A 72,089-nucleotide genomic window follows, 5' to 3' on the forward strand; every position below is an offset into this window, starting at 1 on the left:
TTATGTATTTCAAATAAAATAATATTAAATTTGAAATATCCATGGAAAATTCCTCAAATATTTAGCAAGTGAACCATAAAAAGAAACCATTTAATAAAACCTGTGGCACAAAATTAATAAAAATTAAAAATAATTATTTTATCTTTTAACGATAATATAAATACACTTTACCATGGGAATAAGCAGATAAAACAAGTTACCAAAAATTCATTTTAATACTAATACGAATGGTGTCAGTGACTTAAAATTACAAAATAAAGGAAAGAAAACGTAAAAATAAGAGGAAAAATTTCAAAATAATACCGCAGAAGAAAGAAACTATCTCTGTGTCCATAATATAGGCTTTCAGTATGTCAATAGTCTTTTTGCTTACTGTTGACTGAACACATCATTTTTTTTTTCATACTTGAGTTTCTCCCCAGAGCTACTCAGTTCGATAGTGTCTCCCCAAAATTAATTGAGAAGGGAAGTGATAGAGAAACTGTAGGCTAATCTCCGAAGTGACATTTCAGTGTTATATCTCATTGTCTTATGAGTCACTGCGTCCAATAAGAGAGAATTACATAAACACATGACTCATATGAGGCAGGATTTTGTGGGCCACTGCAGAGGCTGCCTACCACAGACCACCTTCTGTTCTCTGGTGCATCACATCTGTCCACCTACAAAATACAGTTCCTTCCTCCCGTGGGTCCCAGGCATCTTTAATTACGGTTTTGGCTTCTTTCTTCCCATCATCCCTAGCATTGTTATCTTTCACTTTTTGCTAATACCCTTATAATTTGTGGAAGATATCTAATTTTTGTTTAAATTTATACTTATCTGTCTAAGCCCAATTTCATAATAAATGAGACAAACAGTCCAATTTAAAATAAATGAAAAACCCGAGGAGATGTTTTCATAGAGAAGAACAAATGGCTTCCTAGGACATGAAATCTTGCTCTAATATATATATATATATATTTTTTTTTCACATGAAAATAACTAAGTGAACACCAGTTACAGACAGATAGTAGGAATGGGACAAGGCTTACTTCCTTTGAACAAAGGATGTGGAGACTTGGTCAAGGACTAAGTCTAATCTATAATATCAAGCCATTCATTTCATTTCCTGAGCATAAATTAAAATATCTGCTGACACAAAAATGCTGAAAATCCTATATAGAATAGATTTATTCATTATAGTCAAAACGTGAAAATTGCTTAGGAAATAGCCAAAGAAAAATGGTTAAATCAACTTTGTATGCATTTCTCTACCTGGAATAGTAAATATCAGTAAAATGCAATAAGCTACTGAGAGAGGAAAAATACCTAAAATGACCCTAAAAATATATTTTTGTTTAAGAAATATATTAAAGACACTTTGGCTGCTGAATATCAAAATTTTTGAAAATCTTGGAAATGATTTTCATAATACGTATTTACAATATGTATTAGATGAAATGCATACAGTTTACAGTTTTACTACAAAATGAATTGCCATGAATTTATAGATACTGTTTCCTCATTTTTCGTCTCATGGTACACCAAAAAAAACCCTATTATTAGCCACATGTGATAGCACACAGCATCCCTGTAATCTCACATTCTGGGAGGCTGAGGCAGGAGAATCCCAAATTCAAAACAAGCCCAGGAAACCTGTTGAATTAGTGAGAACTTGTCTCAAAAGTTTCAAAAAGGACTAGTAATATATTTCAGTGTGGAGAAGTTGGATTCAATCCTCAGTAAACCAAAAGTAAAATGTATTAGCAATAACTAATTAAAATATCAAGGAAAAGTGGCACATGTAATGTGGTACAAAATACCTGCCATAGTGTGACAATATACCGCTTGATCAATTTTGGATGCAAAACTTAACTCAATATTCCAAAAAAGGTGTAAAATTATATCTTAAAATTCTAGTTTTTAAGTGATTCAAATTGTCTCTTAAAATTAATATTATTCCTAAACACTATTTCATTTATTTCTAAGCATTGTATAGTAATAATACTACACATAATATATACAACACGTACATATTAATATATAATATGGCATTAACTCTATTCAACATATTTTGGATATATTTATATATAATTTGCATTTTGCATATTAATATTGTCAACATAGAAGAAAAGTTGTGGTACAAGGAAAATGAAGACAAAGAGTTTATTAAAGGGAATATGAAGGTCATCTCACTTGGGAATTGAAATCCAATTACTTAAAACTGGCTTTTGCCCAAATAGTTTCCAAGTGGCCTGGATTCTTACATATAAAAAGGAACAAAGAAGCAGAGATACCACAAATGTGTTAAAATTCCATTGTTGGACATAAACATAGCATATATATTAGGGTTTGGTTACTTATGTTTTATTTTCGGGGTAAATTTTCAATGAGAAGGCAAATACTTTTACTATGATTATTTATTATGTGTATGGCATCAGAGAGACCACAGAAACCTGCTGTGCTGGGTCATTCTGACTCTCATTACTGCAGTCTCATGTGCTATTTTTCTTTGGGCTAAATAATTTTGTGACATCATTTCAATTTTGTCTAGATGTGTGATGTTATAAATCCTTTCTCAACACATTATGGTAATATAGTATATTATGCATGCTATATATTATACACAGACACACACACTGAAATATTTTTAAGTGCCTAATAGTTGTATTGGATTAGAAGAAAATTTGATTTTTTTATATTTATTAAGAAATTCACATAAAATATATACTTTATAATTAAAATTTAAGAATGAAACAAGCATATTATCTCCTGTGATTACATATACAGATATATATGCTTTAGTACCATTTTATTTAAACATAAAGTATCTATATAGAAATACATCACCAGTTTATAGCTTTAATTTATAAAACATTATAAATATCTGTATTTTAAAAACCACATAATGGAACATATTTTCTTAATGTAATGCACAGTTTTACATAATGAAAAGAAAGAGCAGCACTTAAGAGACAATGAAATACCACTTTCTCAGTCTCAATCAATATTAAGTCAGGATGTAGTACCTGCTTGACATTGTTCAGGTTTGCAAATGTAGTGTTATCTGACTTTATAGATCAAACTGGAACTTGTAATTGACAAGATTTTAATTATGTTTAGTTTCATGGGCATGTGCCTATTATTCAAAAGTGTTGCCTTTTAAAAATTTATATCAGTAAGATACTGGCACAACTTCAAGTTCATTTTGCAGTCACTGGAGTAACAGCAACATTACTCATCTCAAATAAAAGTACTTAATAACATCAGTTGAATATCTCCATGAAAATAATGATTTGTTTTATATTGATACATGTAAATTGGGAAAAGTGTCTATTCATCAAACATCAAGCAATGCTTTCACTTGAGCCAATATTAATAAAAATAATACAAAATATGCATGTTAATGTAATAAGTATAATTTTGAATGACTTCCCTTATCTTAAGGAAAATTAAGACAAAATTTTTTCTGAAAAGGATAGTTGCTATAATTACTAATGACATCCTCAAATATTTAAAATCACGAAGAAATATTCATATATATTTTCTGAAAGTCTTCACATTTGGACATAGGTGGATACAATGCATAGACCAATACAATCAAGTTGATTTATCTATCAAAATAATGAAAAGACCCAAAAATGTAGATAAAAATGTATTTTATAAAAGCAAGATATATAATTAAACATTTGTTTCATTTTATTGAGAATCTGGCCAAGATCACCAATCTCCCAAATGAGTGTATGGCAAGGGCTAAATAAATGAGACAAGTGCTATGATCAAAGGAGATCAAAACCCTCTAGCAGAATTTGAGACTCAGGGGCTGAGACAAGGAATGTCTCTGGGTGGTCCGTATTTATTTAGTTTTAAAACAAGGAAGGGATTAGAGTGGGAAATGCAGGAAACTGAGTTGGATCCTGGGAGTGGCTTCATTTTTTCCCACTAACAGATTATGTTAATTTAAGAGAACTATTTTATGTCAATTTAAGAGAAGTATCTTAGGAGAAAGTCTCCATATTGACTTTCAGTGCAACAGAGAAATGTCTGCAGCTACAATCTCCATCTTCTTCATTGAGGCTGCAGCCTGGTGTTTACAGCTGTGGCCTTATCTTGCCCTTTGAGGGGTCTTTTTGTTCTCTGGATCAGCCATGTCCTGGACATGCTGCTGCCCTGCTCATGTGTTCAATTTCCAGTTTCAGTAGCTCCCAACTTCATTACATTTTGGTATCCACAAAATTTTCAGTTCCAAATTAAAGGTGATGGCTAATTTTATAGTAAACATATCAATCTGTGGGTTCCTATATTATATATGTCTGCATCTCTGCGAGGGTGTTTCTGTATCAGATTCATATTTCATTTGGTAGGTGAACTAATGTACATTTTCTTCCCCAGTAGAGTGAACCTTATCAAACCTCATCAAGGACTGAATACACTTTAACCCAAGAAATAACATTTTATTTCTGTTTGTTTTTCTGATAGGACATAGGCCTTCTTGTTCTTATGTCCTAGATCTCAGGCTAGCAATATAACACAGAATCTCCAGCATGCTAATTGAATATCTTGGGACTTCTTTGCTTCCTGACACAGAATATTTTTACATTGTGATGGTGCAAACTTGATATAGAATCAGTACAAATTTTTGTTTGCATTTTGATCTTTTGTCCCACTATTTCTGCACAGTAAGATAGTCTCTCGTGGTGCCGGGCAGGGCAGCACTCCTAAGCCCCAGTTAACAATATTCATTGGCATTTAAATATACCTTCAGTTGACCTAAGAAATGTTAAATCTGATAAATATGAAAAATGATACAGAAATGAAACTTGAAGGAGATGTTTTAATTTATTACTGTGTCATATTTTTTTTTCTCTTTGCCTTGCGGCCCAGGAATTGAACTCATGACCTAGCATTTGCCAGGCAGCTGCTGTGCTGCTGAGTTATATCCCTGGCCCATTGTGTCATATTTTGTTAGTAGCATTATCAGAAATCATTAATTCTTCAGAAATAGTGTCCCTGTAATGATTTGAATACATTACTCAACTATTTGAATTCAAAACTTAGTAGTTCATAAAATTGGAATGTTACAAATAAACAGATTCCACAACAAGAATACATCAATTCAATGTTTCATGTTACCTTAACCTCCAACACTTCAGTCATTGGAATAGTTGTAAAATCTATATACTTAAATGAATATTTTATTTCCCCAAAATGCTAAACACAAAATAAATATGAGCAGATTGGTGTGAGGATGTGTCAGTAAGTATCCTCATCATTACCAACACTGGACAAGCAACATGCTGAAGTCATATGAAAAGAATATCAAGGAAATCCATATGAGGGCTGCAGCACGCACAGATGGAGGGGAAGGCCTGCCTGCTTTCCAGTCAGTACCTGTTCTGGAATGTATGAAGAAACAGCTCCAGAATAGCTTTACTGTATTAAATGCTTTGAGGAAGGTGCCAAATCCATAGATTTCCCTCTTAAAAAGAAAATAAAATCTACTGGAGCCAGATTTGTAGGCCATAACTGAATTATACAGTCTAAGTACCAAAACGTAATTGTCTTAAATGAAACTCTTATGTGAGAAACTAGAAGTTCTGAATTTAAGTCAGCTGAAAAAGAAGCCAGAGCTTTAGTTCTATGGCCAATAGCCCAAAATAGGGAGCAACATGGGAACACAAGCTCCTCTTCCTACTGATAATTACAATCTTTGAGCTGGTCCCCTTTGGTTCAGAGTACAAAAACTCAGTCAGGACTGTGCTGGGCCCAGATGGTTGGTTGACTGACTGACTCGCCTTTTTGTGCCAGATTGGCACATAAGGCTACTTTTCCATCCAGCACCTTCTGAACTGGAACACCGCATGTGAAGGGAAAGATTATATCACAACAAGCAAAATAAAATACTTGTAATATCGAGAAAGGATTGTACTGAAAACTCTGGAAATAGTTTATTAATAAAATAATTACATATTTTCCAAACACTAATACATGTGCTAAAAGTCTAAAATAAGTACTTTAAAAATAAATTATAGTGATTTATGCATCTGATAATTAAGGACATTCCTGCAATATTCTTTGGCAAATGTCTAGATTTCAATAAATTCAAAGACATATAAAAAGTAATTTTAATATAGTAGTGCATCTCTTAAAGTGCAAAAAATTTTAAAACAAATATTGCTGAAATAGGTAAATTTATAGATTTAAAATTATTAAATTAAAGCTAATGCGTTTTTCAATTATGGTTAGATTTTTCCACATAACTTCTTAAAGCTGAATGAAACATTCTAGTAAAATATATTAGTATTACACCACTGATACTCTAACATCAAAGTATTATTTAGAGTGGAATATTTGAAATGTTTTATTTTCAGTTTACCCGAATTATCAATCAGATTTTAAAAGAATAAATAAAGCCCAAAGAAAATTATGTGCAAGTAAGCTCTCTTGTTTTTGCTTAATATAGTTTTCACTTATGATTAGTATAAAAATGTGAAGACAATTGTGAACACATGTAGAGTCTCATGGATAGATAATGAGAATATTACTACCATTTTTCTCATCATAATATTGTAGGAATAATATAGTGTCCCAAGATACTACAAGATGATATCATGACATGATGTTAACAGATATCATAGGATGTTGTGAGATGAAGGATATATTATTAGCTTAATTCACTTATTAGTACCGTGTGTGTGTGTGTGTGTGTGTATATGTATATATATATATATATATATATATATATATATATATATATAACATCACAATTAAAAATTAAACCTTAAAGTGAATTGGTTGTGTACGCTTATTCTAAAAATTTTTTATTAAACTTATTTGCTATTTTGATTATGTTGAATATATTTGAATATATTCTGTCAATAGGACTTCAAATATATGACTCAAAAAAGGTAGAAGTCTTTTACTTGATATTTTTCTCAGCTTCCAAATTTAATCCTGCTTAGCATTTGCAATATAGACTGAGAGTCTTGTCTGTTTAGCCCCATTTTTGATTATATTTCTCAGAATGGATTGTTAAAATTGCAGCATGTGGTGATAGTAACTTTCAATCATATTCAAATTTTAGTTAATGAATGACTTAAATTTTATCTATTACATTTAACTTGATTCCAAATTGTATTATAAGACTTGACTCCAAATTAAAATTAAAAGTTCTAGTGTATTTCTCAACTTGGGTTGTCTTTATAAAATTTTGAAAATATAAATACAGTACAGAAAATAAAATTGTACCTATATTAGTAACTTGGTTTTATTTGCATCAGATTTCTTCAAGAAAACAATGAACTTAACAATGGATAATGGCTTGGGACTCAAATCCTTGAATGTTATGTTCATCTAGTTTTTTCTTAGTAATTTAACCTCTCAAGATACCATTTCAGTGCACAAATCAAAGAGAATGTATTCATTAATGGTTAAAGTTGTGATTCATAAAAGCTTGATAATTTCTAATGAATACTTTACACTTAACATGAAAAGGTTCTTCTCAGACATATCATGCAACCATATAACTCCCTTTATACACAAATTATACACATAGTAATAAAATGAACAGCAACAAGATATAAGAACCAAGATTTATTTATAAGTAGAAAGAAGCATTTTTATAATTGTTACTAATTCATCGTATTAGCCAAGACTACATAGTGTAAAATTTATTTTACAAATACAATATGGGTTATTTTACAATTTTCCATTCTATTTAGATGAATAATTATTATTAATATAATGTGTGAAGCTTAATTTTAATATTCTGCCCGCCACTAACAGAAATCCGTTGAAAAGCAAATGATTGTTTTCTTTAATGGATATAGAATAAATCTATTATATTAAAGAAAATACAAATTCACTTACTTAATATTGACTATCAATATTCTCATGAAAGCTCTCAACGTTTCTTTAAAAGTGACCAATCTTTATAACAAAATATTTTTGGAAACAGTGATGACATATATAATACTAAAGCACTATCGATTTAACACTAAAATTTATAGAAAGCTAAAATCATCTAGAATTGTTAATATGAGCTGATTGTGTTTTGAGTTTTCCCCAATGCTCCATCAGTTAAAATTTGATCCCAGATTTGAGATATTGAGGTGATGGAAGAAATCCAACTCTAGCATTTTAGAGGACAATAGGAAAGTGATTAGAGTTAGTAAAGGTCATTAGGTTGGGTTCCTATGATTGAAGACTGGCAACTTTATACGAAGAGAAATCACATGCACACTTCCTGTGATACAGTGATGTTAGAAAAGAAAATAGAGTAGGATAGAAATTAGGTGCCGCTGACTGGGATTGCTGCTCATGATAGTTACCTGAAAATGTTGGAGTCTTTATGTAACTGGAAATGGTTGGGAGAAATTTGGAGAAACAAGGAAGAAAATCCCTAAGTTGCACTACACGGGAAATACACCATAATGTTGATGGCTCAGAAGATGATGAGACAAGCCAACTAGTATTTAAGAAAAATTAGGACACTATTAGAAACTCGACTGGAGCTTGTTCGCATTACACTGCAGCAAAATATTTAGCCATAGCATGTTCATATCTAAAATACTGTGGGAGAACATACTTGAAAATGATACACTAATTTATCTGGTAGAGAAGCATCCAGGTTGTGATATGGGTGTAATTGAGTGTCTTTAATTAGCTTTATAGAAAGACTGAGTAGCAAAAGAAGAAAAGTGGGAAGATTTTGCAAATCTGCATCTTTATCAATAAAAGACAGAAGAAAATAGTACAAGGGCATAACAGACAACCACTTCCTGAAACAGTTAACATAAAAACAAAACCAAACTACAACAATAAAAACCCAATTAATTTAATCAGAGCATTTAGAAAAAAAAAAAAGCCTCAAAGACACAGAGAATTGTTTGCAAATTATCCCTGTTATAGTGTCATAGACCTTCCAGGGCATAATTGTACCAGGAAACAAGTTTGTTTTTAATTGGACACTCTAGAAACCAGGGTGCTCTTAATTGGTCACTTTTTAGATTGGAACCATGAGTAAAAGATGAACAAAGATAGCACAAAGGTAAAGCAAAAATTAAAGTGTAACTCTTTTAAGAAAAAGATGCAGCCAATCCGCAAAACCACCATGCCAGAATATCCAAGTACCCTGTGATCAACAAAACCATAAAGGTGTAATTACTTGATGTCTTGAAGTCTAGCCACTCCACAGAAGGCATAAAATACCATAACTGGTCTTATTGTTATCCTGCTGCATTTGATCTTTTTATCTGATTCTTTTTCTACTTGCATATTGTCCAATTTTGGAATAATATTCCAGATACCTTGTGACTGAGCAAATTGCATTCTGAAAGTACATAACTTGTTTTGATTTCATAGGTTCATGACTGCAAGGAATTTCCCTTCAGGCTCTGATGACATTTCTCACAGTGGCATCAATGCTAGACTAAGCTAAAATTTTTTTGGTGCAATGATTATATTTTTTGAGAAGAAAAAAAAAAAAAAACCTTTTGCACAGGAACATAATATAATGGTTTGAATACAATTAGAATGTGCACCAAGACGGTTTGGAGATGTAATCCCTTCAATGAAGTGCTGAGCAGATGAAAACTTGACCTAGTTACAGAGTTTAGAGGTTGAATATTTTGCTAAGGAGAAGATTACATTAGTTCACAGAATGAAGCCCTAGTAATAAATTCCGGTGGATTTACAAGCAAGAAGAGGCCAGACAGGCACATGTTCACATGATCACTTTGCAGCCTTACACAGTAGGAAAGGGGAGGGCCCAATGACCTTCCTGACTCTCCTATTAATAAAACCATCAGCAGATGTTACCATTTGACTTTTGACCCTCAGAATAATGAGCCAAAATAAAGTCTGTTTATTACAGCTTTTGCTATCTGTATTATGACATCAGAAGTCATAAGAAAGGACTGGTGTGTGTGTGTGTGTGTGTGTGTGTGTGTGTGTGTGTGTCTGTATTTACATATTTATGCACTTCAAAAAGATAAATTTTGTTCTCTACAATCTAAGTAATAATAAATTTTATTTTATTTATTAGAAAGGTTATCCCTTTTTTTCTAAATTTTTTTTTCTAACACGAAACTTCGTCGTAAGAAACTTTGATATGATGCGCTTACTTTCAGAGAGGGCAGTGATCACAGTTTTAAAAATTTATCCACTTTTCACTAACGGAATATCAAGAAATTCAACATGACTTATGTTTAAAACCACACTCTCAACATATTATGTGCTGAACACTTGAGTCAGCTAACCACACAGGTCTTTAGATTCAGATTATTAGGCTATACCCTAAACCAATTGAAATAAAATCTTCTCAAATTTGGAGAGCCACTAAAATGGCATAATTCCATGGCTCCTGAGATAGTCATGATTTGGCTTTAACACATAAAATGCTAATGAAACAAGTGAATATTTTTCAGAATAGTTAGACTTATATGCAACTTTAGAAACTGAACTCAAAGGGTTTGTCAAAAGTTTTGTGATAACAAATTATTAAAATATTTATAATAAATTTCACAGTGACATAACTCAGTTATATTTAGTTAGCTAAAATCATTATGCTGATATCATTTTTTATTGATAAGTAGTTTTTGTCACTTGGATTTCTCTTTACATATATCTGTTTTTTTCTTCTTAATGAAAATTTTAAATCGAAAGATATTAATAAAGTCAGTTATTAAGAACCACATGCTTTGATCTTTAGAAGTAAAAGTATTTCTGGATATTGATCTAAATACATTTCTTGCAGCATTTGCTATCATCTCTCCAACAATAATTCATTTTAGAAATGCTGTATCCTTTCCAATTAAGAACTACATGTCACAAAAATGATTTGGTTCCTTGCAACCTTGACTTCCATTATACATTCAATTATTAAAAATCAGTTGAAGTTTAATTAAATAAACTTAATTAAAACTAGATTAACCCTTTTCATAAAAAATCACCCAAATTATAATAATTGAAGGTCAAAAGGGACTTTAATACTATCTTTAAGCAAGGAGAAACTTCAATCCTGCACTTAATGAGATTGCATTATTAAAATTTAAATGCATACAGTTAAATTAAAAGATACCCAAACTATTAATCTATCTTTTCAGAAATTTAGAGCTTTTTATGGCATTATGATTATAGATAATATTGAAATGCTTAATTTTTGCCTTGTTAAACCAGTCTTACGGCTTCAGAGTTGACCACTGAATTCACTACTGAATAGAGCTTAATATTACTTATTCAAAATGTCACACATTTAGTCATTACTTAGAAGGACTGATTACAAATTTTTATCTTTTATTAATAAATAAATGTGTTACTAATATAACATTCAGATTACATGCACGTCTAAAATTAATAAATAAATAAATTAAAATGTTCCATTCTCATTTATGATTCCTTTCATAGTTATACATGGAAAACTTGAGAGATACAATAATAGAAATATTTGTTAAATAAAATATATTTTAATAAAATATCTATGCTTTGGTGAATAATTTCTCTAAAGAAGCCTAGATATCATGGAATTACACATGTAAATAAATCATTTACATTAGTTTTATACTTATTTACAACAATACATAGACATAGTTATTTAGATTAAACTATAAGTGAAATTTTAGAAAAAATCACAATTAGATTCAATTTCTCTTATTTATAAACTTTTCTTTTAGTGCGGGGATAACGTGCACGTCTGTGAGGAAAACAAACTCTATAAAGTCAGGATTTGCTCTGTATTGAAAATGAAAAAATACTCTAGATACAAAGGAGGAGAGCAGCTTGGGGACTACATGGAACTAGTATCTGTGGGTCTGCCTGGAGGAAGCAATGGCACTAATGCCAAGCGAGTCTGTTTCCTGCTTTGATTTCTTTTTCCACCCCACAATATATTACACACATTTCTACTGAAAAATCTAAGCATGGTTTATTGACTGTCCAGCACCTTAGTAATCTTACATTTCATGTGGAAGATTCTCACAAAAAGAGAAATCTGGAACTAGGCGGTCCGATGCAAAAGATATTCCAAACAATGCCCTTTCTCCTCTCATCTCAACTCCTTACATTCTCACATTTCCTGATTTAGTCCTTTAGTAGGTACAGATCCCCAAGACTAATGTCATAATTCATCTCATGTAGTCATAATACTCTTAATCTTCCTGCAATCTTTGAATTGCGTTTATGTAAATGTTTATGAAAAATTTACATAAATAAAAAATAATTTGAAAAGCACAGAATTTTTAAAACTAATACAAAGCATTAATACTCTAGTAAAGCAAATAACATCCATATTCTCCTCCAGATCATCAGCACTGTATAATAGGGCTGGACACAAATTCAAAAATATCCACACAGATACCATATCTGGGGCAAGTTTTCCAAACCTTCTGAATCAGTAATGTATATGTCTGTGAGGAAAAGAAACTCTTTAAAGTAAGGATTTGCTCTGTACTGAAAGGGAGAAACACTCTAGATACAAATAAGGGGAACAGCTTGGGAACTATGTGCAACACACATCATAGAAAAGCCATCACAAAGCAGGTTATTTAGGTGGTTATGAGGAAGGAATGCAGTATTCTTTGTATAGTTCTGATTCTCATCGTGTTTAATAAATAATAAGCATTTATTGGTGCATGATGGGGAGGAGTTTTAGATACTAGCAAGGTTCTGGTAAGACAAAAAGGAAAGTATAAACTTTAAGGTTGTTTTTTAGAGAAAAAGGAGATGGTTCCAGACATGTAGCCAGTCTGGTCTAGAATTCCAGGCTATGGGTTGCAGCCCCAAACTTTGAGTTTCTAAAACTCCTCCCTTTCATGCACCACAGACCCCACAGACTTTGAGTTGCCTTCTTTGTCAAGTCCGTTCTTCAAGATCTTGTCCTTCGCATAGAAAAAAGCTGCCGTTACCGGAGTCTGTGGAAGCTTCCAGAAACAAAGAAGAGCACTGATATCTGCGCTGTGCCTCCCTGGGCTGAGCAAGAGGCCCAGTGGGTTGGGTAGGAGCAGGCTGGCTAGTTCTGTTCAACCACAGAGGTGGTCTTGAATCGCAAACCGGTGATTCACAGTAGCCTAACCCTAGGGCATAATGCCCATGCCCTTCACCTTGTCTCTCCACATGTGCATTGTGTTATCTCACAGCACAAGAAGAGGGGTGAAGACAGTGTTTTGAGAGACTCAACTAACTTGTATTACAGTGTATTGTTCTAATTGTCCACTTCTATTATGATTGGATGATGATCTTCTACTGCGCCAAATTTATAAATTAAACTTTATCATAGGCATATATGTATATATATTAGAAAAAGAGTATATGTAAGACTCAGGGCTATCTGTGGTTTTAGGCACCCACAGAGGTATCTGAGAATGTATCTCTTGTGAAAAGAGAGATAACCATAAATTTAAAAAGCCAAAAAGTAAATTGCCACAAGGAAACTGGCAAAATATTATTTTCTGAACTATATAATTATATCAAACTTAAAACATGTTGACTCCTATTTCTTTTACCTTCATTTTTGTCTTGAAATTCCACAATAAACACGCATTTATTTTCTGAAAACAATATGACTATTATTTTGATATTTTTGCACACTTGTGATGCTTAAAGTGAAATTACTTTCGAGAGGGTATACAAAATGCAACATTTCATTCTACTAATATTGACAAGACTTCAAAATGATTATAGTAGTAGTGTTTAATTTCCCACACCTTCACAATCACCAGATATTTTCAAATGTAAACTTTTGACAGTTTGTTATTTTAATATTACTTTTTTCCATCTCGATTCCCTTCTCCAATACACCTGACCCAGGTTTCTCTCATTATAATGTAGCAGAAGATGTTCCCCACACAAGCCAGTATCTTTGCTTGTTAATTGCCCAGGTGATATTCCTGGTTATAGTTCCTGTTACTTGGGTTTCTTAGAAAGGCTGGTCACCGTGATGCATATTGTAAGAATCAATTCCCAATTGACAAGCTTTTCTGCTTCTGTATTTCCTGTTTGCTCAACCTATATAAGCCCTAGACCATCTGAAATCAGACCTGGTATTTTGGAAATGATTCCGATCAGTGCCCAACGACATAAAGAAATCTGTTTCCAAATTCTGAGTGTATTTTCAGTGTTTCTGTTTCTCATTGCAAAAGGCTTTTCAAAATTATTAATGTGGGCAATCCAAATAATAAAGCATGATTTATTTCAGTTGCAGGTACATCAGCACCCTTTAAATTATTTGTATTATCTTGTCATGGCCTACAGGGGACCAGGTACAAACACACAACATGTTCTCCTCAGCACCAGGGTTTCACACACTAAATTAGCAGATAACTAATGCTCATTTTTTAATTACATAACTCTGTTATGAGATGGAATGCTTAATTCCAGATAATTCTGGAAAAGTTTGCATTTCTGAGACTGTGAAGCCAACTGTTAGATCATTGTACTCTCACTAGTGTTTGAGCCTTGTCATTAACAGGGTTGAAGTAATGACATATTTACTGTCTTGATAGGATTTTCTTTCCTACATGTGACCATTACCCACTCTGTGTCTGCTTAGAAATTAAGAAATGTCTAGCAGATTAGTAAAGCACAGTTCTGGGTCTGCCTGTGAGGTATTTCCAGAGATGACTGCAATGGAATCCAACATGGAAGGACTCAGTCCGGCTGTGGATGACACTGTCCAATGCAATTTTAATGAGGACAGTGTAAGGAGAGGAGGAAGAAGTTGGCATGTGCTTTGAAGAGCTCCATTCTAGATAGCACATGTCTTTCCTGCTACCACCTGTGGATATGATACTGGTTTATCTTTCAGTCTCAGACAGTAGGTCTCCCAGGAGCTTTTAGGACCTGAATCTAAGACTGGTGTTTTGTCACTGATCCATCTTGTTCTATGCTTTTCTCCTTCTTTGATTGAACGACTACTGAAAACTCCAGCTAGGGAGTCTATTCCCCTAGAGATCCTTGAAAAGATTCCTTGTTTATCAATGGTTATGTTCCTGCCACTAGGCTGTTAGTGGAATTGGTCAATAAACAGGAACTGCATACAGTATGTACATCACAATATTCATAATAAAGAAATGGTCAAAGGATATACCAACTTGGTGTCATTTACTTGCATAACTTTCATATTCAGTACTGTATCATATAGCACAACATAAAACTGCATTATAGTGTTCTATTTACCACAGGAAAAATTACCATATTGTATAAACAATGTATACTGTACAAAATGATACATCAAGGCTTTATAAGCTATATGTACAAAAACTTGCAAACAAAAAAATATGGGTCATAAGTCAAAGTAGTGGAGTCATAAACTGAAACATCATATCTCAGTGGTAAGTCCAAGCAGTCATTAATGTTTAATGGCAGGTAGGCCATTAAACATGGAATGTCTGTGCACTATGTGACTTAGAGAAGATGAAAATATATTCACTGGGAAAAATCAAAGAAATTCAAAGAGGAATGGCATGGTTTTGAAAAATACACAAAATTTGCACAGAATACATGAAAATGTGGCAAAGTATGAAAAAACCAAAGTAGAGCCTAACAGAAAATATATAAGTTTGTGAATTAAAAAATAAATAACTTTACTTACCACATGGAGCTGAATGAAACAAGGAAGAAAAAATAGTTTTTTCTTTCTGTATTTAGTTTTTGGTGTCCTTTTCCTCAAATACAATAGGAATAAACTTAATTTCATTCTCTATGTTTATGCAATAGTACTATCAAGTTTATTAGCATAGAGAGAACCAAATTAGTTAGATAAGCCTTCTGAATATGCCTTTATTAAAAAATGGATGCAGTCATTATTTGTAAATTAAAGAAAAAGAATAGAATATGGGAAATGAGTATCTATGAAGCATATTGAAACTATTGGAAGTTGTACACCTTTTTATCATTTCTTCTGTAACCTAGAGATGGAGTCCTAACAAATAACTCAGGGATTTCGAAGTCTCCTAATTTATTGTACATGTCCATATTATAGGCTTTGATTATTTATTTTCTGTAGTCTAGAGATATGATGCTTTTTGCTCTCAAGTTCACACCTTCAAGGTCTTGGTAAAAGCAAATGTTCAGTTATTTGTCCATTGAATGAATATAGTTGTGATGGTGAGTTTAGGATGTCACCTTGAATGGGTGGAGAAATGTCTAGAGAACTGGCAAAGCATGTTCCTCAATGTGTATGTGAGAGTATGTCCAAAAATGTGTGTTGTGTGGGTTCCTGACTGGGACAGATGCACAAATTATGTGTAGGCAGATCAAACAGAAAATCAAAAGACAGATGCCTTACTTTTTCACTAGTGTTGTCCCTGCCAAAATCAGTGTTTATCTGCACCTGTTGTCTGTGCATAACAGACTTGAGATTCTTCGTATCTGGAACTCTTCAGTAATTTTTTAAGTAGTGAGCTGGAGGAAACAGGCTGGGTTTTAAAAGCAGTCTCCCTCAAGTTCTGACGCTTTTATTTTTCCATATAAAGCAGCAACTGGATTTTTTTGACTTACACAGACGATGGCCATTGTATGTCCTATGAGTCTCTATGATCATGTGAACTAGTATGAAAAATTAACTTCCCTCATATATTGGCATCTGTATCTGTTTCTCTCTCTCTCTCTCTCTCTCTCTCTCTCTCTCTCTCTCTCTCTCTCCCTCTCTCTGTTAGAGGCAATTATTTTCTTTCAAGAAGTCTGATTAGTATCGATTCTAATTCTGATATTGGTATTAGAACTACAGCTTTGCAGTTTCTGCGATGTCATGGAAGCATCGTTTGTACTATCCCAATGGAAAACACTTGGCTTCCTTCTACTGGAGCTAAACTCATTGGCAATTACACACTCCTTGGCAACATCTTTGCACGGGCTCCTCTTCTGTCTCAAGAGAGAATTGTGTATCTATTTCCCATATGTTTTCTTGTGCTCCTGTAATTTGGCTAAAACAACATTATTGTTCATGCCACAGTCTTGATGTTTTACTATCTGAAAATACTCTTGGGATGATAAACTATTTTATGACATTTAAGCTTGACCTCTCACAAGCAGGGCATCATATTTTTTCACAAGACATAACAAGGGTGACCTCTAATCTTAATCTAATTCCCTGCCATCTGAAACATCACCATTATCTTTACTGTCATATTTATATCAATATTCTAGTTTTTGAACCTTTATCAGAATCACTTATTAACTGCTACTTACTCTTTGGTTTTTCTAACTTGCTCCTTCAAACTCTACCAAACGTTCATTTAAAAAAAAAAAGTGTAATGGCTTCTCCACATGACTAGATAAAATCCCAGCTAGCCCTTCCTCTCGGTACTTATATTTTGTGCTAGTCAGATCTCCATCACTGTAATAGAATATCTAGGAAAAGTAACCAAGAGAAAAGACTGTTTTGGGCTCACAGTTCTGGAGGCTTCCGTTCAAGGTCATTACTATTTTGAGTATCTGGCATCATTACAAGACCAAGCACTAAAGCTGAGCCACAAAGTTGTAAACCAGACAGCAGAAGAGAGGTCAGAAAAGAGAGGAGGTTCCCTAACCATCTTTGGGGCATGTAACTAAGGACCTAAACTTTCACTTGGTAATGTTTCCTAAATGGATATAATGTATCCTGAAATCAGGATTTTGGAAAGAGAATATGTTACTACATAAAACTTTGTGGAAAAGTATCTATGTTCAAACCATAGGAAATCTTATCTTGATTCTTTTTTGTTCTGAGATTAAAATAACTCTCAGTATATAACTATAAATCTATTTTACCAAGCTACATACCACATACGGATAACTGACATTGCTAAGAACATCTTTACCATGGCAGATTATCATCTTTCCCATGACTCACAAGAGTTAACAAAGGAGCCATAGTAATGTCTAATTTTCTTTTAGAAACAGGGAACACATTTTTCTTTATATCTAAATTATATTAAAATATATATTATAAAGCTACCACAAATTGACTTCATAGGAATAAACTTGAATTCACCATTTTCTTATTAACAGATAAAATGACAGATATTTCTTATCATCTTTTGTCCCAGATGACCTTCAAAATTAAACTCATAAATAAAATAAGCATAGAGAATATCACAGTTTTTACAAAATCCCTAAACAATTGGTATAATATGTGATTGAACCTTCTGCTTAATCTAATGGAGAGATTAATAAAATTATTTCTCATTACTGAGACATGTCAATCCTGAAATATGTTGAATTCTTCCATAATATGCTTCTCTCTTTGACTCAACTGAAATTGTACTAATTGCCCTTTTCTTATATTTTTATGCTAATTGTGAACTTAGTATTATATTGTAATTTTTGCTCATTATTGGGTTAGAAAAATATGGCAAACTTACGGTAAGATAAATTTCATTTGAAAGCACTTTTGTAAGAACTTTTCTATAATTTTACTTTGCTAATACATTCACAATTTTTTCAGGCTGAAATTGAATTCTGAATAATTCTATAGCTTTAAGTGTGTATGCTACAAAACACGTTCTTGGTGAACAAGGAAGAGAAAGAACAATAATTGAGAAGCATGAAATTTGATTGCTGTCTTTATTCCATTTACAGTTACTTTCTAACATTCCAACAGGTTAGTTTATTATGACTATGTAAATAAATGCTTCTAGAAAACCTAGATATCCATATGCAGAAAACTGAAATGTGACCTGTACAAAATGTCTAATTGCAACCTGTACAAAAGTCAATTCAAAACTGATCTACGTTCTAAAGATAACATCTGAGGCTACTTGCAGAAAACGTAGGGGAAACAGAACAAGACATTAGTATAACAAACACTTTTAAGGGAATTTTCCCAAAACAGAGAAAACAAAAGTCAAAACTGGTAAGTGACAATATACCCAATTTGGAAGTTTTTCTGCATAAATAAAAGCAACATTTAGAGAGACAACCTATATAACTGGAGGAAAAAAATGGATAAACTGATTTCCAAGATGCACTCTGAGTGGCAGAAACCCATAGAAATTTGTAAACAATAAATTGATACCTTGAATGCTACATCAGGATTTTGAGCATCTACATTGATTTTCCAAATAGTTTTCAAATGTGTTTTTCACGATCAGGTTTGGAAATTTTCTGGTATCAGTATTTGATCTAATAAGAAAAATAGTTAAGAAAATTTTTTTTCAGTGATATCATTCATAAGTGCATCTGATTTTTCATTCACAGAAAGGGCATAGAGAATTTATAAATTCTCAATTTATGATGTATGACTTTAATTTGCAAACCAAGGTGAATTTAAGAAATTCATACAAAAGCAATTATGTGGCTGTCAAAAACTCCCATAATGTATTGATTTTCTCTGTAATTTATGGGAATTTTATGAAACCTTAAAATAAGTATAGGAAAGATATTTAAAAAGAGCACCTTTTCATAAATCTATAACTCCCATAGTTTGCCAGTATTTGTGCCCTTTTTCTAAAAGCATGTTGAAAATCTAAACTCAAGATGGTGTTATTGGATGGTAGAATTTCTAAAGGGATGATAAAGCCTTGAAGGAAGAAGTATTGTGAATGGTATTGATGGTATTATGTAAAAGACCCTATTTCTGGTGTAGTGCATACCAGCCATTTGGGAGGCTGATGCAGGAGTATTGAAAGTCCCAGCTAACTTCCGGGAGAACATGGCAGACAGATAACAGCAACTACCGGAGGCTCTCTGAAAGACTCGGCTCAGAAGCCAGGAATGGTGCGGACTAAGGAGACATAAGCAGGTGGAGATATGCTCTGCTGACTCAGGAACGAACTGGGCTGAGAGAAACCAACTTGGAATGCATTCCTGGTGCTAAAACAGGAACAGAAAAGCCTCGGTGTGGAGGCTGGACCCCGCGCCATTGTAAGCCGCGATTTGGGTTTCCCGCCACGCAGCGGCTGGCTGCCTCTACAGCGGCTCGGCAAGGGGAGAGACGCGCAGAAGCTCTGAGAACGGCAATCTGCGAACGGCAGGGAGGCGTGCACTGACTTGTGGTGAGGTGAGTGAGAGAAACTGACACTCTACCACAGTTTGACTCCAGCAGAGGACTTTCTGGGCCCGAGCAGTCCTGCGGGAGCAGGGCGCGGTGGCGACTCCAGCCACACATCCCCCTCTCCGGCGGGATTGGTGAAAAGTGCCTGGCCTGCGTGACGCTGCCGGCGGACCTGGTAGGCTGTCCCAACCCAGATCCCAGAGCCTGACGATGGCCAGGAGGGGAGACACGTAGGCTGCCTGGTCCGTAACTCCCTGGTGCGCAGCGGTGAGCGGGAACACGTAACTGGCGCAATTCGATCAGGCTGTGGCTGACTGGGAGAGAAGCTGGGCCTCTTATATAAGCTTGCATATATAAGGAACAGAGAAGAAGAGGCAGCATGGGAAGAGGCAGCAACAAGAAAGGCTCCTCGGCCCCCAATTCTGAGAAACAGGCAATAGCAGACACCGCACCAATATACATAAGGCACCATATAGAGAGCCTCATAGACCAATTCAGGAATGAAGTTATCAACGACCTGAAGCTAGAAGTATGCAGAATAGTTAGAGAAATGCTAAGTACCACCCAAGAAAAAACAGGCGGTGGAATGGAAGAACAGAAAAAAAGGGGAGAATTGTTTGATGGAGAAAACAGAGAAAGCATAGAATACGTGAAGCAGGTTCAAAGGGACTACCAAGATACTAAGAAGTCTATAGAAGACTGGCATAACAGCTTGAAAGAAACTAAGGACAGACTATCTGAACTGGAGGGCAGACTTGTAATATGGGAGAATGAAATGAAAAACTTCTTAAAAATAATAAAGAAACAAACAGCAATAATACAAAGACAAGAAGATGATAAGAGGATCCATAACTTAAGGATTAAGAACATAAAAGAAGAAGTAGGGACACAAACAAGTGAACTACAAAAGCTACTCACAGAAATAATCCAGGAGAATTTTCCTAATTTAGCAAAAGGTAAAGATACTCAGATGTATGAGGCATACAGGACCCCAGCTACCTACAACCCAAACAGAGCAACACCCAGGCATATAATAATAAAAATTCCAGAAATTCAATACAAGAACAGAATATTAAAAGCTGTAAGAGACAAGAAACAGACCACTTACAAGGGAACACCCATCAGAATTACAGCAGATTTCTCGGCACAAACCATCAAATCACGAAGAGCGTGGGGGGAAATAATTCAAGCTTTGAAAGATAATAATCTCCAGCCAAGATTGAGATATCCTGCACAACTGTCCCTGGAAATTGATGGAAAAACAAGGTTCTTCCAGGATAAAGAGGAACTGGGGGAATTTGCAACCACCAATTCAACTCTACAGAGAGTATTGCAGGATATTCTAAAAAAAGAAAAATACAAAGAATCCAGAAATAATGGCAGAGAGGCCACAACGAATGGAGCAGAGAACAAAATGAAGAAGACAAACTGACAGCTACTGACAGAAAAAGAGCTCAACAGAAATGAGGCAGAGAAGATTGGATGATAGGAACAGCTATTTTGGAGAAAATGACATCTTAATAGGTAATACTGATTTAGTATCATCTTGTTTTGAAGTCTCATCTAGCTTTTGTCCTTCTGTCTCCAATGGTCTAAATAGGTTGTATCTTACTGGATTTTATTATGTACAATAGTATAAGCAAAAACCTTGTAAAGACAAGGAGATTATACAGAAACCATTATTCATTTTCTGTTAGTCGATTCTAAATACTCTGTAATGCTGTCATTCTCTTGAATGGTTTCACATTGTTTTGATATACTTAATGCTACAGTATACGAAGTTGTACTCAAGGATTTCAAAGAAAGAGACAATATGGTAACTACTTTTAGGTTAGGATTATCTGGTGGTGAAACACTATTCTGCTTAAATGGTTATGTTTTGATCTGCGCTGTTTTGTTGTTATGCCCTCTTATATCTCAATCTCCACTCCATTATTTACTTTTTTATCTTTATCCTTTTAATTAAAGGAAAAAAATAGCAGGATATATTATAGTAACCCACTTTGACTTTTCATTACCTTGATTTAAAGCCCTGTATTACTCTCATCATCTGGTTTTTAACTGATGTTCCCCTAATCTGTTTTGCTGGATAGTATCAGGTTCGAAAGTTTAGGCATCAGCTGTGAAGATAATGAGATTCATTATGACGCCCATTCTTGTAGACTTTTATCTACTTTTGAAGACCTACAATGTCTCCAATGTTTTGGTTTTGTCGGTTTTATTCTTTACTGTTTTGTTCAATTGTATTATAACTAACGATATAGGCAATTCTATTAGAGATAGCGGGAGGCATTGTAGTAACCATTGTTGATCACCTTGTATTATGTTTTTACATTATCTATTATGTCCACCCTTTTGACTTGACCAATTCTGTTCTGTTATGTCACATTTGGTTTTACTCTCTTCCAAAAAAGTAATAAGAACCGTGGGAGCAATGAAACCCAAAATGTGTAATAGTCATGGTACAAAAGAGAGGAAAAGAAAGTGCTCCAAACTATATAACTGCATGTATATTTAAGTGTATAAGATAGAAAATGATATCACAGAGTTTTATTGGATCAATGAACAGAACTGTTTGCAGTATCATTGATGGAATGTTCACTTTACAAGCTTTAATTTTGTGACTTGAACAATTATTTCTAAGATGACAATATGTAATCCATTAACTAGTGATTTCCTACTGTTCATTTTTTTTCTGTAAATCTGTATAACTTGTACCCTTTCCCTGCTTTTTTTTTCTTTTCTCCTTAAATAAAATTAAAAAAAAAATAGAAAAAAAAAATAAAAAATAAAAAAAAAAGAAAGTCCCAGCTAAGATAACTTAGCAATACTCTATCTCAAAATGAAAAGAAAAAACAACAAAAATCAAAACAAAAACAAAGAAAGAAAGAAGAAAAAGACATTACAGGATGTAGCTCAACGTAAAAGTCTTTTAAAGTTCAAACCTCAGTAACATAATGTACATAAATAAATAAATACTCCAAAAAACTGCATAGCCCACCAAACTTAGACACAATGAGAAGATGTCACCTGCTAACATAGGAAATAGTCCCTCTTTAGTCATGAGATTTGTTGGTACTTTGATCTTGCACTTTGTATCCTCTGCAGATATAATTTTTTTTTATTTTTCACAAATTACCCAGTTGTGAATAATTTGTTATAGAAATCCAGATTATGACCAAAACTCTAGTACTAATAGCCAAGAAAGTGCAATATCTCAGTTTTATTCACCAAAAAAAAAGCAGTAATCTCAAATAACTAAAACAAATTTCTGGAATCTTGGGGATGTTAGGTAAATATCAGTACAATGGCTTACAAAAAATTTTCCTGTATTGGTTTATTTTAATATTTTATTTTCTTTTAACTATTCAAAGTCAGAAGTAAAGATTTTATGTATTATTAAGTATGCCCTCTTCCATCCCTGATACCATCTATTCTCACATAGGAACATGCTTTTTAAATATTGGTTGGTTGGTTGGTTGATTTTGAGAAGCTGTCTCACTAGATGTCCATGCTGACCTTGAGCTCACTGTGTAGCCCTGGTTAGCCCCTAACCCACAGCTGTCCTCTTGCCTTAGCCTCCCTAGTCCTGGGACTATAGCGTGGGCCACTATGCCCACTTACTTTTTAAACAGTTGAACTCTGATTTCATCCATTTCCTTTTAACTGAAACATGCATGCATTTGAAATTTTCTCTGTCTGTCTCATTATTATGAGTGCATGAACATACTTATGTCAACTTTATGTTTACTTTGAAAAGGAGATGAAATACAATTTAGAACCTTTTCATAATTTGGTTTTTCTATCATGATTTCAATAATCCATGCAAACATAGGCAAAGCTTAGTTCAACTTTAAAACTTAAGGAATTTTAATAATACTAAAATAGGATGGCAGCATTTAAATTTTTTTTTTTTTTTTTTTTTTTTTTTGTCTTTTTCGTTTTTATCGGTACCAGGGATCGAACTCACGACTGCCTGCTTGCAAGGCAGGTGCTTATGCCGCTGAGCTAAATTCCCAGCCCCAAGCATTTAAATTATTCAAACAATGCAATAAGCTAATTAGTTCTTAGTGAAGCAAAATACTGGCTTTTCCCAAATTTCTTTTTTACTTTTAATTTTTAAAATTATCAGTACATGTTTAAAGTACACGATTATTTCCATATGTATTATCCATGGATAATTCATTTATGAATGTAGCACACCTTGGAAATAAATAAAAATTGTTTTAAAACATTTGTGACAGTTACTCTTCACAGTAAAAAAAGACACTATAGTCACATGAATAAACAATGTGGTTGTTTCAAATTGTAACAGTAATTCATCAGATTTACTATAAAAGGAGAAACTACCAAACACTTCTATTTGTATAAATATGTTATAATTTCTTAATTTTCAAAATAAGCTATACTCCATAACTAAACTATGACTAAATTTCTGGCAATAACTTTGAAGCACTAGTTATACAAAGCAAATAACACAATTCTGCATAATTAGTTTAATAACCAAATACAAGAACCTACTCAGTAATAAAGCACTCAGCAAATATTTTATAATATGATAGGGATACAAATTGTGCTATTTGATGTATGATTTGTAATATGTATACTATCTATTTACTAAATGACATACAATCTTTTTACTTAAAAAATTCATTTAGGTTTTGTTAGTTGATATAAAAATTTTACTTAATAAAACCCTCAAAAAAAGAATCCTCCTGGTTTACTACACAATGGTATTTGATGTGGTTAATATAGTCTAAAATGTTAGGCTAACAAAATGGTTCACAAAATAGACACCCCCATCATAACGGTCTCAAAGTAAGATTACCTCTCTAAATCCTTCCCTTCCACTAATATTTTTTAAACTTATTACATTTTCTCATACCTCATCTGCTCATTACTGTGCACTCCATACTACATTCTAGTTGAGATCACTAATACCTTCATCCTACTAAAAGATTTTTGATGAACTGACTTACAAAATGCTCTTTCATATGTTTTTATGTGAAACTAACTTACCTGTTTTGCCCTATAATCATGGGAAAGCTTATTTTCAAACACCTTAATTTTCAGTTAGGCACACATTTTGTTCTAATTCTCTCCTCTCTTCACTATCCAATGTCACTAATAACAAATTGTGCTTTTGCTTTAAAACCTCTCTGTGACTCTAGGGATAGACTGAATCATAATTTCTCCATACTCTTATATTACTATATGTCTTTTATTTTATCTTATTTTTGTTATATTTGTATATTCTCCTATGTTTAGACTTCTTGCAAGGCAAAGTTCATGTATTAATCATGAGTATACCGTCATGGTTAAGTAAATAATGTACTTCCAATAATATTGCACATAAAATGGATTAAAAAACTAATACATTTATATGGAAATACAGCTTTTATAGTTTCATTCACAGAAAGTTTCTCACTTTACCCTCTGCAAAAGAAGTCATTATTTTTCTTCTTTTTATAAACTACATGAGATTATACTTGCCTGAGTTCCCAGAAACCAATGAAAGAGTAAGCTGCTTGAATTTAAAACACCAAGGTAATTAGCATTTCATTTGCCCAGAGAGGAAATAAAGGTCCTAGTTCATTCACCGCAACACTGATTTGGCACTCTCCTTGTCTCAGGATTGAATAACAGAAGGACACAGATTATTAAACAAAGAGTTCTCTAGCCTACTTCTTCACTTCTTTGGCATTTATTTCCACATTAATTCTAAATATCATTTATTTCAAGAAAATGCAGTGAAGGGTCTATCTATATAAATTATATTATCAGTCAGAATTATTAACAAGGAACAACAGAGCAAACGGTAGCTAACTGAAAAAAAATGTTTAAAAGATACCTGGTAGACCAGAAAATGGCTAGAAAGGGAGCAGGCTAGACTTTGGGTTTTTGGAGTTCTAGAGCCAGAACCAGTGACGGGACCTCACCGGAAGATCCTTCTATGAGGTCCACCCTGATCTGTACCTGAGCGCATTCATTCTGTGCCACGATACTGTGGTAGGCCTGGCACCATGTTCTTTAACCGCTTGGTTTCTGAAGACTAACACCTCCCGCTCTGAGCTCACCAGGAAACGGATTCTGAACACTTGTCTCAGCACTTTTCTTGTCTCAGCACTTTCTTTTAAATTGAAATGTTAATAAGGTTAATTTGCTTTCAAGAGTCTAAATCATATGTCTGATCTCTAGCTTGCAGCTAGATGTATATAACCATTTTCTATAGCTGCTATCTATCTCTATCTATCTATCTATCTATCTATCTATCGAGAGCAAAAAATGATTTTATCAACACAAAGTTATTTTATTAAGATTCTGAGTATAAGCAGTCCATAATAATCTAATGGGATTAAGTCAGGGTGCCCTAAGGTTCCACTCCTTTCCCAAAGGTCTTGGAAATGAATGCCTTTCATTGTTTTTCTACTTCTTGAGGCCATCAGCAATTGTCTTGTGATCCATTTGCTTCATTTTCAATGATAGCAAATAATGGTAAGTGCTTTCCACCTCTCATTTTTACAATTCATTTGTCCAACACTGAAGATCACTGTGATTATAGTGAGACAACCTAGATAGCTGAGATTAGTATTTTTTATTTAAATATTCAGTCATTAGCAACTTGCATTGAGTCTGCTAATTTAACTATTCTTTAGTATGTAATATAAGATGTTCACATGTTCCTAGAATGAGGACACAAGTCACCTTCGGCTACCTATTCCTTTGAGTCTCACAAAGTTCCAGATCCTATCTGATAAAATTTCAGAAACAGCATCAATATAACAGGTGACTAGTATGAATGAAGATCCACCATACTGTGGAAAATTCTTCTCCATGAGCAAATTTTTAAAACTAAAATATGTTACTTGCAATAAAATTGGAATGGTATTATAATCATAGTGTAACAGATACAGACATTCTTGCCATAAATGGGAGAAAATGAAAAAAGCAATGACATCACCAGTCTTAAAGTAATTCCTAAAATCCAGCTGGGCAAATTTTGTTTGCTTACAAAATGTGGAACTAATCCTCTTTGATTCTTAGTTCTATCCTCTGAGTCATTTCTTCATTTTACATCAGTCATCCTCTGTGAAATTTGTCACTTTACAATCTGTTTCTATACCTGCATGTGTTATTCTGTCTTTACAGGATATACTCTTCTACAGATCATTTCTGCATAATCTCTCTTCTGATTTTTGTTTCTCCCTCAGTCACTAAGGAGATTTGTGGGACACACACTTAATCTTTCCAGTAGTTCGTATGTCTGATCTTTTGATATATCTGGCATGGTAGCCAGTCCCCATTAATATGAATTCAGTTTTTTCCTTGTAAGGCCACTCTTCTGAAAGTAAAATCATTAATTTTATCACATTTTGCAATATGGTTAGACTAAGAACTTCCAAATAATAACCCATTTAGTTTATTTTGATATATACTTCTTCCCTCAACTTTTCTATCAGTCTATATTTTAATTAGCGAGAAAAAAAAAAACAGTCCATTCATTCCATTAACAGTTTGAAAATCTCAAGGAAGTATTCAGTGTAACACCAAGTTCCCTTTATACAAAACCAAAAGACACAATGTTGATAATATTACTATCAGTGTATTAAAAGGATCTTCTTTTCCTTCATTTTCCAAAAAATAACTCCCTCATTTCCCTTTGAAACCATAATAATATTACTTTTAGTCTCCATATTTCTACTAATAATCCATTCACGATTATTTAGGTATTCTCTAAGGTGGTTCATGATTTCTGAAACATGTTTATTTCCTTCGTGTTTAGTGCTAGAATCACTAAGTTCATATTCCACAAAGAATTAAAGAAAATCTAGAGATTTTATCATGCTTTCAAAAATATGTTTAACCCCTTTCAATGTCCCATATTAAAGTTATATACCATATTTATACGGTATTAGTGTTTCAGAAGTATCCCAATACATATGCAAGAAACTCTGTATTAGCTGAAAGTTTAACCAAGAAATGAACAGAAGATTTCTTAAAAAAAAAAAAAAAAAATTGGCATACGCAGCTGTGGGAGTCCAAAACAAGGAGTGGGCTGTCTAGACAGGCAGCTCAATACTATGACACACAGGATTCAGTTGCTTTCCACAGGAAGAATTTCTTCTTTCTTAGGTAAGACTCATACCTACTCTTGGGGTGTGAAAATATTTGAGTCAGGCTACAGAGATTAACTAGGATAATCTTCCTTAAGTCAGAAGTTTGTGGTGGAATTTAATCACAGCTATAAAATAGCTTCTCAGTGAAACCTGGGTTAGTTTTTGATTGAATATCTGGTAACTTTCCCTTCTCTAGTTGACCAATCAATAAGACGGTCACGATGGGCATGAATGTTTTCTGGTTTTTGTCTCAGTTGTTCAGGATATATAAGGAAATATTTTGAAGCGCAAGAAAGATACATAGAAGGGGCTGGATGAGCAGAAATTAGAATACATTTCTATTACACAATGAACTTCTATTTTTCTTTCTGTTTCCCTTTACTGCTGTCCTGATAACATTTTTTCTTCTGTAATGGTTCTCTTTTTTTCTTTTTAAAAAAAATTATTGCTATAAAACTATTAACAAAATAGTATCATTCCCCTTTCAATTTTACTTATTTTCATGTTCTATTTATTTATTTACTCTCTAGTCTCATTCAATCTCTCCTCTCTCGAGCAGTATGCCATGAAATATGTCCTCTCCATATAGTTTAAAAGGCACAGGCTATTATACCAGGGGAATAGGATCCAAACATCTTTATATAGCTCGATAACTATTATTAAAAATCATTTATATTTGAAAATTGGTAAAAGATTAGATCTCAACTATTCTTAGTACATAAAATTATTTAAGGTTATACAATGTAAATTGGATTTATTGAATCATTTAAAAACACATATATGAAAACATCATCATTTACTCTGTCAATGTGTACAGTAATTTTCATTCACATGTAAGGAATTGAAATCCTATCAAAGTTGATTTCTGAGCACGCCTGATTTTTTCTCTTTTCTGTGTTTCCCCTCTATCATACCTTAGGAGTCCCAAGCTCCCCTTTTATCTTGGACTGTAAAGAATCTATGTGGAACTGAGATTTTTTCTTCTTTTGTCTTTTTCATTTTTATCGGTACCAGGGATGGAACTCACGACCGCACACTTGCAAGGCAGGCACTTCTGCCGCTAAGCTAAATCTCCAGGCCCCAGAGCTGAGTTTTTTAACACTAGAGTCAATGGAGTCAAATATTGTGTCATACAAATAGCCTCTGCATATCTAACTGTAAATGATTACAGTACATAGGATACTCCTAAGTAGGATCTTGACAACTAAAATTAGGATTAGTTTGAGAAGAAACAAGTATGAATGAAAGCAAAAGTGTTTTATCCTATCTGATTTTTTTTTTAATTCAAGCATGTCCAGAATAGGATCAATGTAATTTTATAAAATAATTACACATTTCTTCAAAGACAAAATACTATCATTATTTGAGAACATTGTTAAACTCTCTCTTTATTAGAGACCTACATAACTATTCATACAGAACTTAGATGATACTACATTGACTATTTTGAGCTAAACTGCTTATATATTTTCAGCTTCATTATTTAGAAGGTCAAAGGTGTTATGGCTTCTTTATGCTTTACTGAAACCAGGATATATATCATCTTTAATATCTCTTCTGGTGGTGAACTTTGGAAAATAGATTTTTAAAAATTACTCTTCTTTGGAAAGGAAAAATGTAAAATGATAAAAATAATTTAGTTGAATTACTTCCACTATTGAATCTCATAAGAGGCTACTAGTGAATCTTAAATTGTATTTTATGTGGCCTGAGCTTCCTAATTTCAGAGATAAGAAATTATATTCAGTTTTAAATGTCTCTTTTCTAAATCCCTGAGCAGAGTTTCAGTTCTGGTGGGAAATTAAGAATATAATATAAAAATATTAAGAAGAACAATAACCAAAGCAACAGCAATTTCAGAACCTGCACTTTGAAGAAAACTAAGGTCAGCAACAGCAATCCACAAAAAGCAAATTGTGATGAAATATTACTGAAACTAGAGACAAACTGCAATCCAGGAGTGTACATACGGGAATGTGTCACAAAGATAGAAAGGTATCTATATGAAAGGTCTGGGGTCACAAAGGTCAGAAATGACTATAGATAAAATAATAATCGATACAATAGGAAGCAAAATATTAAATTCTATATAATGTTGAGTTGTATTACACTGAGATCAAGAAATAAATAAGATGAGATGACAGTGTCTAGATGAATGTTCCAAACATATAGCCTAGATATGCAAACACAGTATTTAAGGTGATTGTTGAAGCATCTGCCTATTCTACTTCATGTGCTAATAGGGAAAATTTCCCAGTATTGAGGATTTCAGGAATCTCTCTGACTAGCTCACATCTAATCTGTTTATTTAAATTGGAGAAAACCTACAGAACAAATATAGAATTTTGCTACCCTATTATAGTTTATGTTACATGCCCCCCTAAAAACCTCATGCACTTAAAGGTAGGGCTTTTAGGAGTGACTGGATCATAGATGTGTGATATTAGGTCATGGGTGTATGGAAATGGATTAGTCCACTTATTGGCCTAGCATAGTGCTGAGTATGGAGATGGTCTTACCGAAGAGAGAATGAAGAGGGAATGCTCACTTTGGGTGTGGGCTGAACCATCCAACAGATTTGTAGCCCAGACAGAATAAAAAGGCTTGGGGAGAAGAAAAGCTCACTGCTTTCTGCCTCACATGCTATGAATTGTTTCTCCTCTGTCATGCCCCTATGTCATGCCTCCCTGCCTTGGAACCAGCTGACTACAGATTAAAAACCTTACACACTTATCACTGCTGAATCTTTTGTCCTGAAAATGAGAAGGTAACTGAGGAATATTCTCCCCTCCTGTCTTCTTTTGGCTGAAATACCTATTATGTTCCTATGTATTCTTCAGTGTCTTCCATGTTAGGCTTCCTTGTCACCTGAGAAGAAATACGATCAGTATACTTGAAGTACAATTTAGAATAAAGTCTCACAGGGAAAGAAAGTAATGTCTCTATACATATTTTTATTTACATTATCAATGCCTCAGGAAAAGAGGACTCCATAGAAAAGTGATCATTAGTATAGAGCCAATATCAAGCAAAGTAATACTGCTAAGGAAGTGGAGAGAGAATCTTTGGAAACTGAGATGAGGGTTACTTCTCAGAAGTACAAGGTTTTAGAAGTTTTAGTGACTGGAACTTCAATAAATTAAAGCATATACTGGCAAGGTATAAGAAAGCCAATGCTAATGATAGGAGAACCTTTAAGGAGGAATCTGAGAGCTAAATAATATTTTTTCTAAATTCTTTGTAGAAACAAAAAAGAAATCTTGAACCTGGAGTCCTTGGAGAACCACCTTGGATCTATCATTTTACTGGTGGAATCTATGAATAATAGTATGAAAGCCAGGTGTGGCGACACACAATATAATCCCAACATTGTAGAAGTCTGAGGCAAGAGAATCAAAAATCCAAGTCCAATCAGACTGGGCAATTTTTTGACTTCAAGATAAAAATATTAACAACAAAGACCTGAGAGAGTATCTCAGTCACAAAGCCCTATTTTCTTTTTCAGAACAACACAGAAAGACAAAAAGTATAAAAATGCAATTAAATGTAAAATATCACTGTAAAAAAGGATCAAGCTTTGCCTCTATAATCCAAAAAGTTGATATGATTATAGGGGAAATAATGGAACTACCAACCAGCAACATGTCAAGTTTTTGTTCCCCAAAACTGAAGAATGAATTTTAAGGAACAATAGTAGTTAAGAGTAGTAAACATTGTATTTAGAGAGATAGCACCTGAGAGACAGGTGGGGACTGAAAGTGGGTTGGCAATAAACTCACGTCTCAAAGGAAGTTTTATGGACCAAAATCATGGGTACCACATGAGTGAAAACTATATTCAACCAATATGATTACTGGTATAGACACTTAGATAACAATCCACTGGGAAACAGATCACATATAAGTATAAATGGGAAGAACAGATCGTTCAGGGTTTTGGTCACCTACCAATTTGGCTTACATTTATCTACACTTCATTTGAAAAGGTGATGCCAATTATCCTATAACCTGGGAAAGTATGAAGGATTGGTCATTTCATTTTTATCTTGAGGCCTGGCCTGCAACAGATATGCCTCTGGCTACCATTGTAATGTGTTCTTGTCTTCTGGACTAGCTTTATTAAAGTCTCAGTGTTGCCCGACTCTCTATAATATTTGTACCTAACTTGGCTGTCTGTAAGAAAAGGACCTGAGAAGTAACCATTCAGTCACACAGTTGAAGAAATCTGTAATCTAAATATGCCAAAATAACCTCAAAATATTGAATGATTTCTTAATATTGAACAAAGAAGAAAAATTGCAGAAATAAAGGAGCATACAGAAAAGTTGCTCTATAAAACTTTGTGATTTTGCAACAGTCAAATACCTAAGAAATATATGAAATAAATAATTTTTATCATATAACAAAGAGGATCAAAATACTTTAACTGTAAAATACATTGGATCAGAAATTTGATATTAAAATGAGGTTCTGTGCCTGCTGGAAGAAAAATGGATATGTGTATAACGTTATAGTAGGAAGATCTTCCCAACTCTCATCTACAATCCATAAAACATAAGAACACAGTGGCACAGTAGTAGAAATGCTTTCAAAGCAAAACCAAAACACCAATTGAGTAGCAGTGGCAAAGGTTAGGCAGGAGGAGATGGAGACGTGGACATGATAAAGGGGAGAGCCAGTGACACTGGGGAGCTGGTTCCCTTCTCAGAAAGGGAGAAACAACTCACTGGACTGGGACAAAGACACAGTGGGACCTGGGAAATTCTGACAGCAAAGTGAGAAGATGAAAGAGCTAGAAGTTCATTATTGTCTTGGAATAGGTTCAAGGGGAAAACACCAACAAGACATAGTTACCCAATTCCCAAATCCAGAAGAAATAAAATAAAGACAATTGCATTTCAGTGAAAGGATTAAACTACCTTTCTTTCCCCAGAGCTGTCCCAGGTCCAATACAAATAAAGCATTTCTAAACTACGTGGAAAAAAAGCCCAACATTCACGTAAAAATGGACTAGAGAGAAGCATAAAAATATCAGAGAACAGATGTGTGAATGACATCTTAACCATGTGTAATCTGCTCAAACTGTCTTCTAATGCAAACAATTAAAATTAAATACATATTTAATATATTAGATTTATTATAATCTAAAAATGTGACCACATGTTCATAAGTTATCTCATTAACTGCTAAAAGAACTGCCATTACACATGTAAATTTGTAGGTACCAAGTAAATTTACTCCCAGAACTAACAACCTATGTCTAGTAATTTATAAGAGAAACACTGTGTAAAATGAGGTGGGAAAGATATTCAGTGCACTAACATTTACAATAGTAATATATATGAAATATTTCAAATTTTTATCAGTGAGAAGCAATGCATTAAATCATAGTTTATCTGCAGCATTGAGTGAGTTTCCCAATGATAAAACTTTACAAGCTAGGAAATGAGTTGTGATCTTCATGATGGTTATTTATAAATAAAAGAAAAACTAAGTATCCAAGAAAAATTTCTACATATAATTATGATTATTATGGACTCATCTTAAATATTGCCCAGATGAAATAAATATTATATTCAGAGATTGGCTTTACAATGTTAATGTTTCTGGATGTTTACTGCCCAATTATTCCTAAGACAATAATATTTATTAATTTCAGTTTTACAACATAGCTTCAGAATACCATGAATTGGACATTCATAAAATTGAGGTTCTAACAGAGAAGTAAAAACAAAGCAAATTTTCTTCATTTCTCCTGATAATACTATGGAATATATCTGATTTAGTCCTGAACATTTTGACTCTTTAGTCAACTTCCTTTCCAATGTCATGTAAAGAAAGTGTATCTGTTTCTTTGAAGCATTAAACATAAATGAAATTAAAAACAGTTTTGCAAAATTTTATTTGAATAACAGTATATTTTTATATAAACTAGTGGGCACAAAAATAAAAATAAATAACACATATATTTTTATTAATGAAAATACATTTGGAAGCATATATATTTGTTATTTTGTATACTTTTATATATTCATTAAAATACTTAGTTTATGCATGAAATGTATCTGTGCTAGGTTAGTCTTCACTCTTTCTTTCCTCTTTGAACAGAAGGTACACCCTTCCTAGGCCAAGTGAATTCCAGTAAAATCATAGAAGTACACTTCCCTGTTCTATTGATTCTCCACCGATCACCTGACTCACCTGGCTAATGTGAACAGAGCTATGCAAAGTTCAGAGCAGAGGCTGTCATCTGTACCATCCGTTGTTTTCCTAATCTGCCACAGAATGTCCACACAGGTGCTACTCCTTTGTCCTGATTTTTGAAATAGACATGTCATTCAGATCTGAAATGGGGAAACAGCAGCCTGAAATAACCCTAGCCTGAAGCCCAGCTATTTCCTGGAGGGAAGTTTCAACCAACACAAGGTAGTAATCCAATATTCCTTTTTAAACCACCATTATAGCAAAACTCAGTAATATTGCAACATTATTCCATTAAAAGAAAACCATTAAAGATTCTTTTCTGTTTTCAAAAATTATTATTTTATTTTGCGACTGATTTGAGCTGGGGGTTTAGCTCAGCAGTGTAAGTGCCTGCTTGGCAAATGCAAGGTCAAGAGTTCAATCCATGGTAACCAAAAAAAAAAAAAAAAAAAAAAAAAAAAAAAAAAAAGAAGAAAAAGAGATAGACTGATTCGAGACAACTATGAGCATATATAAAAATAATCTTATGAGTAATTTTATCTGGATTTTTTTCACATTTAAAGAATTTAAAGAAGATAATTTATATAAGAATTTATATTTTCTTATTTCTGATTTTGCATTTTTATTACAGGTTTTCTATTTATTGATTTCATTACTATTTAAAAATATTGATTGTCATGATAACTTCATTTACTGAAAAAGATAAAATTGTATTAAATAATAAAAATCAGATATTTAATTAATTCTATTATGTACTCTTAACCATAATGCAAAACTTGAGTTGACTAAATTTATCAAAGTTTCTAAAGAAACAATGAATCAAGGATGTAGTCAAGGGTTTCAAGGAGAAAAATTACATACAGGACACATAACATATAGTTTATTTTATAATAGTCACCTGAATTAAACACAAGATGTGTAGGAAATCTGTCCAAAACACTAAAGACCTAGAAAATCCATCCAAAGTGCCTGGATCTCATGGCAATAACCTGTAAGAATTCAGCTGAAAACCTAAAGCCCACGAGAATGACTCATGCAAGTCTATCCCATGGATCTGCCCTGAGAAGGTCCAGAGGTCAGCTGTGGAAGCTAGAAAGTCTATGCCACCGGGGTAAAGGATCTGTGCCAGCAGGCCAAGGATTCTGTACTAAATCTTCCAGGAAGCAACACTCAAAAAACAAGGACCAAAGCTCCCCTGAAAAGTACCACAGCTATTCTCAGCGACAGTGAGATTCTGTGTACTGCTGACAATGAGAGCAGTTGAGTACAAGTCAGGAAGCCAGCACAAGTTTCTCCTAGCGATTCAACAGCACACATCTTCCCCACTGGAGCCAGGAAATGATGCTCAAAGTAAGGACCAGGGCTCCCCCAAGGGGAACGGCAGCCATTCTCGGCAACAAGGTCCCAAGATCTTCCAATGATAACAGCTGAATTCGTATCAGGACAGCCAGCATGACAAACTCCAGGAGAACCAACAGCTCCAAACAACATTCAGGAAAACCTACAATGCTACTCTTCCTTTCTAGGTTTTCTTTTTATGCTGACAACTCTCCTCAGTTGCACCATCCATGCTCAGCACCACACTGATTCAGTTCAGCTGATGTTTAGGTTGACCACCAGTTACTAATCCTTTGCAGTCCACTAGAAGAGATGTTAGGTGATGTGGATTTAGAGAAGTGAAAAATCAACCAATGTGATTATACTTTTAAATTCTGTCCAAAGTAAAAGAACACTCTACCTATTGAATGGTGGTATTTTAGCAGACAGTTTTGCCTAGCATATGGTTGCTGTGGAACTGAACACATTAAGCCAATTTTACTCTAAACAGTTAAATATTTAATAGATTTATCTCATCAGACAATGACTGTCATTACCATGCATATTAATTAACCTGTGTAAAATAATTTTAATCCCATGCAAGTGTACCTAAATTTAGTGAATTCAGCATTCCTGCAATGTGTATTTGGTCTGTCAGTTATTTGACTCTCTTCAGGTCTTGGGGCATTTTCAATGTTTTTTTTTTTTTTTAATTTGTTTTTTATCAAAATGAAACTGATTTAATTAATATGATTCTTTTTCTCACACAGAGCTATTCTCAGTGCTTAATTCACAGCTTACTAAAGTTAGACATTTATAAGAAACACATAACAGGATTGTGAACAAAATAGTAAATTTCTGCCCTGCACTGTGTAGAGGACAGACTCTCTAAAATAATGCCAAATAGTATGAATTTAGTTAGAAGTAGCCTGTTGAACTTTGCTTTTTTTGGACATATCTCTGCAATTTCAATTTCCTACAATTCCCATTTGTTTTTTCAGATGTTTTTAATCATCCAACTCATACCATGCAGAGTAGCCTGCTGGAAAGAATCAATGAATATGGTCTTTTGTGTAGTTTGAAATTTTCTTTTTTTACTGTGCAATAATTTAAAGTTTGAATTCTGATGGTACCTAATCAGTTAGGGCTTACCTTTAAAATTTTGTTCTGAAATATATAGTTAAGTAGTTCTATTATTTTCTTTGATATATATCCTTAAAATATTCTTTCTTTTTGAATTCAATAAAGAAAAAATGTAATGTGTGCCTCTGTTTTCTGATAATGTATAACTTGGATTTTACCTGAATTTACTCTTCATTTCCTCCAGCATCCTGAGACAAATGCAAGTTGGGAACAATAAGCACTTTACAAATTGTTATTTCAAATCCATTGAAAATACTCACTCTGTGTATCCTACCAAGTATCTGAATTGGAGAGAATAACTGCAGACACAGGTAGCAAGTTAAATGAGAAACAAACTAGACCAGTGGATTTTTCAGTCAAATGGTAAAGTTTAAATTAAATGGATTTTTGGAAATAGGCCTGTGTAGAATACTGGCTTGACTTTTGATACAAGCCTAAATTGCAAATACATTAGTTTTCCAGATTTTAATCCCTTACTCAAAGAGTAAGATGTTAATTGCTTGTAAATATGTTAATTAGGAATTTAAAGAGCATTTAAAATCTTGGATCATAATAGGTGTTTACTTATTTTTAAAAAGGTCTTTTAAATTGCTGGAAAAATAACAATCTCTACCTTTTTATACCATATTTATAAAAGCATCGTGTGTACATGTGCATGTGCTCTGTGGTTCCACACTAAACCTGTACATAACAGCACATAGAAATCAGAGACAATTAAGTACCATAAAGTGTAGAATTTATAGAATTAATTCATAGAATGTGAAATGTAGTTAAGAACTTTCCTCAAAAATTTTCAGTTTAAAACATAGGAATATGTATGTTTCAGATAAAATATACGCACGGGTAACCATTGATTTCAATTTCAATAAAGCATCATTTTATAATGTCATCTATTTGGAGATAATATGGAATTTAAGATTGAGACATCTTCTCAAATAGTGTTAAATAAGTTTTAATTTCTCTACTCAATCTGATGACATTGAGAAACACCTCTAATTTTGCAGTTTATAAGGACACGACAGAAATGGTGACTTCAGAACGAAATATACACCTACATCTTTGCCATGAAGATTTTTCCCAGTAGAATGATTTACCTTGCTGCTTCTGAATGTCTCTCAGCTTCATTAGAGGTCATGCCTTCAGGCTCATATGATTCATATGATAAACACTGGAAGGAAAAATATGAGGCAGGGAGTGATAAAAGACATCTGGAATACTTAAATTACTCATGAATATCTTGTATTTTAAAGTTTTCAAATGCCCATATTAATCAGATGCTTCCATTTCTCCTTGAATTGGCTCTTAGAGACTAGTAAGACAAGTTCCACTTTGCCTTTTTTATGGTGAAGGGCAACAAAGACACACATGATTAAGTAGATCACTCAGTGTTGCACATTTATACTCTGCAGAACAGAGGTGAGAACCTATCTCTCCTGCTGCCTAAGATAATGCAGCAGGTTAAAGCCCTCTCTCTGCAGGTGGAAATTAATTGTATTGCTCCTAAAGAAGCCTCCTCAGGGAGCGGCTGAGATTCTAGCAACAAGTTCAATTTCCACATCCCATATCCCATTTTTACTTACTGGGAAGCAGTTTCTCTTGGGCCAAGAAAAATACGCTGTTCACATTTTAAAGCTTGTCTCACCATTATTATAACTGTGAATCATTTTGTTACTGAACTGTACATTTTCATATTGCATCTCATCCAAATTAGAAAGAAAGTGCTACATTTCTTGGTTGATAAAGCTAACCCTTAATACTATGGGGGATTATTTCCAGGTCTCTTGTGTATAACAACTTGTTCATATGCTCAAGTATTTAATATAAACTGTCATAGTGTTTACAAAAAATCTATACACATCTTCCTGTATGTAAACCTTCTTTTTGTTGCTTATAATATATAGTTTAATATAAATACTTTATAGTAGCAAAAGTGTCTATACCTGCTCAGTACAAACAATATTTTATTTTGCAGATATTTTTGACTCATGATGATGAGTTTAATCCACAGATGCAGATACTGCATATACAAAGCAGTGACTTTAATTGAATTAAATATATAAACCTACAGATTCTATTTCAAAGTAAATTCAGGAAATAATCTGATTTTTAATTTATTTCTTTTTTTCTTTCTTTCTTTCTCATTTACTTTCTCTTTTCTTTCTTTCTTTATTTCTTTTTCTTTCTTTCTTTCCAACATTGCCATCTCCAAATAAGTTGTAGATAATGTAGACATAAACATGTACACATGCACACACATATGCATGCCTGAAAAACTAAATCCATTTCATTTAAAAATCTGATAGAGCAAGGAACAATTTTAATATTGTGTTTTATTTTTCCAAATTGATAAATTCGCCAAAATATAATATATTGTAATATTACTTAAATTAGAAGCAATTGTGTGAAATTTTCAATTGAACATTTAATACATTTTCTCTTTGTCACTAATGTTCTTTGTCATAATAACTTAAAGGAAAGCAATTCAAAAATATATTTAAAGGTACCATCTTTGACAGTATATGCAAAAGGATGTAAAAATTTTTCAGTCTTCATAGGTGAACAAGGAAATAATTGCAGAATTTCTCTTATATAAGAACCCAAAAGTTAAATAAAAAGCAAAACAAAAGAGGGATATAGTATGTAGAGAGACCATTTTCTGGCAGGTGCTTTTGCACTTGAGTAACATCCCCAAGTAGACTTTTTACAAGTGGAAATGGAAGAAAACCTGGATGTACATTTTCCAACTCCCCACAAGGAATGTAAACATTATTTACTGCAAACATGTATGGGAGGGAAGGAGGGAGGAAATGAGTGACAGAGAGAGAGAGAGAGAGAGAGAGAGAGAGAGAGAGAGAGAGAGAGAGAAAGAAAGAGAGAGAGAGAGAGAGAGGAGAGAGAGAGAGAAGACAGAGTGAACTCTAGTAGATGCAAGGAAAATAAGTATTCTGGTGATGTGTTCTTTTCAGAGTCTCTGACCTGTTAAGGTTGTTAACTTGATTGGATTGAGAACTGCTCAGGAGCCTAATAACGCATATGTCTGGATGTGTCTATATGATCATGGAGTCACAAACTTGGAATCTGGAGAGGACCCTCACCCCTTCCTTTACAGTGCTATTCCCCTGTTATGCATCCCAGATGCCATGGACTAAGTATTTTTGTTGCATCATGCAGCACTGACATCATATTTTTGCCTTATAGTCATCCAATTATGGACTGAACTTTCAGTAACAATTAACCAATATGAACTCCTCCTTCATTATGTTTTAGATACCAGATAGTTTTTCAAGCAAAAGAAAAGTGGCTGATAGGGAAAATTAATGCCAGAGAGTGGAATCCTTGCTGGGATCATAGCTTATTTGTTTTTCTAGAGCCTGTGAATTTGGTTTAGGGGAGGAGTGGAAAAGGCCATAGAGGCCATATAGAGAAGCCTTAGACTACTATGGACAAAAATTGGTGGGAGAGTCTGGTGAGAGCTCAGAATACTGCAGAGAATGGGGACAAATTAAAAAGTTTCAAGTGGGAAAGTAAAACATTATAGAAAATTGAACTCAAAGCCTTCTGTGTTGTATTCTGGTAAAGTACTTAGCTGTATTTTACACTATCCTAGTATTTCTGTAAGGCTGAATTTAAAGGTGGTAGATTAATTAATCTGCCAGAGGTATTAATAAGTCAGCCCAATGCTCAGACTTACAGTCAGTCAGATGTACAGTGAAAATCAAGAGCAAAATAATGTACATTTTTTTTTCTACCAGGCTAAAAAAGAAATGGCATGACTAAGCATGACAATTGAAAAGAAGTCCAGTAATTTGTATTAGGATAGTAAGAAAGATGGCAAAAGGGAATCTCAGGCTTGGTAACACTCCAGCCATTGCAGTCTCAAGGGCATTAAAAGATAAACTGTTTTACAGACCTTTTTATTTTTTTTCTGCAAAGAAGATCTAAGTGTCTCCTGCTCACTGAGGTCTGTCTAAGGGAAGGATATCCCCAAGTTCAATCATTCTAGCATTCCAATGTACATGTAGCCCTGGTCTAAGATTTTAGGTAATGCTCAAACTTGTATCAGACTTTGACAAGCTACCCCACACTGTTTGCTTTCAGACTCATACAATGCAAGGGTTTGGAGATCATTCAGACTTCCATGCAGATTTCAAAGGAAGACCCAGGAGACCACACAATGTGCCCTGAATGGACAATGAGTAAAGATGAAAGGATGAAGCTGCTGGTCACATGAAAACTTCGGGACAATGGAGATATCAGGCCCAGAGACTGAGGAGTAAACCCATAGGCAGTGAACATAACCAGTCCAAGAGAGAGTCCCTGTGGCCTGTTCCTGGCAAGACCATAAGGGAGGCAAAGTTCTTTGGAGTTCACATCTCATCTTAATTTGTTCTAGGTCCTGGACATGGTGTCATAGCATTTAGTATTTGCCCTGCTGACTGGGTCATTCTTTTGGTCCCCACTTTTGGATAGGAAGTGTGTATCCTGTGATGTTTTATTTGGGATTATATAACTTGGTTTTGATTTTTACAGGGGTTTAAAGCTAAGAGCTTTCCTTGAGTCTCAAATGAGACTTTGAATTGGCCTTTTTGGAAATGTTCAGGTTGTTGGCACTGGTGAAAAGCTTACTTTGTTTCATTTATACACAAGATAGCTGTATCAATCTGGGCAGAATAGTGACTTATGCTTATCTGGAAGTGAAGTATGGTTTAAAGAGATATGTGTAGGTATCAAGTTTGAAAGGAATGAGATATAATGACTAAGGTAGACTATTGATTTAATAAGGTTGAGAGCTGATCCAGGGATTAGTAAGGAACATCTCTCGGTATTATAAATTTTTTGTGGGAATGTGACTTTAAAGTCTCTATCTACTTTCTTACCCATCCTTTCTAATGGTATTCTCTACTCTGCTTCTTGGCTACCATGGGTCAAGTAGGTTTCTTTCACCAGCTCTTCTACAATATTATTTCTGCCGCAAACCCACCCATAACTGAAATCTCTGAAACCACATCCCAAAATTAACTTGCTCTCCTTAAATTTTCAGGTATTGAGCATTTGTTCCAGTGATGAAAAACTTCCAGATACAGTTATCAAGAGATAAGTTGCTTTTATTCTTGAATGTTGTGACTAAGTTTGGGAAACAGGTTACCCAAAAGACTACACCCCACCCTTTAAAAATGTGTTCATATGAAAGAAACCATGCATATTGTATTTGTCTTGGGAAGAATCTCAGTAAGTAACTACTTTTAGATAAGAAATTAAATAAAAAATTTTCATTGAATATATACAGGATACAGCTTAACATACATTTACCATGTGAAATCTCAGCCACAATAGATACAAAATTTTCATTATCCTATAAAAGTTCATTTAGACCTTTGGTTGTTTTGATTGGATGTATTTGAAAATTTGTACAGGTTGAAACATACACACAGCATTTTAGTTCTGATTATCAAGAACTGGTAATTTTTTTAGCTGAAGACTGAGAATCTCTTATGTGTTCACAGTGATATCATTCACTTTATTACTGAATAGTACAGACCTCTAATATTTTTCTCATATAAAAACTGACAGAAATTAATATTACCTATATGTTCCACTACTATATAATACTATAGACAGCATATGGTTGGATTTTGTTTCTTGATCCATTCTTCCAGTCTATTTCTTTTCATTGTTGCATTGAGACCATTTACATCAATGGTTATAACTGTCATATGTTGGTTTATGGTTGACATGTGATCTCTCTGCTGTTGCATCTTTATTTTTCTGTTCTGTTTAGTTGTCTGCTTTGTTTAGTGTTTTTTTTTTCTAAGTGTATCTAAACTGTCTTTCAGTATTCTTTGCAAGGTTGGCTTGTTGATCATGAAGTTCTTCAGCTGTTCTTTGTCATGGAAGTATCTTATTTCTCCATTGATTTTGAATGACAATTTTCAGGGTACATCAATCTAGGTTGGAAATCATTTTCCTTTAGGATCTGAAATCTTCACTCCATGCTCTTCTTGAATTTATTGTTTGTGCTGAAAAGTCTACTATGTTTCTGATAGGTGATCTGTCTTTTCTCTCTGACAGCTTTTAATATTCTTTTCTTTTGTTGGATTTCTGGGATGGGGATTATTATATGCCTGAGTGTAGTGTTATTCTGCTTAATGCTATTTAGAGTTCTGTATGCTTCACTGATCCTGATGTTAGTTTCCAATCTCATGTTTGGGAAATTTTCAGCTATTACTTCTCTAAATATCCTCTTGACATCCTTTATGTTATCCTCTTCTTTTTCATTTATCCCTATCAATCTTATGTTGTTTTTCTTTACATCATCTTGAGGTTGTTGAATTGCTATTTCCTGATTTCTTGTTATTTTTAAAAGATCTTTCCTTTCCTGTTCACTGGCTGCAATCTTGTCTTCGAGGTCTGAATTCTACGTTCACTTTCTTTGAGGCAGTTTTTACAACTTTCCATGGAATTTTTGATTTCCTGTATATCTCTTTGCATCTGCTTTATGTATTTTGGTTTTTTCTCATGTTGTTCATCCAGAGATTCTAACTTTTTGTTTAGTACCTCCAATTTTTTAACTATGTCTTTTTAAAATATATTCGGCATCTCCTTCCTTTCTTTTATCATTTCTTCTTTTACCTGGGACATTATTTCTAGTTTGAATTCCTGTAAAGTTTCCCAGAGTTGCTTCTTTATTTTGGTTACTATTATTTCAGGTATTTCAGGCATATGGCATGTATTTTCTTCTATGTACATGGCTCCTAGGTTTTCTTGGGATGGGCTGGATGTTTGAGATTGCATTTTGGTCTTTCATTTTGTCATTTTCCTATATTTCTGTGTTTCAAGTGTTGTTCCAAAGCTTCCCCTGGGCATGCTGGAAATTGTCTCCTATTATCTGAGCTCCTGGGATTCCTCTGGTAGCATAGCTCCCTCCGTGGGCAGTGAGGCCCCTGGATTAAAAGGTAGCCAGTCTCCTCTCATGTAGGCCTAAAGCCTCCTCAAGCTGCACAGCTCCCCTTCTGGTAGCAAAGCTCCCCTGAGAGAAAGGCCACCCATGGTGGTCCAGGCAGGCCCAAATCCTACTAATCCCAATCTAGTGTGACCACCAACCCCTTTCCCCCAATAATACTAGTACTTTTGCATGTATTTGCTTAGGTGTGTGAAAATACATTCATTTTTGGGGAAAATATCTTTGCACAGTTAAATTATGTGATGAACATAAGTTAAACATTAACATAAATCTTCAAATTAATTTCAAAATGTTTTATTTTGTGCTCTCTCAAATCTCTGAGAATAGAAATTCTTCCATGTTCTCACAAATATTTATAATTACTTATCTTTTGTAAGAATTGTTAACACACACACACACACATTTCTGTAGTTTTAACTCAGTTTATTGATGCATTTAATCATTTTGATTTTTTAGTTAATGATATTATTAAGATATCATATATTTAAGTTTTTATCTTATTACTTTGACAACTTCTAATCTTTTATGGGTGACAGCAATCCATATAATTTAAAATGTTCATACTTATCTGTGTTTGGAGGTCTATTAGTTTCATATTTTATTCCATTTGATAGCAATTCTTTTGTTTCTCCTCTACTTCATATGCATAATGTATACAAGACCTATATCTATCAATAGATTTTGAGAGCTGACTGAATCTAGTGAATGTGATACTGGAATTAAGGTGGATGGTGGTGAGTTAGTTCATTGATATGTATTCTGGTGTAGATAACAGAAATTACCACCCTATGTGTGAGTGACACCACCAAAAAGTCTGGTATCCCAGCTAGCTTTCTGCTTGCTGCTGGCTGTTTCCCCCCACCTGGTCAACTATGGACTGTTTTTCCTCTGACCTGCCAAACTGCTTTAGAGTCTTGTGACTGTGGACTGAAACCTCAACAAACAGTGATTTCCAATGAAAGTTTCCTCTTTTAATTTGGGGTCTTCGATATTTGATGTCAGCAATAAGAAAAGTAACTAAAACAGATTTTGATAACACAAGTGTGGTTATTGTTGTGTTGCTATCTGGCCATGTGGTTCAAAAGAATTTGGGACTGGTTTGTGGAAAGAGTTGGGAAAGCTTTGGAGATGCAGGATAAAAAAAACACATCTGGAATGCTGTAAGCTGAAACTCATGCAAGGCTCTGTTCAATATTCACAAAGCCAGAATGGTTATAGAAATGAAGATGACAAAGACAAGACTCAGGAGGTTTATTTAGGAGAAAGGACTGAAATAAAGACAATATGTATTATTAATTAGCAGAAAATTTGTCTGTTTTGCTCATGCTCGGAGACTTTGAGCTTGAGATTATGCAAACAAACTAAATTTTCAGAAGAAATTTCATGGCAGTCTAATGTTGAGGCAATGGCATGGCTACTGTTAGGGACCTTTAGGCAGCTCTACTTTAAGAATCAGGAGCAAACAACCCAGAGTAATGATTTGAGTTTGGCCAGAAAGAAAAGTCCAGTAAAATTATGGCCTACAAATATAGAGCAGAGGACAACTTGGTTGTATAACAGGAGTAGAACAATAGATAATATAGTCTGAGAACTTTAGAATAATCAGTAGGACACCAGCCTTTTCAATCTCAAAGTTGGGGAAATAAAAGACTTTGCTTTGAGAATAAAGCCTAGAGCACCATGTTCCAGAATGGTGCCAGCCCAAATAATTTCCTGAGATTGGGTTCAAATTGGTTAGGAATTCAGTTTATTCAACCCTATAGCCAAGAGAGAAGGAAGCCTACTGTAGCTGATGGAGGACCTTAGTGTTGGTTATACTATACTTACTTTAGGTTCATGCAGAATGGAAAAATTGTGGGGTCAGGAAGTCTTTAACTCAGACTTCAGAAGAAGGCCTTGTAGGTCAGGCAGTGTGTATTTGAGAGGACAGTGTGTGAAGCTATGAATGTGAAGCCAAAAGTGCAGTGGAGACTCCAGAAGGTTGAAGCTAGGAATAAGGAAGCAAAGAGTGAGCAGATCCAGCACAAGAAAGAAGTCACAGGAGCTAAAACCACTTACCATAAGTGTAGAGACATGCAAGATCTTTGGAGTTCAGATCTTGCCACAGACGGCACCAGATTCTGGACATGGAACTGCTGGGATTAATGTTTTCCCTTCTGGAATTTGACTTGTTTTTTTCCCCATTTCTTTCTATCTCCTTGTTTGCAATGAGAATGTTTATCTTGTCCCTCTGTTTGTTGGAAGTGGTTAACTTTCTTTATTTGCATAGGGATCAACAGTTAAGAAGTTGCCTTAAATCTTAGATACTTTGATCATGAATGTTTTGACATTCTGAAACTATTGGACTTTGTCAAATCTTATGCCTTTTACAAAAAGATGAGCATGTGTCCTTTTGAAATAAGGGGCAGCATGTTAGGCTTATATCTGCATTGCCACCAAAGTCTAATTAACTCAAAATTGGTGCTTTTCTGGGCTAGTTAGATTAATGGTTTGTGGTGCTGAAATTAGGATGTGTGGCATTAAATTAATCTATTCTTTGGTTTAGCATATTTCTGGATGTGAATAATGGAAAAGTCTGTCCCTGATGTAGGTAGAACTACCCAAAGGGCTGGTAGCTTGTATAGGAAATTCAGGCTTTCTGCTTGCTTTTGCCTGCTGTCTTCTGCCTCTTGGTTTTGCCATGAAAGGCTTCTCTGTAATGACACACTGCCATGACACTCTGCATTGCAACCAGCTGAATATATAGTGTGGGCTGAAATAGACAATTCATCCCTTTACTTTGGATGCTGGATATATTAACCCAGCAATAAGAAATATGATTGGAGCAGATTCCACTATAGTTACTTGCATGTTCAAAGTAATTTTTGTCTTAAATTCATTTTTATAGACAGGTTTGTGACTTGGTGCAATTTATTTTTTAGCTTTTAACATTTAGTTCTAAATGTATTACAGTATAGGTGTGCTGCTGATATTTTTTCTCACTTGTATGTGCTTTCATAATTTATTGCATATCTTCTAGCTAGGAAGCCAAAAGTTTTGATGTCCATGTCTCCTGTTATTTTAAATATTGCTTAAGAAATTACAATGCATAATTCTGAGTTACATAAGTTTCAATAAGTGAAAATGATTACCACTTAGTAGATTAAGCAAAGAACTTAGAAATTATTCTTAACTAGAACAGTTTGCATCTCTTTACACTATATACAAACCTTTGTATATGAGCTACTATTTGTATTACTATGTACTACATAGTAATGTACTACATGTAATACTTTGTATTACTTTCTGTACTACTTTGTATATGAAAGACTCAGAATCTTCTGTAAGCATACTAAAACACAACTATAACTTAGATTATTGTTTAACACATTTTTTATTTAAAAATATATAAAAAAGTAAAGGAGATTAAGATGAAAGAGGACATAACAACACAGGTCGGAAGAGAACAATTTAAGCAACATAGTGTTTCATCAAAGGACAGCCCACCATAACAGTAGTTCCCATATTATCTATTTCCTTGAAATACTTGAGTATACCTTCCTATACTGTAGTATCAAACATAACAAGACAGTGTAAAACCATTCAAGAGGGTGAAGGTATTACAGGGCATTTAGAACCAATAAACAGAAAATGAACAATGGTTTCTATATTATCTCATCTATAAAATATTTTGTTTATACTGTCACAAATAATAATATCCAATAAGATACAAATGATAAAACCAATGGAGACAGAAGAACAAAAGCTTAATGGTACTTCAAAACAAGCTGATATTAAATCAGCAGTAGCTATTATAATGTATGGTTTTGTTCAAAACAGCTGTTCATACCATCACAGACAATAAAATCAAACATCCCAGAATAAAAGCATTCCAATTAATGACTGAAAACATTATAAGTCTTCAAAGCAATATAATGGGGAATCATGATAACCACATACTTTTATGTATACTTACTGTTTCTTACACTAGGAAACTATTTGGATTTATACATTTGAGTTTGATTCATCTTGCTTATGAGTATGGTCTCAAGCTGCGCCCATTTATTTATAAATATCTCAATGTGATTATTCTTTATAGCTGAGTAGTACTCCATTGTATAAAAATACCACAACTTTTTTATCATTCCCCAGTTCATGGACACTTAGGTTGTTTCCAAGATCTGGCTATTACAAAGTGCTGCTGTAAACATGGTGCACATGTATCACTGTGATACGATGCTTTCAGTTCTTCTTGGAATATGCCTAGAAGTGGAATAGCTGAAACAAATGGGACTTCCAATCCCAGCTTTTTGAGAAATCTCCAAACTGACTTCCACAATGGTTGCACCAGTCTACACTCCTATCAACAGTGCAGGAGAATGCCTTTTCCCCACATGCTCTTCCCCAACATTTGTTGTTGGTAATTTTCTTGATCGTGGCCATTCTTCAGGAGTAACATGGAGTCTCACTGTGGTTTTAATTTGCACTTCTCTAATGAGTAATGATGATGAACACTTTTTCATGTATCTATTCGCCATTTGTATTTCTTCATCTGAGAAGTGTGTATTCATCTCAGATGCCCATTTTTGGATTGGATCTTTGAATTTTGGTGGTCTGATTTTTTAATTCTTTATATGTTTTAGACAGAAGTCCTTTGTCTGAGGGACAGTTCACTAAGATTTTTTTTCCAGTTTGTGGGTTTTCTTTTCACGATGCTGGAGATTTCTTTTGACATGCAGGAACTTTTGAATAAGAGGTGATCTTAGTTATTGATTCTGGGAAGTATTTCTTGTATGATTTGATTCCTGTTCATGAATTTTCTACCTACCTCTATGATTCTTACCCAATTTGTCTTCCAACAGATTTAGTGTTTCTGTTTTAATATTCAGGTCTTTGATCCATTTAGATATTAATTTAGTATGTGGTGATAGGCATGCGTCTAGTTTTAGTTTTTGGCATATGGAGAGCCAGTTTTTCCAACACCATTTATTAAAAAGACTGTCTTTCATCAGGTGAACATGTTTGGCACCTTTATCAAAGATAAGGAGGTTGAATGTGTTTGTAGTTGTGGTTGTATCTTCGAATGTATTCCATTGATCTTCGGCTCTGTTTTGATTCTAGTATCATGTTGATTTTACTACAGTTGCTTTGTAGTATAATTTCAAGCCAGGGATTGTGATGCTTCCTGCCTTGCCTTTGTTGCTTAGAACTGCCTTTGCTGTTCTAGATCTCTTCTCATTCCAGATGAATTTAGGAGTGATTTCTCTAGATCTATGAGGTATGCTGATGATATTTTTATTGGGATTGCATTGAATCTGTATACCAGTTTTGGGAGAATGGACATTTTCACAATTTTTATTCTTCTTATTCATGAGTAAAGGATGTATTTCCATTTTCTGAGACCCTCTTCAATTTCTTTTTTCAGTATATTATAATTTTCCTTATATAGGTCTTTCACTTTTTTCATGAGAATAATTCCTGAATATTTCATTTTTTGGGTTGCTAGTGTGTTGGTATGGCTTCTCTTATTTCTTTCTTTGTTATTTGTTTTGTTAATGTATAGAAATGCTAATAATTTTTGTGTATTGTTTGTATCCAGCTACATTACTGAATTTAGTTTTTATATCTAGGAGTCTTTCAATAGAATTTTGGGGGTCTTGTATGTAGAGTATCATGTCATTTGCAAATAACGATCATTTAACTTCTTTTTCTGTCTTTATCCCTTTTATTTCTCTCTCTTCTCTAATTGCTCTGGCTAGTATTTCCAGTATTATACTAAATAGGAACAGTGATAAGGGACATTCTTGTCTTGTCCCTGATTTTAAGATAAAGGCCTTCAGTTTTTTTAGACATTTAGTATGATACTGGCTGTTGGTTTGCCATAGATGCCTTTATTATATTGAGGTAAAGATGATCTATTCCAATTTTTTGTGAGGTTCTTGTCATAAATGAATGTTGGACCTTATGAAAAGCTTTTCTGCATCTATAGAGATGATCATGTGATTCTTACTTTTGACTTTATTGATATGTTGGGTTACATTTATTGATTTATGTATGTTGACCCATCCCTGCATTCCTGGATGAATCCCACTTGGTCATGGTATATAATCTTCTTGATGATTAGCTGCATCCTATTTGGCAATATTTTATTGAGTAATTTTGCATCTGTTTTCATTATATAGATTGGTCTGTTCATTGTATAGATTGCTCTCTATTTTATTTGTGTCTTTCTCAGGGTTTTGTACTAGAATAATATTTGCTTCCAGGAATGACTTAGGAAGGATTGCTTCCCTTTCAATTTCAATGAAGAGTTTGAGGAGCATCAGCATTAAGTCTTCTTTATACTTATTGTAGAATTCTGCAGTGAATTCATCAGGGCCTGGGCCCTTATTTGTGTGTAAAAATTTAATTACATTTTCAATTTCCTTACTAGAAATTCAGTTATACAGCAATTTTACATCTTCTTGACCTAGTTTTGGTACTTCATCTGTTTCTAGAAACCTGTCTATTCCTTGTGTGTTATCAAACTTATGAGAGTAGAGGTCTTTTTTTTTTAATTTAAAGAAAAGAAACAAAAAAAAATACATGGAAATAAAAAAGGGTAGAAATAATACAAAATTACAGAAAAACAAATGGTAAGAAATCGCTGGTTGATAAGTTACATATTGTCATCTTAGAAATAGCTGTTCAGCTTACAGAATGAAAGTATTTAGAATGACATTTCAAAAAGTGACACTACAAACAGTTCTGCTCAATGATAGAACAAAAACTCCATAATATGGTTATCAGTCCTACAACTTGTTTTACATCTCAAAGAGGGTAAGAATAAACATATCAAAACAGAACAAAACAGTTAAAAAAAACAATTTAAAGAAATACAGTTTTCAAAGCAAGTCCACTGGAGATCTTCACTGTCTATCTAACTGTCTCTAGTTTCTTACAAATAGTTGTCCCCATCTTCACCCACTTTATATACTTATTGCATATTATAGAACTAATCAAATCATTACAGGATGATGAAGGCTGTTTAAGTCTTCAAGATCCAACATTAGGGAAGACAATAATAACTACCATCACATCTCTCATTCTCTTCGTGGTAGCCATCCCCATCTCTACATATGCTGAAATTGAACTCAAGAGACCAGACCAATGTCATTCTAATCAGCGAATAATAGTATTGCTAGAATTTATATCACAATGCTATAAAGTTAGCATTGGGTTTCTTAGCATCTCTTCTTCAGAATATCTGTTCATTACATCTTGCATTATAAACTGTTCCCATAAATAATTTTTAAAAAACTTCATATGTGAATTTCTACATATATATCTATCCTCTCTATTATAGGGAAAACCAAGTCATAACAAGACAGCAAAACAAATCCCTAGAAAAACATGCAATGGATAAGACATATAAGACCACAATATAAGTGATCTTCCATAGTCACTATGGTTTCTCTTGTTATTTTCAATGGATTTGTCCACAACACTGGTGTAATATAGTTAAACATAGTATTACTTATTTTTATAAAAACACAACTTTGAAAGCATTGTAGGATTTGAGAGCTGTTACTAGTTAATACCAGTATGGATATCCTTTACATCTTGTCATCTTCAGAGTAGTTGCCTCTACTTTTAGGGTTGATACTAACAAGCATACCAAATTCAAATAAAATCAGCCAAGGCCGACCCATGGTCTTAAGATTCAGATTCAATTAAGATCAGTCACAGTAAGACAATGTAAATAATACAGGATTTCAGTTTAAGTTAATAGGAAAGTAAGGATAGTTACCATGGTATAACTTGCTATTTTTGGGTTAGATGTCTGTGCCCTCAAATCTGACATGAGTGGACACACCAGAACAAATTAAATTCAAACTAAATATGGCAATAAGACCACTGTGTCTTTTAAATCCTGATACACTATTAACAATGACCTCTGCCTTTTTTTATAGTGTTTCAGAGCTGTCTATATTAAAGACTATAGCTTACTGTCTCTGCCTCATGTCTGCTACTCCACTTTTCTGCTATAATTTGTCCACCTTACTCCCTCATTCCAATGTCTGCCCCATTCATTGAGGCCTCTCTGCCACTGTTGCTGGAATCCTGGTATCCCTTCCTCTCTTTCTCTGGAATGTCCTTCAGCACTCTCTGTAGGTTTGGATTGGTGGCCACAAACTCCTACAGTTCCTTCTTGTTTTGGAAGCATCTTATTTCTCCATTAATTTTGAGAGAGAGTTTTGATGGGTATATGAGCCTTGGTTGCATATTATTTTCTTTCAGGACTTGGAATATTTCTCCCCATTCCCTTCTTGACATAAGAGTTTGTGTTGATAAGTCTATTGTTATTTTGATAATTTTCCCATTGTAGGTAATCTGCTTCTTTTCTCTGGCTGCTTTTAATATTCTGTTCTTTTGGTGGATTTCTCGAATCTTGATTATTATATGTCTAGGTGTAGATCTATTTTGATTGTAGGTAGCTGGTTTCTGTATGCCTCTTTTATCTGGATATCATTTCTTGTTGCTATAAATGGGGAATTTTGCTTTAATATTCTTTGTATTTCATTTTCGTTTGCTCCTGATTCCTCACTGACATTCCTTATTCTTAAGTTATGTATCTTTTTGTCATCTTCTAGCCTTTGAATTGTTTCTTTCTGGTTCCTTGTTATATTTAAGAGGCTTTTTCTTTCATAATCTTAAATCTCTCTTCAAGTTTCAGAAGGCTATCTTTAGTTTCTGTCAGGATATTTTGCCAGTGTTCAATGGAGTTTTTAGTTTCCTGGTAATCTCTTTGGATCTGTTTCATGTATTCTAGGTTATGTTTAAATTCTTCTTCAGAAGTTTCTCTTTCTTTTCTGATTTCCTCAGTTCTTCCATCTGTGTTCTCTTGGGCGGGGCTTGTCATTTCTTTAATTAATCTCTTTATATCTTGCCTCACTTGGATCAGGAGTACAGCTTTAAATTCATCTATGAGGTCATGGAGGTATTTTTTAAGTTTGGCTGATGCTGTGTCCAGTATTGGATGGTTACTGTACTTGTTCTCTTCAGTGTTTACTTCCCCTGGGCTTATTTTCTCATGTTCGGCAGCTGGAGCTTTTTTTATATTTTTATCTCTTGTCATGTTTCTGGATTCTTTCAGACTGGAGTATCCTGGGGGTCTCTGGCCCTCTCTGTATTGCTTAGGGCCTTTCAGAAGCGTGCTGACTTGAGTTTTTGCTGTCAAATTTGCTGTTATCTGGGGTAAGCTGGGGTGCAGGGACAGTACAGGCTACTCTCCAGCCTCTGTGCCAGTCAATCCATAAATTAGGCTGTACTTTCTGGATGCCACAGAGTTGTGACTATTTTGTATCTGCTTATTGGGCCCCAAGCAGAGACTTGGTTCAGCCCCAGCAGATCCTGCCAGTTCTCTCTGTGCCAGAAGCAGCTGACTAATTCACCGTTGCACAGGGTTCTGCCCGAATCCCAGCTGTTCTCTTCCAGACCTCTCTGTGACAGGAGCACCAGGACAGCGGATCTGCCCAACTCCAAGATGTCTTCCACTAGTTCTCTGTATGATGCTGAAGCCAACATGGTATCAGGCTCTGCCCAATTTCAAGATGTCCTCCACCAGATCTCTCTACAGTGGTGACTCAGTGATGTCACCAAGCTGCAGGTTCTGCCCACCTCGAAGATGTCTTCCTCCAGACTCTCTGTGTTATTTATGTCCCCATGGTGGTGGGCTCTGCCCAGTTCCAAGATGTTCTCTGGCCAACCCAGCAGTTGCGAGACCCAGTCCCCAGTACTCACCAGGGCTCGGTGCAGGTCCTCCTCTTAACTCTACTGCACACCACACTGCTTGTCCTCACTGCGCTCCCGGACAGCATGGAATGGTCAGAAAACTGCACAGCATTCAGCTTTGGAGCTCCAGAGCCTTTCACAATCTCCTCTGGTGCAGCGAGGCAGTCCTGGCTGCTTCTCAGGGTCCTGGGTCTCAATTTCCAGCAGTCACCAAAAGCCAACACAGTGTTTCCTCTTGGGTCCACAGGTCAGTTTGCTGCATTAAAGGTACTGGATTTTCAGCCTCCCATTATCCACCTTCACAGTCTCAGCATGACTTTAAATCCTCCAGCCATGCTGTCTTGGTTAATAAGAATAGTTATCCATTCATCTGGCCCTGTCCATGTTGTCATATTATAGCATCTAATGTGATTTCTCCAGAGATACTCTCTGCCTGATCCCCTAGCAAGTCACCATTTTTGGATCCGAGACTAGAGGTTTTTTTTTTTTTTTTTTTTTTTTTTTTTTTTTTTTTTTTGAAATAGGTGTTGATGATCTTCTATATTTCTACAGAGTCTGTAGTGATTTCACCTTTATCATTCCTTATTGTATGAATTTGAGCTTTTTCTTCCCTTTGTTTAATAAGGTTGGCTAGGGGCTTATCAATTTTATTTATTCTTTCAAAGAACCAACTCTTTGATTCATTGATCCTTTTGATTGTTTTCTTAGTCTCTATTGCATTAATTTCTGCTCTGATTTTTATAATTTCCTCCTTTCTTTTGGTTTTAGGCTTGATTTGCTCTTCTTTTTCTAGATGTTTGAGGTGTAGCATCAGGTTATTTACTTGCATTCACTCTATTTTCCTGATGTGTGAACTCAGTGCAAATAATTTTCCTCTGAGGACCACTTTCATTGCATCCCACAGATTCCGGTAAGTTGTATCTGCATTTTCATTTGCTTGTAGGGTTCATTTCTTCTTTAATTTCCCCAATGATCTACTGATTACTCAAGAGGTTATTCAGTTTTCATGTGGTTTGGGGATTTTTGCAGTATCTTTTATTCTCATTTTCTAACTCAATGGTGCTATGATCCAATAACAAGCATGGGGTAATTTAAACTCTTTTGCATTTATTGAAGTATGTTCTGTAGGCTATTTTATGGTCTATTTTAGAGAATGCCCATGTACTGCTGAGAAGAATGTGTATTCTGATGTTGTAGGGAGGAAGACTCTGTGTATGTCTATCAAGTCCATTTGTTCACAGATTTGATTCAGTTCTGTTATTTCTTTGCTGATTTTCTGTCTGGTTGATCTGTCCCTTGATATCAGTGGAGGTTAAAGTCTCCTGTTATAATTGTGCTACTGCTAATTTGGTTTTTAAATTCTGTTAATACTTGCTTAATATAATGGGGTGCTCTGGAATTTGATGCATATATATTAAAGGTTGTTGTTTCTTCCTCTTGAAGTTTTCCTCTAAACAGTATGTAATGAACTTCTTTATCTCTTCTGATCATTATTAGTTTAAAGTTCACACTGTGTACCAAAAGAATAGCCCCCACCACTTATTTTTGGGTTCCTGTTGCATGAATTATTGTTTTCGGTCCTTTGACTTTCAGTCTGTGTGTATCCTTTTGGGTTAGATGGGTTTCTTGTAGACAGCATATGGTTGGATGTTGTTTCTTGATCCATTCTGCCAGTCTGTTTCTATTAATTGGTGCATTGAGACCATTTACTTTAATGGTTATAAGTGTTATATGTTGGTTTATTGCTGACATGTGATCTTGCTGCTGTTGCATCTTTATCTTTCTTTTCTGTTTAACTATCTGCTTTGCTCAGTGGTTTTTTCTTAAGTGTATCTAAACTGTCTTTCAGTATTCTTTGCAGGGTTGGCTTGATGATCATGAAGTTCTTCAGCTGTTCTTTGTCATGGAGATATCTTATTTCTCCATCAATTTTGAAGGGCAGTTTTTTCAGGATACATCAGTCTAGGTTGGAAATCATTTTCCTTTAGGATCTGAAATACTTCACTCCATGCTCTTCTTGACTTTATTACTGAGAAGTCTGCTGTGATTCTGACAGGTGTTCCTGTATAGATGATCTGTCTCTGCTCTCTGACAACTTTTAATATTCTATTCTTATATTGGATTTCTGAGATGGTGATTATTATATGTCTGAGTGTAGTTTTATTTTGGTCATGGCTATTTGTAGTTCTATATTCTTCATTGATTCTGATGTCAGTTTCCATTCTTATGTTTGGGAAATTTTCAGCTATTACTTCTCTAAATATTCTCTTGACATCCTTTATGTTGTCCCCTTCTTTTTCATTTACCTGTATAAATCTTATGTTGTTTTCTTTGCATGATCTTGCAGCTGTTGAATTGTTATTTTCTGATTTCTTGTTATTTTTAAAAGATGTTTCCTTTTCTGTTCACTAGCTGCAATCTTATCTTCACATTTTGAAATTCTATCTTCACTTTCATTGAGGCAGTTTTTACTACTTTCAATGGTTTTTTTAAATTATTTCTTTTATATCTTTTTGCATCTGCTTTGTGTATTCTTTTTGTTTCTTATATTGTTCATCCAGGGATTCTACCTTTTTGTTTAATTCCAACAGCTTTTTAACTGTGTCTTCTTTAGATATGTTCATCATTTCTTTCATCATTTCTTTTTTCACTTGGGAGATTATTTCTTGTTTGAATTCTTTTAAAGCTCCTCATAGTTGCTTCTTTATTCCAGTTGCTATTATATCAGGTATTTCAGGTGTGTGTCATATATTTTCTTCTATGTACATATCTCCTAGGGTTTCTTGGGATGGACTGGAGGTTCGAGATTGTATTTTGGTTTTTTGTTTTGTCATTTCTCTATATTTCTGTGTTTCAAGTATTATTCCAAGGCTTCCCCAGAGTCTGTTGGAAATCCTCTTCTATGCCCTCAGCTCCCGGGACTCTGGCCACTCCATTCCCCAGATTGAGAGAGTGTCACTGGGGGTAGAGCAGGCACGCCCAAGCCCTATGGTACAGGTGGAGTGTGGCAGGAAGCTGTGAAGTTCCTTGGCTGGTGGGAGCAATGATCCTAAACTCCTTGGTTCACGGTGGTGCAGGGACACTCATCTTAGGCTGCCCACTTTCCAGAATTCAGGGTGCTGGCAGGCCCAAAGCCCTAGAATCCACCAAGCATGGCAGGGAGTAGGGCAGTTGGTGCAGGCAGACCCAAGACCTGCTGAGCTGGTTCAGTGCAACAGGAAGCCACAAGTTCCCTGGTCCCTGCCAGCTGAAGAGAGGGTCCAAAACTCCCTGGGTTCAGGGAATGGTGCAGGGACACTCACCACAGGCCGCTCAGCCTCCAGAACTCTAGCAACAATTTTTGAATGGTGAGAAAGTGAAGAAAAATGGAGTCTAAAAAACAGAGAAAAATCAAAATACTCCCCTGCCAGTAATCACAAAACAGAGTAGAAAAGTATTTGCCAAAAATGTAGGCAAACAAAACTGATAGGAATAATATGAAGAAATAACATACATTTTATAGATTTATACAAATATTTTATGCTTTATAGGTATCCAAAAATTAGGATGAAAAATTTTATGTACATTAAGCTTAACGAACAGCGAAAATACATTTCCACTGATATGCATAAGCGAGAGTTTCATTTATATCTTTTGTGTGGTAAAATTTCTTATACGTTTCTCCAGATAGTACAGGTAAATTGACTCACAGAAGATTTGTAAGATATATGACAATTTTATTCTTCAAACTATAGAACACTTTCTACAATGAAAACATGTTACAATCAATAAAGTAGAAATAATCAGCAGAGCTATAGTATTTTAAGACATCTGAACTGCCAGTTATAAATACAAATTAAAATTAAGAACTTGATATGTAAATGTGAGATCACAGAAAGTTATTTTGACACTACCCTGCCCTAATGGTATGAATTTTTTTATTTATTGAATGTATCTTAATTTGGCTATTTCCACCAGTGATATAAATTGAAAATGGTCTTATATTTATGATAAAACTGTTAAAAATTCAAATTGCAATTTAATATAAAAACCATAAGAGTTTCTACTATTGTCATATGTTGTAAATATATTAATTTTTGTGTATACTTTTATTTATTTATTTTAGGTAGTGCTGAGGATTGAATCCAGTTTGTACATGTAAGACAAAAATACTACCACTGAGCTACATTCTCAACCAACTATTTTATTTTAGAAATTTTTCTTATAGGAATATATTCAATATCTTGGATATATACTTCCAATATATATTCAGTGTGTATATATTTTTTAACACTCTGGAAATTAGGACTCTTACTTACAAATTAGTTAATGAAGGAGATGCCATTATCACTTCCAAGAAATTTGAATAGGCAGAAGTTTTTGACTAGGTAGATAATACTAGCACCTTTAGGAAGGAACCTTTACAAGCACCTTTAGGAAGGAACCTGTTTCTCCAAGTTGTCAAACACGTCATTGTTTATACAGATAGGAGTATATGATGATTTCTGAAGTCTTTATCATTTATTTTCTTTTTAAAATAAATGAAGAATTTAAAAATATATATATACTAATACCACTTTAATTAAAGCCACTACTGTGTCTCATTGGAATTTTCACAAAAATCATTGTGTTAAACTTTTGTGTTCCAAAATCTTTGTCCTTATAATAGCTTTCAGTATTGGAAAAAACATAGGAAATTCTATTTCTTGCCAAGTTTAGAGTACAAGGTGATTTTTTTAAAAATAAACATAAAAGTAAAATCCTCTTAATCCAAAATCTTCTCCTTCATATTTATGAATTTGACTTGTTTTTCTTCAATCTGATTTTAATCACAGTTGATTATCTTCCATCTTTTGTCACCAAAAATTCAGGGAGTTTTTGGTTTTGCAATTTTAATGTCTTTTATTGCCAACAAATGTCCACTTAATATTCTAATTATCACAGGTCTCACATGGATCATTGAAAATCCCCAATTCTACAATATTAGAGAATTTCTCAAAAATTTTAAACACAAATTCATGATGGTAATCTCATTTTACAACTTAAAACATTGATAAATTATAATTACATATTATTTATAATCTGAGAAATTATATTTACAGTGAATCTGATCATTTCATTATTATTTTTAAATAGATGAACAATAAACAAATAAATACAATACCGATATCCATTTATATCAGTGAATGGTTTATTACTATTTTAATTATAATGGCATGTAAAACATGAGGCCATGTAGTTTACAGCAATTCATTCTGAAAGAGGAATAAATAAATCAATATTGATAGAACAAAGTTCGGAAAGATAACTACTTGGATCTAAGCCTAAAAAAGATCAGAAAGAGTTGACACAATGGAATACGGCATGTTAGACTAATGAGAAATTTGATTTGATTAACTCTTTTGGGTATCTCAATTTAGGTGTCATAGTTTTCTAAGGTATATGTAGTCCCCAGTTATGACTGCTAAAATCTAAATTTCTTACTGCTAGCACTAAATTGATGTGATATCTTTTCATTTGTTATTTTCCCCTATATTTTCCTCCTTGTTTCTCATGCCTCAACCTGTAAGCCATTTTATATGCACCTGTTTCCAGTGTCTCATGCTAATAACTGAAGGATGGATTTATTATTACATTTGTATGTTCCCTACATTCAGTACATCTCAGGTGAATGTAATTTCCTCCTTTCTGTTTGAAAAACTCCTTCCTTCTATTCTTTTACACCCACACCCACACCAAATTTCTCTCCAACCATGATCTTTCATAAGTGGGAACACAATACACTATTCCTATTCTCCGTATTTGTTATCAGTTCTTCTGTACACTCATTGTAATCCATTTAAAAAGCACTTCCAAATGCATTACTAACAGGTTCACATGCTTTTGTGAGTTTTCATAACACTTACAAGTCTATTTGTGACTATTTGTTATCCTGCTCCTGACCAAGTCCCCAATCTTGTTTTTAAAATTAAATGTTTATTTTCTCTTCATTTGTTCTCAACTTCCCAAACTTCTCATACAAATATACATGATATCTTCCTTTGCAGATAATTTAACATTAAAAATATAATCCAAATATGTACTTTTAATGAACTCTTTGCATGTATTTGTTAATACATCTCTCTCATTGATTGTACTTACATATTAAATATACATGATAGAATACAATATATACATGTTCTTACATAGTTATTTTGTACAAGGCTCTGTATATATCATATGGTTGATTATACTCATATTTTACCTTTCCTATTAATTTTCTGGCTACTTACTGTATTCATTTGATTTTAAAATGTCTTTCATTATTGAGAAATGCAGTTTTAAATGTTTCCCTATTTTAAACAACCTTTTTAGAATAATAATAGCTACTATATGAAACAAGAACTTGATTTGAAGCAGATATTTCTCACTGGACCAGGATTGCAGTAAACAAAAGATATTATGAAAATACTAATTTTGATATAGAACTTAATGGAAAAATATATCATCAATTAAACTTGAGAGCAATAACCTCTTCCACATATGCAAAGGACCAGACATTTTTCTTCATCCATGCTTTCCTGAGAGCATTTAAGAATCAGAATGAAAACAATAGCCATTAAAAAAGTAATGATCAACCCTCTCTTTCACAGATCTGTGTGCCCACACACACATGCAAAGATGAAAGAATGAAACTTTAATTTTTTTATTTTTATTACACTTATGTATAGTACATAATAATCATATTCCTTCTGTGAAGATACTGGTATACCTAGTACATTTTAATTTCTTTTTTTTTTATCCCTGTTTTCTTCCATCTGTCCACCTGCCTTTATCCCTTGATCCTCTTTCTATTTGAGAAAAATTATCTCTCAAGCTCCTATTATCTTTAATTTTACTCTTTATATTTTTTAACCAGAGATAAAACTAACACCTTACACTTGGCAGGTAGGCACTTATGCCACTGGGCTAAATCTCCGGCCCCATGACTTTAGTCCATCTGTAAGAGTTACTCATTTTTTTGTTTTGTTTTTGTACCAGGGATCAAACTAATGACCTTGTGCATGTCATGTAGGTACTTGTGCCATTGAGCCAAATTCCTGGCTAATTTGGTTTTTTTTATACAAGAGACACTGTGATACTTAAGCTTGTGCATCTGATTTATTTCACTTAACATCATAGTCTCAAGGTAAATTTTTTTCTACCAATGGGTCAAGTTTTTTTTTTCTTTGTATAAGTAGTATTCCTTTTCACAAAATGAGACGCAAGGTGAAGATATTCATATACGCCACTTCTACAAAAAGTGTGCTGGTGTCCTGAACAAGAATAAGTATACATTTTGTTCAGAGAGGATGAATAATGTTATTTGTCCATGTAGTACTCTAAAAATCCTAAAGAATCCACATTCACACACACAGAAACACACAGATTGTAGTCAATGAAAGAGTTCAGAAAATTAAAAAGAGCAATGCATAATCATTGTAACAGAAAAGATGTTCAGTATAGTTAACTAACAAAAAAAACCAAAAACACAGAACAGTTTGGATGCTCTTTGATGTATGCATAAAGCAAATGCAAGCTGGAGATACAGCTCAGCAACACAAGTTCCTGTCTTCCAAGTGCAAATGTGAGGTCGTGAATTTGATCCCTAGTACCAAAAATATTACAAATGCAATATGCATATATATATATATATATATATATATATATGAATATTATTCAACTCAAAATGATATAGTATGAATGAAACTTGATTTTTTTATTTTATTTAAGGAGAAAAAGAAAAAAAGCAGAGAAAGGGTACAAGTTATACAGATTTACAGAAAAAAATAAACTAGGAAATCACTAGTTAATGGATTACATTTTGTCATCTTAGAAATAATTCTTCAAGTTACAAAATTAAAGCTTATAAAGTGGACATTCCAACAGTGAGACTGCAAAGAGTTCTTTCAATGATCGAACAAAACTCAGTAATATCATTATCTATGTTATACACTTAAATATACATGCAGTTATATCATTTAGAGCACTTTCTTTTCCTCTCTTTTGTACAATGACAATTGCACATTTTGGGTTTTATTGCTCCCACAGTTCTTATTACTTTTTTGGAAGAGAGTAGAACCAAATGTGACATAACAGAACAGTCAGTCAAATCAAAAGGGTGGACGTAATAGATAATGTAAAAGCATAATACTAGGTGATCAACAATGGTTACCATAATGCCTCCCACTATCTCTAATAGAATTGCCTATATCATTAGTTATAATACAATTGAACAAAACAGTAAAGAAAGAAACCAACAAAACCAAAACATTGGAGACATTACAGGTCTTCAAAAGTAGATAATAGTCAACCAGAATGGGTGTCATAATGAATCCCACTATCTTCACAGCTGTTGCCTATACTTTCGAACCTGGTACTATCAAGCAAAACAGAATAGAGGAACATCAGTCAAAACAAGATGGTGAGAGCAATACAGTGCTTCAAAAGTTAATAGTAAATCAAAGTGGGTTACTATAATATATCCTGCTATTTTTAAATTTATTTTTCCCTTAATTAAAAGGATAAAAAAAGTAAATAATAAAATGGAGATTGAGATAAAAGAGGGCATAACAGCAAATCAGCACAGATCAAAACATAACCATTTAAGCAAAATAGTGTTTCACCACAAGATTATCCCAACATAAAAGTAGTTACCATATTGTCTCTTTCCTTGAAATCTTTGAGTATAACTTCGTATACTGTAACATCAAATATATCAAAACAATGTAAAACCATTTAAGAGAATGACAGTATTACAGGGTATTTAGAATCAACTAACAGAAAATGGACAGTGATTTCTGTATAATCTCCTTGTCTATAAAAGGTTTTGCTTATACTCTCATATATAATAAAATCCAATAAGATACCACCTGTTTAGACCAATGGAGACAGAAAAACAAAAGCTTGATGAGACTTCAAAACAAGATGATACTAAATCAGTATTACCTCTTAAGACGTAATTTTCTCCAAAATAGCTGTTCCTATCATCCAATCTTCTCTGCCTCATTTCTGTTGAGCTCTTTTTCTGTCATTAGTTGTCAGTTTGCCTTCTTCATTTTGTTTTCTGCTCCATTCATTGTGGCCTCTCTGCTGCTACTTCTGGATTCTTCGTATTTTAGAATATCTTGCAAGTATTCTACAGAGAATACTTGGAATTGGTGGTTGCATATTCCCCTAGTTCCTCTTTATCCTGGAAGCACCTTGTTTTTCCAACAATTTCCAGGGATAGTTGTGCAGGATATATCAATCTTGGCTGGAGATTATTATCTTTCAAAGCTTGAATTATTTCCCCCCATGCTCTTCGTGATTTGATGGTTTGTGCTGAGAAGTCTGCTGTAATTCTGATGGGTGTTCCCTTGTAAGTGATCTTTTTCTTGTCTCTGACGGCTTTTAGTATTCTGTTCTTGTATTGGATTTCTGGAATTTTAATTATTATATGCCTGGGTGTTGCTCTGTTTGGGTTGTAGGAGGCTGGGGTCCTGTATGCTTCATACAACTGAGTATCTTTACCTTTGGCTAAATTAGGAAAATTCTCCTGGATTATTTCTGTGAGTAGCTTTTGTATTTCATTTGTTTGTGTCCCTACTTCTTCTTTTATGTTCTTAAGTTATAGACCCTCTTATCATCTTCTAGTCTCTGTATTATTGCTGTTTGCTTCTTTGTTATTTTAAGAAGTTTTTCATTTCATGCTCCCATATTACAAATCTGCCCTCCAGTTCAGATAATCTGTCCTTGGTTTCTTTCAAGCTGTTATGCCAGTTTTCGATAGACTTTTTAGTTTCCTGGTAATCTCTTTGAACCTGCTTCATGTATTCTATGCTTTCTCTATTTTCTCCATTAAACAATTATCCCCTCTTTTTCTGTTCTACCATTCCACCATCTGTTTTTTCTTGGGTGGTGCTTACCATTTCTCTAACTATTCTGCTTATGTCTAGTTTCAGGTCATTAATAAATTCATTCTTGAACTTGTCTATGAGGCTCTCGAGATAGCGCTTTATATCTATTGGTGCTGTGTCTGCTGTTGCCTCTTTCTCAGGATTGGGAGCCGAGGACCCTTTCTTGTTGCTGCCTCTTCCCATATTCTTTGTTCCTTATATATGCAAGCATATATAGAAAGCCCAGCTTCCTTCCCTGTCAGCCACAGTCTGATTGAATTGTGCCGGCTAGGTGTTCCCACCCACTGCAGCGCACCAGGAGGTTGCAGACCAGGCAGCCTATGCGGGGCCTGCTCCTCCAGGTCAATCTTGAAATTTTATGCCATATAAATAAATCAAGACTATAGAAATGATACACTTTAGTTATCTGCAAACAATGTAGTGTTGTGTGTGTGTGTGTGTGTGTGTGTGTGTGTGTGTGTGTGTTTTGAAAAGTGACTTGCTATGTGGTTTGGGGTGGCCTTGAGCTCACTTTGTGTCTCAGGCTGGTCTCAAACCTGCAATGATTTTCCTGCTTCAGTCTCCCAAATGCTGGGATTACAGACACAAGCCACCATGCCAGCTAACAATATGTTTTGTATTTGGGAACTTTTCATGAGTATTTGTAATAATTATCATAAAATAACTATGTTGCTGTATATATATATATATATATATATATATATATATGTGTGTGTGTGTGTGTGTGTGTGTGTGTGTGTAACTTTTGAATCCTTTGTTATTCATATCATTCTTTTCAGATCACTTTTAATATTTGATATGTGTGTGACTCACAGTAAATATATCAATATTTCAAATGAACTCTTTTAAGAAACACTTAGATTTAAGCTCTGATAATGGGTGGAACTGAAAGCTTAATTTACTTTTTGCGATGCGTAGTTGAAAAATAGTACTTGTGTTACAAGAGTAGCTGTGATATGAAAACTGTGTTCTGTACAGTAGTCTTGATGTCACAACTTTATATGAATTTTATGGCTACTAAATCATTATCACATCATTCAAAGTAAAAGCTGTATTAGATTTTTAAAATGTTTGCTGTATGGTTCAAAATGTTCCTGTAGGAACAGATGCATCATGTCTGGTGAATCACTGGCTATTTGTATTCCTCATCCTTTCCAAATTCATTGTACGAGTTGGCACATTTTCTTCTAATAAAAATGGAAATCCTCTGCAAAACACTAAGGCATTCACTCAGCTTTGTATGTAAAGCACTTTAGCAACAGCTTAATATTTAATAAAACATTTACAACATCTATTTATGATTGAATAATACAAATACTACTATCCATCTCTCTATTAATTATTCCTCATACTTACAGAGAAAATTTTCAAATATTTGCCAAATAACTAACCAGCCAAATGAGCAAAAATGGGTGTCTTCTTTGTTTATAACTGCTTTGTGAAAGGAAAACAGTATGTATAAGAAGACCTAGATGCTATGGTGGAAGTGGTTTGCATTTCCTAAAGTTTCACAGAAAAAAATGTGAACATGAGACAAAAATACTATTCTTAATTGTATAATAAAATTTGTATATCATTCAGTACATTAATATAACAAAGTACAATTTCTTTCCATATAACTCTCCCATTTTGTTTTGTTTGAAATATACTTGGAGGCTCTTAAAATTATTTTTAAAGAAAAAGAAATATGCATAAATAATTATTTTTACAGGCCATCAAGTTTCTATTACTAATACAATTTTTTCCCACAGTGTTCTATGTGCTGAATAATTGCTAAGCTGATTCATATTTTAACACATGGACTGTTAATATTTTAGTAGGAAAAAAGTAATATTAGCAACAGAAAATATATTGTCTTACAGTTAGGTTTGCTGTACCATTTATTTTCTTAAATTTTCAATCATGCTATGATCATTCTCTCCTTTATTAATTTCTTAAGGAAATCCGCCAATATTACTCCAGAATACCTCAGATATTATTCCAAAATATTAACCCATCCACATGTGGAGAGGATCCTGCCACACTATTAAAAGATTCTCATAGAATAAAGAGATACCCTAAATTTGAGAAAATCTGAACCAATTCCAACAATATGGCTTCCAAATGGTAAACACAGTGATGATTTACAATGGGTATTCCTTTCAGATTTAAAATAACTAGAATTCTTAAACTATGTTTCAGTTATTTTCAATTATTTCAACAGCTGAATGTAACTTTAAATATGTAGTTTTTTTAAAAAATAAAAACTGAAAAAAGCATCTCTCCAGTCTTTATATATTCATGATTATTAGTGATACTCATTTCATATTATATGTTCTAGTGAAAATGCTTACTGTTGAAGTCACAAACAAAACAGCAATTTTAGATTCTTCAGAATCGGCTAAGTGTTGTGGTTTTTCTATTTAAAATAGTTTTCCTAGCATCTATTCAGTAATCTCCACCTTTGTATTTCTCTAATGTGCTGCAGTTTTCAAGGTAATTCTTTTATATCTCTTTACCTCCCATAAACCATAGATTTATTTTGCAACATAGTTTAGCATTTTTCTTAACTCAGATATAAACAATATTTTTCTGAAAATTTTAAAAAATCTTTTTTTCTTCTTTCTGACATAAAGTATCCACAGTTTTGCTTTGTGCAAAGTATAATGATACTGTTAAAATTTAAGTTAACATCTAAAAATATAGGTAAAATCATTTCTTTCATTCTTTAGTAGTTTTTGCCTTGTATTTATATGTTCAAAGATTCACCTGCTCAATATAATAAAGTCAAAATTAGATACATACATTTAAATTTTTAAGTTCAGGAATGAATAAACTGACAATTTAAAAATAATGTTTGAGAAAAGAATCAGAAGGATGAAATAAGTGGATAAAATCTAAACTGAAATTAGCTTTGTAAAATTTCAGTATTAAATATATCATGACATATGTTGGTATAATTAATATTCCCACTATTCTTTTCAAGTTACATTTTTAAATTTATCATTAGGAATAAAACTTCCTGAATTTAGCTTTTTTCTTCCTATTTATACATTGTCATATTTTATACCAAAAATGTTTGACATTCATAAATTTGATAGCAAACCTAATTAGTCTTTCTGATCCTGAAGCAAGTTTCAATGTTTTGGTCTTGATGCTTACAAATAACAAAATAATTTAAGTTATATTAAATACTGCATAATATAATCATTTTGAGTTTTGATATTGGAAATTCTGGAATACATTCGCCTATCAAAGAAAACATCAGTGGTCTCTGCATTATTTTTTCCATCCTGATACTATTTTTTTGACTTTTGTGCTGTTTTTAGGCTTTTTCTGCTTTTGTCATAGTTACTGGACCAAGAAACACCATACCTGAGCAAAAGGTAGAAATAGTGTAAGATTTAATAAATTTCTTTTGGGTTCAATTATCAATGTTTGCTGTGATGACTATACCATTTAACTTAACTTGATCTTTATTATTATTTGAATGTATTGCAATATCACAGTGCACACCATAAATATGTAGAAATGTTTCATGTCAATTAACTGTTGTAAAGACTATAATTAGACACCAAAATGTTAATGTAACTATTACCAGTTTGTGAGATTTTGATGAATATTACCTTCATAATTGCTAATTTCTGCAGATGATAAGTAAACATATTCTGACGTATAAATAGTGTTCCTAATATCCAGAACAAAATTTGATTGGATGTCTATCCTTTAGGTAATAATTTTCAAGACATAATGAAATAAAACACTCTTCCCTTAATTTGGAAATGGCTCACCTTGTGTTAGCAGAGAAATTTAAGTTTCTTGAAAATATTACACCAAACATAATTTTGTTTCCTTAAAAGTTAAAATAAAAGAAAAATATAGATGTTCTATAAATTCACCAAGGCTCGGTAGATTTTGCAAAATCTTAGAAATGAGTAAACAAGGGTAAGTACAAACTGCCCAATGGAGAAAATAAATTTCATTTGAATTTTGTAATAGTAGGGACTGTATCTTATCCAACATTTCACTACATCAATTTTCTCTAAATTTTAAAATGTTGGACCATGGTCTTTGGAACTAAATCAAATACCTAATAAATGCTGCATCTCTCCTTTTTAAATTTTTAATCCTAATCACTTAAGCAGTTTTGTAACTTGCCAGATTTCAGACACTCATCTCCTCCAGGCATATATTGTGAGAAAACTTGTCTGTTTGATTCTATGAAAATATCATCTTTCCTATTGTTTATATTTCTTAAAACTTTCTTCATATCTGTTATATTACTGAAAGCATGTGAATTCCTTTTCATTGACTGATCCATAACTCATCTCTATGAATGCTGCAGGGCATTAATTACATAATTAGACTTCTGATGACAGCATTTATTTACATTAATATCTTATAAAGTAAAGGAAAGTGTCACATTCTAAGAATGAAGTTATGCAGCTAAATATAAGTTCTTAAAAAGTCTTACATTGTGCTTTTATTTCAGAAGTGATTTGAAACCTATATAATATTAAGAATATTAGGTTTTGGAGATGAATAAAGAGAATATACTTCACTAAGTTAAAATATTTAGATAAAATAAATATTTAGTTAAAATATTTAGAACCAACCTGCCATTTTTCTTTCTTTTTTGCATCTTTTTCCTATAATATGGTTAGATTCCATGGGTGAGAGAAGGCTGGCACAGTCCCTGTCTCTGGCTCCAAAAGCCCTAAGAGTGCTGTGTGAATCCTGAGTAGGAGTAGCAGGTTCAGGGCACTTTCCAATCTTGCCAAGGCAGCAGCAGGAAAAGGAGCAGATTTGGGTTTGGTAAAAAATAATGCCAATGGTAGAATACACTGAACTGTCCAGCTACTTGGACTAAAATAAAATCTTAATGTAAGTGTCACAGATTACTGTATAACCAAAAAACACAAGCCATGAAATTCTCAGAATAGGTGAGGATTGTAACAAGTTAATATTGTTTTTCTTCCTTCTGAAATTAAATTTAAAATCTTCCTATTAACTTTATAAATTTCAATTTCAAACCCTGTGATGAATATCTAATATTGGCAGCATTGGGTAAGGCATATAAAGCATCAATGATAAAGTTGATCTTATTTTTAAAATATATTCATTTATCTATTAGCACATGTTGCTGTATTTAATGCTTACATTCCTTTATTCAGTTGGTACAAAACACATCTTAATTTCTTTTCTCATTCCCTTTCTATTCTGTCCTTGTCTTCACCCCCAACCTCTTGCTTTGCCATTTGAGAAATATCTATGTCCAAACTTCTTATTATCCATCTTTTATTTTTCTCTTTATAGTTTGGCTTTCTTATGTAAGACAAATCATGCAATATTTAAGCTTTTGTGCCTAACTTAGCTCATGTAATATGATAGATCTCATGTAATATTTCTCTACAAATGAATCAAGTTTATATTTTTGTGTCAGAGTAGTAGTTTCATGTGTGCAATAACATATTTTCTTTCTTTATTATAGGTTGATAGACATATAGGACACTTCCAAGACTTAGATATTATGAATTGTGGTGCTATAAATATGGGTACACATGTACACATTGTAATATGATATTCTTACATCTTTCAACAAAACATCTAGAGAAGGAAGAGCTAGGGCAAATGGAATTTTAGTTTTCATTTTTTGCATAAGATCTATATTGATTTTCCACACTAGTTGCACTAGTTTTCATTCCCATAGTTTTCAACTATATTGTTGCATTTATTTGCAGAATTTTTTTCTGTCCGTCTGACTTTCTTTCTTTTAGATTTGTGACAATTTGAAAAAAAAGCTAGCTAAATATACATGTAACATGTTACAACTTATCAGAGCTAAAACACACATAGACTACATGTAGATTTTACATAGAGAAAACAAAATGTAAAGATCCTATATTAAATCATAACTGCATGCAATTAGCTGGAGTATGTACTATGCTAATGTTCTGATTTTATCCATCTCCTGCCACTGTTCTGGTGAGCTCAGGTGTTATAAGTACCAGTTCAAAATGCTCTATGACATGCTAAATAATTCTGTGTAGTTATGTCTCTAATGTTTGTACAGTACATGACAGTACAAATGACCTAAAAAAAACAAGACATATTTTTCATTTCATAAAAGTTTGTGTTAAGAGACTTCAAATTATTTTAGTAAGGCTTTCAGTCATGAGTGGGTTATTAGTAGTTATGTTTTGAGAGGTTTACATATTATAGGAGTTTGACTAGTAGTCAGGATGGGAGAGAAAACTCTAGAGACTGGAACAACCTCCCTGCAGTTCCTCGCTAGATTAACATTGATTGAATATTTTTGGTAATCAATCTGAGGTGGCACAGAGATAACAGAGGAGATGAGAGAATAGGAAAGGCCTTTAATGCAGGCATTGGCTTTACCAGAAGGATGGGAATGCCTCTCACTCAACAAACCATTTGGAGTCTCTTATAGAGATTATCTCTTGGGGAGGGTTTACACAACCTGACAGTGATGGATTATTGCTAACTGTATGTGCAGGCTGGGGATTGGGAAATCTTTGGTGTGTATGGGAGGGAAAGGCAGAAAGCCTGGCTTGGATCATGAAGAAGTCTGATAAGATGTTCTTTTATGGTTTCTTCAACATGTTGACTCTCCGCCATGATAAATAAACAGGACTGTGTGAACAAAACCCATTAAACATCACAGTTTATCTTCCAACTGTGAGCAATATGCCCCAAATCCAGCATCAGTCACCTTTCCCCGACACTCCTTCCTTGAGGGCTGCCAATACCACACTTGGAACCATAGATAGTAGCCCAAAAGTTATGAACTTGTTTTCCTTGCACTCGTAACAATTGCCAGCATGAACTAGAAAATCATCCATAGAAGTTTAGGGCAACAGTAAACTAAGTGAATACAAGAGATACACATGGTTCATTAAAAAGAATGACCAATGCTGACGTATTTTTATATCATGTTATCTTAGAAAAGAATCCCAGTACGCACCACTCAGTGTGGGAAATGGATATATGGGAGAGTTTGATGTTGTTGAAAGAAAACAGTGCAAGGGTGGCAAATGCTGGAAATCTTGCTGTAGAACTATTTAAATGCAGTCAATATGAGCAGATAGTTTTATCCACACTTACTGTATTGTAGAACTAGCAGGATAATGGAACAAAGATTAGGAAAAGGACAAAGATTAGGAAACTAGAAAAACCTCAAAGAGCGGATGCAGGAATGCGGGTCTTACGGCAGTAGGAAATGTGACTGCCATATGCAGAGATTTCATGAAATTCAAACATGATATTTTACCCTTCCATTGTAGCAAGAAGTAATAGAGGGTATTGACTGCATAGGAAAAGGTAGATCAGTGAGATTTACACATTTCAGAAAGGGGACTTCTCACAAAGAGGTCTGGAGAGAAAAGTGAAGAATTAAGAAAAATTAAGGACATAAGACACAAGGTCCCCAGTGACATCAACAATATGACAACAGGTTTAGTTACAGACACATCAAAATGTAAGAGATTAGCGCTCCAGCTGGGAGTGTGGCTACATTCCCTGTAAAGTAGGATGGGTCTAAGTAAATTTGGGCTTGTCATCTATGACACTAGACAGTCATCAAAGAAGAAATAATGTGAAATTCCAGAAATAAGTAATAATTGGAGCCAAAAACCTTATATGCTTGCTTTTTGCCCATTAACCAAATGACTAGACTATCTGCATTATCTATTCAGAACAGATTATTTTAAATCTAAACGTGTTTATGGTAATGGTCAATATTTTTATGACTTTCTTAACATCTTTACATTTTTAAATTATTTCATTTCTGATACAATTGAGATTTTTAAGGACTCTATCAGTTTGTAATAAAAATTACATTTAAAACTTGATTTTAAAAAATCATAAAACAGCAAGCTTCCACTAATAAGGATATAATTAAAAATTGTATAATGACTTTCCACTATAAGTAGGTAAAAGCTTTTAGTCTTCACATTGTTCAAAGGTCAAATGTATTATGTTCATAATTTTTAAAGAATATTTAAAATATTAGTTGAGACAGCTATATTCTTTTAAAGACATAAATGAGGTAGTTGGATTTACTGACATGTCTTTCCTGACAATGCAGTTCATCTACCCATTTTCCTAAGTTTATAAAACATGCCTAGTAAAGTTTTGCAAAGGACTTGTTACGAAGTTTGTTTAAAGTATAAACTCCAGCAATTGCTGTAAACTACTGAATTACTCAACAACGAGTAAAGCTATTTTAGCTATGCAAATGAAATCACTGGAAAAAGTTTGTGCTATATGTACAACCAATTTGTGAATGTATTTTATCTGGTATGACAGAGGCCAAAATAAAATGAGACAAGTGGTATGATTTTAGGGCTCCAAGAGTGTTAAAACCTTTAGCTGGGCTCTAGACTCCAGGGTCAACACAGGCTTCTCTGGACCGCCCACTTTATTAGGTCCAATAAGGGGCAGGGAAACTGAGGAAAGCCCAGGCAATAAGCAGGACCTTCAGAGTCACTTCAAGGACATCTCCAAGTAATGAATCAAGTTAATTCAGTGAAACTGTCTTATCATAAAGACATGGTAGAAGTGAGATATTAGGAGTAATTTCTGTAGCAGCAGTTTCTATCTTGTTAATTGGGGTTGGAGCCAAGTATCTGCAGCCATGGTCTTATCTTGCCCGTTGAAGTATCTCTGGCCTCACAGGCCACTACAGGCCTCACACAGGACGAGTGATTCATAGAGGGTCACTTACTATGAATCAGCTCCCATCCCCAG

The sequence above is a fragment of the Cavia porcellus genome, unplaced genomic scaffold (genome assembly GCF_034190915.1).
Source record: "Cavia porcellus strain 051 isolate PalLab524CR breed Dunkin Hartley unplaced genomic scaffold, mCavPor4.1 scaffold_4, whole genome shotgun sequence".
In the NCBI taxonomy this organism is placed as follows: Eukaryota; Metazoa; Chordata; class Mammalia; order Rodentia; family Caviidae; genus Cavia; species Cavia porcellus.